The 72,089-nt window shown below is 36.9% G+C and overlaps 1 protein-coding gene and 1 long non-coding RNA gene across 5 annotated transcripts; one reads left to right on the top strand and one right to left on the bottom strand.

The window, feature by feature from the left end:
* Positions 1–17,807: 17,807 nt before the first annotated feature.
* Positions 17,808–28,641, bottom strand: LOC127119066 (uncharacterized). 4 transcript variants are annotated; one of them, XM_051049281.1, is made up of 10 exons: positions 28,374–28,641; positions 20,255–20,540; positions 19,862–20,167; positions 19,663–19,779; positions 19,281–19,577; positions 18,929–19,184; positions 18,758–18,829; positions 18,280–18,678; positions 18,091–18,186; positions 17,808–17,992 (listed from the first exon to the last, which is right to left on the bottom strand). In XM_051049281.1, exons 2-6 carry the CDS (start codon positions 20,531–20,533, stop codon positions 18,930–18,932), a joined length of 1,254 nt encoding a protein of 417 aa, XP_050905238.1. In that variant the 5' UTR covers positions 20,534–20,540; positions 28,374–28,641; the 3' UTR covers positions 17,808–17,992; positions 18,091–18,186; positions 18,280–18,678; positions 18,758–18,829; position 18,929. The 4 variants fall into 4 exon arrangements, with proteins under 4 accessions (XP_050905238.1, XP_050905240.1, XP_050905239.1 ...); XM_051049283.1 differs by lacking the exon at positions 28,374–28,641 and adding an exon at positions 20,868–21,007; XM_051049282.1 differs by having other exon boundaries at positions 17,819–17,992; positions 18,374–18,678.
* LOC127119067 (uncharacterized) lies at positions 27,594–30,094 on the top strand. Its single transcript, XR_007802584.1, has 4 exons — positions 27,594–28,422; positions 28,639–29,116; positions 29,255–29,391; positions 29,493–30,094. It is a non-coding gene; the product is annotated as an uncharacterized LOC127119067 (long non-coding RNA).
* Positions 30,095–72,089: the final 41,995 nt, after the last annotated feature.

Genomic DNA, 72,089 nt, shown 5'->3' on the forward strand with positions numbered 1-72,089 from the left:
CGTATCTCATCTGGAATGAGAATCAGAGCAAGCCGTAGTTCGGCTAACTACGGGGTTATGGATTGGATTTTGGAAGAACGACGTTACTACGCAATCTACCGGATGCTCGACCTTTGGAGACTTACTCGCCTGTAGTAGAAGGAGTTAACGTGTTCTTAGGAGAAGAAAAATCAATGAGTTGGTAGGGTTAGGGATGCTCATGCAAAAAGGGAAATCCTAGACGAAGGAACCTGCATAAAGTAAACACACAAAACATTGCCTCCTATCGAGGTCTTCCAGCTAAGAAAGCGGTAAAAATATGGGAGAATGTAAAAGTACCACATGGATAAAGATCCGAAGTAACAGTAATTAACGGAACAAGGAAACCCTGAGATCCTCCCAAGCTAACACCATCAAAGAAAGTGAGTCAGTACAGGTAATCGGAATGAAACCTCCAGGTGGTATCCCACAAATAAAGTGGAACACCAGGCAAACCATCTCTGCAAGAGTCATATGATCCCTCACAAAACAAAACTCAACAAACAGGTTAGAGATACAAAATAGGGTAACCAAGAGTTGCCCCCAAATCAAAATGTAACCACATGAATCATGCCATTAAACTTCACAAAAAACTCACAAAAAACTCACAAAAAGCAACCAAGGGTAGGAGGCCTAAACCTCTTGTCAAACACATGCATCAAAAGGGTATCAAATTCACCCATAATACCTCATACATTTAGAGCATTCAAATTAAAGACATAAAGATGATGGATATAGGGCAAACCTGATTGGAGAGATCGATTGAAATCAAATGGCACGGCTGGATTTACAAACCAATGTTAGGGTTTGCTTGAGCTGAAAGTGTGTGAGTCAGAATGAACCTTTCAGAGTTGCCTGGAGGTTGCTGCAGATTAATTCTCACTCTCTCTGTCTAGGTTTCTCTCCAGGTTTTGTCCAGGGTTTTGTTCCAAGGAAACCTCAGAGTGTTTTGCTTCTCTTTCTTTTTCTGTCTGTTCTCCCTCTTTTATAACCTGATTTTCATGGCTTTGTGGGCTCAACTGAGAGAGTTCCAAGTCCAAGATTTTTCTATTATATTTTATTTATTTATTTTATTTAAATTTTCTTTTTCCGTTTTTTTTTGTTTTTTGTTTTTTTTGTTTTTGCATAACAGGTGGGCTTCGCCTAGCGAGCATGACAGCTCATGAACAAATCTTTGCTCCTTCAAGATTAACGTTTTGACTGACGAATAGACCCCTGTTGGAAGTAACTCAAGTCTTTCCCTTGTGTTGACTGATCATCTAAATAGAACCCACAAAGTGTCCTGGATGATGTTCAAGCTTCTTGGAGCTAATCCCGATTGACATGATGAAATGCAATGTATCTAATGTTAAATGACCTAAAAATGAATGCGTGAATAAGGAGGGCAAATTTTGGGGTGTTACACACATGACTGCCACATGTGCACCGATATTCAAACTCCTCCGGAAAGATCAGTCTCATGATTGGACCAAGGATTGCCAGAAAGCTTTCGGCAATATTAAAGAGTATCTGTCCAAACCTCTGATCCTGTCTCCGCCCGTGGAAGGAAGACCTTTGATCATGTATCTAACTGTTCTTGAAGATTCAATGGGTTGTGTCCTTGGTCAGCAAGACGAATCAGGGAAGAAAGAATATGCTATTTACTACCTGAGCAAGAAGTTCACTGATTGTGAGTCTCGATACTCAATGCTTGAAAAGACATGATGTGCTTTGGCTTGGGCTGCTAAGCGCTTACGCCAGTATATGATAAATCATACGACTTGGTTGATATCCATAATGGATCCAATCAAGTACATCTTCGAAAAGCCTGCTTTAACATGAAGGATTGCCCGTTGGCAAATGTTGTTATCTGAGTATGATATTGAGTATCGAGCTCAGAAGGCTATTAAAGGTAGTATCTTGGCTGACCATTTGGCACATCAGCCTATTGAAGATTATCAGTCAGTTTAGTACGACTTCCTGGATGAGGAGATTCTGTATTTGAAAATGAAAGATTGCGATGAACCTACACTTGATGAAGGGCCAGAGCCTGGTTCTAAATGGAGTGTGGTGTTTGATGGCGCTGTAAATCAGTATGGAAATGGTATTGGGGCAGTGATTATTACTCCTCAGGGCACACATATTCCTTTTACAGCAAGGCTAATTTTCAAATGCACGAATAATATGGTGGAATATGAGGCCTGTATTATGGGTTTAAAAGAGTGTATTGATCTAAGGATCAAGCATCTTGATGTTTATGGTGATTCGGCCCTCGTTGTTAATCAGACTAAGGGTGAATGGGAAACGAATCAGCCTAGTCTCATTCCATATAGAGATTATGCGAGGAGGATTTCAACGTTCTTTACTAAGGTTGACTTCCATCATATTCCTCAAGACGAGAATCAGATGGCAGATGCTCTTGCTACGCTAGCTTCGATGATTGTGGTTAAACTTTGGAATGAAGTTCCCAATATCACTGTGATGCGCTTGGACATACCAGCTCATGTATTTGCAGTAGAAGAAGTGAAAGATGATAAGCCATGGTATCATGATATCAAGTGTTTCCTTCAGAACCAGGTTTACCCGCCTGGGGCATCCGTGAAAGATAGGAAGACTTTGAGGAGATTGTCAGGCAGTTTCTACCTCAACGGCGAAGTGCTTTATAAGAGTAATTTTGACATGGTTCTGCTCAGATGCGTGGATAGACACGAATCAGACCTGTTAATGACTGAGGTCCATGAAGGTTCATTTGATACTCATTCCAATGGACATGCCATGGCTAGAAAGATGTTGAGAGCAGGCTACTATTGGCTGACAATGGAGTCTGACTGCTGCAAATACATGAAGAAATGCCACAAGTGTCAGATTTACGCGGATAAGATTCATATTCCTCCGACACTTTTGAATGTGATTTCATCACCATGGCCTTTCTCTATGTGGGGAATTGACATGATTGGTATGATATAGCCGAAAGCGTCCAACAGACACAGATTTATTCTCGTAGCAATTGGTTACTTCACCAAGTGGGTTGAAGCAGCGTCATATGCTAATGTGACCAGGCAGGTGGTAGTGAAGTTTATCAAGAATCAACTCATATGTCGTTATGGTGTGCCAGATAAGATCATTACTGATAATGGATCTAACTTGAATAACAAAATGATGAAAGAGTTGTGTAGTGAGTTCAAGATTGCGCATCATAATTCTTCTCCTTACAGACCCAAAATGAATGGGACTGTTGAAGCTGCTAATAAGAACATCAAGAAGATTATCTAGAAGATGGTTGTCACGTATAAGGATTGGCATGAGATGTTGCCATTTGCTTTACATGGATACCGTACGTCTGTCCGCACTTCAACAGGGGCAACCCCTTTCTCTCTTGTTTATGGTATGGAGGTTGTACTCCCAGTAGAGGTGGAGATCCCATCAATGAGAGTCTTGATGGAAGCCAAGTTGACTGATGCTGAATGGATTCAGAGTCGTTATGACCAACTGAATTTGATAGAAGAGAAGAGATTGACTGCCATGTGCCACGGTCAGTTATATCAGCAGAGGATGAAAAAAGCTTTTGATAAGAAGGTCAAGCCTCGTGTGTTCCGAGAAGGTGACCTTGTGCTCAAGAAAGTCTTGTCTTTCGCGCCCGATTCCAGGGGCAAGTGGACTCCAAACTATGAAGGTCAATATGTTGTTAAGAGAGCCTTTTCAAGCGGTGCTTTAATACTTACAACTATGGATGGGGAGGATTTCACTCGTCCTGTGAATTCGGATGCAGTCAAGAAATACTTCGCCTAGAAATAAAAACAGAATAGCTCGCTAAGTTGAAAACCCGAAAGGGCGGCTTAGGCAAAAATGAGCGTCTCGGTAGATTGAAAACCCGAAAGGGCGGTCCAGGCAAAAGTTAGAGACATGAAAAAATGAATATTTGTATCCCGCTAGATTGAGTACCCCAACCCTGGGGCAATCTAGGCAAAAATTAGGGATTTGGCAAGTAACTGCATCCTGACAAGACTTTGTTCTACAACTGTCATCCGTCAGAGATTCTTGCTCATTCGTCATCAACCGATGCTTCAAATACATCGGATTCAGAATTGGTGGAGAAATGGTCATTATGTTCAATGTAGCCATTTTCCAATATATATCACCAATTTCAAATTTGTAAAGATCTATGGAGTCTTGCCATTTGCAGACTACCATTCTATCAAATAAATTTGAGCCTTTTATCCAATTATTTGCACTCTCATTTGTTTCTATTCAACAAACGTTTTGCATGCTTTTAATTGAGAAAATATCATTGTTTTGAAGAAACGAATTTTTTCATAACTTGTTTTTTAAACAAGGTGAGCATTAACAATGATGAAAAGGATACTTAGGAGTTCCTCAGTGATCTCCCAAGGATGGTATGATCTCCAACAGGGTAAGACATTTGTTCATATTCCTGGCATGACTATATTTTCTTCCTCCAGAGCCCTGAGTGGTATGCTTGTTGAGATGTTCACCACTCTCCCCTTCAGCGGGTTAGCAACCTTTTCTCCTCAACAGATGTGATCTCCTTGGTGGGTACGGTACTTGGTGGTTGACCCCCAGAATCCCTTTATCCCTCGGATAGATTCCCCAGTAGAGGTGTTTATATGGCAGATTCTGCCTGTGCAATAAACTCTTTTCCCCAGCTATGACTGATGATTCATCCCCTGCGGAGGTCTTTGCTCCCTGATATCTCTGATTCCCGGCAGATTGGATACTCTCTAGTGATCTGGATTTCTCTCTTGAGATGTAGTACCAGATGCTTATTCCTGTGAAGCCTGTTCGTGGTAGAAATGTTTGTTTGTCAACATTCATCATACATTAACCACACGCATGTGTGCATATAATTTTCGAATATTTGGATATTCATATTACATTTCTTGCCATATATCTTTTGTTTGTCATTCTCTGCTAGTTGATAATACATTTCCCAAGCAGATGTCGGTGGCTGATCCCTCAATATAGAGAGTCAGCCCATTAAGCAGAAAGTGTTTATCTTTTCTTCCGCATTCCCCACTGAGTTATATCCTCGTGGACGACGGTTGTTTTCGCTTCCTCCCAACACATATATTGGGATGGGTTCCTCTATTGAGTTATATCCTCACTAGGACGAGTCTTGATTCAGTTTGCCTCGTTGGTTTGATCCTAAATTGGCCTCTTGTGACTGTTTCCTATGCTTCCCCGTGGTATAAATGAATAATTGCTCAGTAATCAGTAATCATTCATCTTATCCCCGGAGGAGTCTGTGGTTTACTACCCTTATACCGGTAGTTGTAAACCCTATTTTCTCTCCTTTGCAGAGTTAACCTTTTTGTTCATCCTAAGTTGATGACGGTCACTTTTCCGTGGTTTTCTACCTAGTATCCGGAAGATGTAATCCCCTCCTTGAAGGTTATCATTATCCAATATTCGGTATTGATATTCCTTCCTTTCTCTTGGATAATTGCTCTGATTAGGCGATTTTATCCCCAGCAAGGCCTCTTTCATTTACCGGTTGCCGGTAATGTTTGTTGCTCCCCTTGATTGGTCATCGTTATATACCTAGTTTTGGTATCCCGATGCCTTTCTCTTTGTCGGTCGATTTTTCCTTTATTAACCCAGTAACTGGTTATGGATAATCTTCCATGCGAGTGTATTATCTATGTTTTGACGGTAATAGATAATATATCTCATGCACTCTTTGGTCGAAGCTTTTGTTCTTCCCCAGTTGAGTAAGATTCGTATTCCTGTTTTAGAATCGAATGTCCATCCCTTAATCGAGTTTGCTTTTTGCCCTCTTTTTGGATGATGAGTGTTTTGGGAATATTCCCCGATTCACGCTTTGGTCGGTCACCTATTATATGCCCAGTAACCGGTATCCCTGGTGTTCCTTCCTTCTGCTCCCTATTATGACTTTTGTCCCATGTGGAATCAGATTTTCCTGAGTTGAAATATACCTTTCTAGGTCTTCCTCAGATGATTTGGTGGATTGATATCTCTCACCCTTATACTGGTCTTAGATATTCATTCTTCCCGAGCATGTTGTTCTCTCACCCTCACACCGGTGTTCAGATCACACGTCTCTTTGAGCTTATTACCCAGTAACCGATAATACCCCATCCCGTTGCTTCCCCAGGAGAGTCCTTTTTGGATATCCCCAACGAGGTCCCTTAGTGGATTATCCTCACCTGTGTCCGGATTTTTATCCGAAGTACCCATTGTGGATAATGTTGCTGTGTTGGCATATTCCCCAACACGTGCACCTTCGAGTCAGCTCGATGTCTTTCCATTGGATTTACTCCCTTTGGAATTCTGTTCCCCAAGTTTTGAGTTGTGACCTGCTCACGCGTTTTCACCCTTTACTCCCCCAGAGTCTCTATCTCCATAGTGAGTATATTACTCCTATGGATTGTCGATTTCTCCGGATTTCTTTTCTTCTTTGTGGACACATATCCCCACAGAGTTTGTACTATTTGCATGCATACTCTGCATCAGGAGGTCTCTTAGGGACCAAAATCCGTCTCTTTGTTATTATTTAAGCCCATTCTACCCCATCGAGACGAAGATTTTAACCTTCACTTCTCCGGCTAGAATGACCTTAAATAGGGGCATCTGTAAGACACCAATTTTGTCCCTAAGATCCCTCATGGCATCATAACATTTCATTTGCATAGCCTCAAGGATCATTAGCATCTTGGTTCCCTTTGCCTTTGGGTGGGACCTTCTGTGAGTTGGTTTGAGATCACCAAGCATGCTTGAATTGTATATCATTGCTTTTCTCATTTTATTTTACTAACCAAAAGCACAAAAATATGTCACTAACATCTTTTGTTTGAAGCTTGAGCAATCACAAGGTCAGAAGCTTCAAGGTGATCATTGGTACAAGACATGGTCAAGAGGAGATGATAGCAAGCATGGTAATGGTTCCCAAAGCTCTCATCCACCAAGTATGCCTCCCTAGCATCTCAATTCATCATTTTGGTCATAGCAAGTCAAAGGGTTTAAGGTTTGTTCTTCAGAGAAACCCTAATTCATCTGTGCATCACAATGCCTTGCTCATGAAGCAACCTCAGCCCATCATCAAATAAAATCAAGGGAATTTCTTTAATTCATCATTTCATGCATATTTGAACTTATTTGAGTGTCCTAAATCATCAATTCATCAAGATATGAGCCATGGACTTGAGAAGTTGATCAGTTAATTCATCTGACTATTTTGAAATGAACTGAGACCTAACATTTTATGTGTTGGTCAAATGGAGATGGTTCCAAAATAAAAATTGTTCTTAAGGACAATATGAACAACTTTCATGTTCATAAAAAATTGATTTGAAGCTTGGAAGGCCATCTGTCATTCCAATACATTATAGGTCATTTTGACTGAAACTCTAATTTTGGGTCAACTTCCCAAGGACACAACTCATTCATTTTTTATGATTTTGAGGTGGGATAAAATGCATTGGAAATCTTAAGATGTATAATTCAAATGTTATGTTTAACAAAATTTCAAAATCTCAAAGGAAATACATGTGATAATGCAAGACATTATAGGTCCTTTTTGACCAAAGGCATTAAAAGGCAAAAAAGTCCAACTTCAAGTGCCCGTAACTCTTTTATCAAAAATCCAAATGATGCAAAATTCAAGTCCATTCTGATTTTCTTGAAACGATATACAACTTTTATGTTGGAGGTTTTTCCATTTGAGGCTTACATCATCAAAACAGAGGGGCTTGAAAATTTGCCAATTTTAGAAACCTTGCCTTGACATGTCATGCACCTTGCACTTTAAACTCAAATTTCATAAATTTCCACACTTCAAATGGATTTTTGCCCAACATAACAATTGTTCCTTACATCAAGACCTTTCCAACCATTACTCACATGATCATGTTTGGATTTTTTCATTAAGACTTTCGAAGAGATGAATGTTTAGGTACAAATGAGGAATTCACTTGAAATCTTGGTACATAAGCAATTGCCTTGCAAGTCACACGTCCAATTCCATTTGGCTGATGCTCAGAATTCATTTGGCATTGTTTTTGGGCCTTGTGCATGATCATGCAAGCCCATGCAATGAAGCTCCACATGGCATGCACACGGATTGATCACACTCTCCTTGCCACTTCCTCTATAAATAGAGACCTCATTCCATTCATTTCACACACCTGATTCAACCTGAAATGCTGCAGAATTCTCTCCATAGCCATCACTAAAGAAGCAAATCTCATTTTTCTCAATTTTTCAGATCTGAAATTCAACTTCATCTGGTTGAATTCTTAGATCTAATGCTTCTAAACCTTCATCATTCATCTCATTGAACTTCTGTTTTGGTAAAGCAAGCAAGAGATCGAGCTCAATTCTCCAGAAATCAAGCTTACACTTCAACTGGTATTTTCTTCGATTCTCATCATCCATGGACCTATTTTCTTGGATTTAATGTTTTCTGAAGTCCTCACTTAAGAGGCAAGCTAGTGGTAGCTTCAATTTTGCTTTTCCTTGATCTGCATTTTGCATACCTGAATCTTCCACCTCAGATTTCTCCATTTATAGGAATCTTGAGTGTGATTCAAGGTTACAAGGGTGATGTACATCACCACAGCTTCATTTTGGTATAAGGATCGTGCATTTTTATTAAGGTTTGAAAACCTGCAAAATTGACCGGAATCTGGAGGCTCACCGGAGAAGAAGGTGGCTCCGGTGGCCGCCTGTTGCCTGTTTGAATTCTGGCCATTGGATGTGTTTCCCAGATCGAATCCTGACCATTGCTTGTTATGACTTTTTATTCTTTCCCATGTGATTGCATTGACCGTGGCTTACCATGAGCGCGCGCCTCTGGATCCTTGGATCTGCCAGCTCAATTAGTGAGCTCAGATCCAAGGGCTCTCATTTTTTCCAATTTTTAATTTCTGTTTTTATTTTCTTAAATTCCTTTTTATTTCAAAAATCAATATCTCTTTCATTTTTAATCCAAAAATTATGGGACCAATTGCATTATTTCCCAAATAATTTCTAGTTTCTATTTCTGATTTTTAATATTTTTTATTTCATCATTTGATATTTTTCATGATTTTCTCTTTTCTGATTATTTTTAATTCATTTTAAATAGTTTTTGATATTCAAAAAATACAAAAATATTTTCCTAACCTATTTGAATGATGATGGATCTATGAAAAATATTCTCATCAATTTTTAAATTGATTTGAGATTTATTTGAGATTTTAGTTCAATTAGTTTATTTTTATTCATTTTTAATTGATTAAAAATAGTTTCTGACTTTTAAAAATGCTGATTTTTTTTGTCAAACTTTGTTTGACCTTGTTGAACTTGGGATAAATTACTTGGACCTTTCAAGGTTGATTTGAAGTAATTTTGAAGTTTGACCTTTCCATTATTTTAATTCAAGTTTAATTTTAAATATTAAAAAATGTCAAAAATAGTTTAATCATTTCTTGCCCCCCAATCTTCATCTCACTTCTGTTTTTGATTGTTTGATCTTGACTTTCAATGTTATTGATCAACATATGAGGATTGGTACATTGTATTTCATTTAATGCACTTTAATTTTTCCATTTCCATTTCTCTTATCCATCTTCTCCTTCTTCTTCTTCTATTTCTTTTCTTCTTGATCAATGAGTTGAACGTTGATAAGTTAGCATTGGTTAGGGAGATTTAATCTTCCTTGATTCAAATCTAGTTCATATTGATCAATTGATCAAGTGAATGGCTTTGCATTAAGGATAGGTTGTCTTCTAAATCATGCAAAAGGCTTAAACCAATACAAGATCAATCCTCATTTTCTTTTTGGCATGGCAAGTTTTTGGGACCTGGTTCACTAATCAAGACTCCTAACTTGTGTTTGTTGCCTACATTATTATTGACCGGCCTTAGATAGTTGTGACTTCTACATAAGTCCAATTACGATTGCTTAACATAGCGCTAAATTTGCCTTATGGCACACTAACTACTAACACTAAATATTGACAATTAACATTTACTTTATGCACTTTACTTTTATGCAATTTACTATTCTTGCACATATTATCCATTTGCTTTTCTCTTTGCTCACTTGAGCACATGTTTATGTTAATACCATTTGCCTTTTGCTCACTTGAGCACATAATTGTGTATATATTATTATGCTTGTGTTTTTGTTTTGATTGTTGTGGACCAAATGCAAAGAAATGGACTTAGTTTCTAGGACTTCCCCTATGCAAAGAAATGGAGAATTGGACTTAGATTCTAGGACCTTCCTTATGCAAAATTGGAGTAAAAGGATCTTAATTATGAAGATGGATTAGAAGACCCAAATCTCTAAACTCACTCTTGTCCATTCTTATTTTACTTCATGGAACTTTTGATGTGTGTGCTTTTGTGCTAGGAGTTTCCATTTGAGCTTAATTGGAGGACCATTGCCATGTTCATCCAAGTGGAAGATACAAGATACCTTGAGGATCTTTTAAGAGACTTATTTGATTGCTTATGCTTTGTGGTTGCTTATTCCAAAGGATGGGAGCTACTTGGATCATCAATATGATCTCCAGAGAGGGACTCCATTGTGGTTTTGATTCTTCATCCCTTCTTTTTCTTTTACTTAGGACTTAGCCCTTCTTCTTCATCTCTCCACTCTAACCCAAGCCAAAACCTTTTGTGCAAACATTTAACTATTGTTTTCAACATTAGAAACCTAAGCCTTATGCTTTTGATTTTCAAACTTTCTTTTCATAATACTTATTTTGAATTGAATCTTTTAATCCACTTTGACCATTTTTGTATATACCTCTAATTGGTAAATATAACCCATTCAAATGTCTTTTTGTGGTTCCAATGACCACCTTCTTAATCAAGTTTTCCATAGCCTTTAGCTATTATGTTTGAGTTATCTTTGTGGTAGATGTAATACTCACCTATATCCTTAGTGATGGACAATAAGTCTTCCATGCTTATTATAGGGTTAACCCCTCACTAGCATGTTGAAGCTATCCTCACATGGTGGATTTGTGGTTTGGTTGAGTTTTCTCCCTTTGATAACAAAAGACCTTAAGACTTTTGGACCAATCAATTCACCAACTTGTTTTGAGATTTTTACCCCAAACTACGAGGTTTTGATCCTCAGCTTTTTATAAGATGGTACGTAGGAAATGGGTTTATCCATCCAAACACAAAATGTAAATAAACTTGTATATTCTCTTCTCATCTCTTCAATCATGTTTGCACAAACAAATTTTTCACAAAAACAACAACCTTTGCAGCAAGTATGAAAAGGGCTCCCTAGGTGTACCTAGGATGTTTTGGGTGCCTAACACCTTCCCATTGCATAACCAACCCCCTTACCCAGATCTCTGTTCCTTTTACTAGTTTTTTGTTAAAACTATTAGGTTTTTGTTCGCTTTCTAACCATTCCTTTGGATAAATAGAAGTGCGGTGGCGACTCGACTTGTATGATTTACCTTGGATTTAGTCAATATCTCTAATGGTAACGAATACCCCGCTACATTCTCCAAAGAGATCTAACAAACTGTCATGAGAAGATTTGATTGAAAAATAGTTTTAGGGTTTCAAGATGTCCAAGCCCAACTGGATGCTTCTATAAAAAGGACATGGAAAACCTAATTTGAAACACAAACAATACAGAGCGAAATATTGAGAGAAAATAAGGGTTTGTGTCTTGTGTAGTCGTGTGACTTGTAAGCCATTCAATTCATCCATAGATGATTGAATTGGTCTGATTTGTGAGTTGTAATTTGTCACTCAAAGCTTGTAAGAATGAGTGTGTGTCTACTTGATTGAAGTTGTTAAGCAAGATCAAGTGTGTGTCTACTTGATTGAAGTTGCTAAGTAAAATCAAGTGTGTGTCTTTGAAGGGTGTCTTATTTTCATAAGTAATTGTTGTTTAATATCACAGGTGTGATTGAGGGGGAGTGAGTGGGTTCTCATATCTAAGAGTTCTTAGGTAGAAGTCACACGGGTAGAGATTAGTTGAAAAAGACTGTAACTTGTGTAGTGTACTGAGAGTCTTTGAACTGATTCTATTTAGTGGATTTCCTTCCTGGCTTGGTAGCCCCTAGACGTAGGTGAGTTGCACCGAACTGGGTTAACAATTGCTTGTGTCTCTTGCATTACTATTATTTATCTTTGTCCTGTTTGCATTATTCAGATATTAGTTTCGTGACATTACCTTCGACATCTCATATCTGATACCAGAATTTCACAGATTAGAGACGGGGATTTGGACAGGAGTAGCAATTTCCTTCCCTTTAGTCTTGGTAGAAGCGTCAACAGCCCTCGGGGCAAACACTTGGCCACTGCGCGTTATTCCCGCTGGTCCCACAATTGAGGTGACATTTGGTTCATTGATTACCAAAGTTTGGTCTTCCTGCCCTTGCTTAAAAGCTCTGGGCAGATATATCCAAGGCATCGCCTTCTCGTCCTCATATGCGAAGGGTGCTGGAAATTCTATCACCAACGGGTTTATTGGGATTTCCACATTAACTGCATCATACGGGATGTCAACCACCGTCACTTCTTCCTCATTCCTGCCTTTGACATGGCGCTTGATATGTATCTCACCTTGATCCAACATTTGTTGGATAAAAATCTTCAACTCTTTATCCTTTTCTTCATCTACCAGCTCCACCGGGATTAGACCACTCTTTAACAATTGTGTACCTATCATGGCGATAAGAGTTTGAATTTCTTTGACTTTACTAATCAGTTCACCTTGATCACTCTCCTCAATGGCACTGACTGAAGCACCTCCATGTGTTGGCATGGGATTGGTGTTCACGTTCGGGCGTCTTGGAGTGAAGGTGACGGCCTTAGCTTCAATCAGGTCTTGTACTCGATTCTGAAATACAAAACATTTCTCCAAGGTATGGAGGGGCGCTCCCATATGAAACTCACAGTGGGTGTTAGCATCATATCCGGGTGGATATGGAAAAACAACCGGTTTTAGTTCTCTCAAAGTCAAAAGTCCCTCCTTTTGCAAGTACGGGAATATTTGGCTATAAGGTACTGGGAAAGGGTCAAGTTGCCTTCTCGGGGGCCTTGGCTTAAATTGCCTTGGTGGAGCGGTATTCTATTGTTGACGATGTTGTTGATGTTGCTGTTGATACACTTGTTGTTGTTGTATTGATTGTTGGTAGGGTATGGGTACTACTGCGACGACTTGGCCATATGAAGCTTGTTGCTTCCCCTTGCAACCCCTAGATATAGCATTTGTGTCACCTTCTTTTTTCTTCTAGAAGCCTCCAAAATACTTTTTCGGTGCACTGGGGGCTGCCACAGCTCCTTGGATCTTTTCATCCCTTAAGCCTTTTTCTATGCAATCCCCGATTGTTACTAGATGCGTAAAATCTGACGCTGCACTACTCACCAATATATCAAAGAAAGGGTCCTTCAGTGTGTCCACAAAGATTCCAGTCATTTCTTTTTCCGATTATGGTGGCTCTACCTGAGCAGCCAACTCTCTCCATCGTTGGGCGTATTCTTTAAATGACTTCTTTTCATTCATGGCCATCCCTTGAAGTTGCATCCGGTCAGGTGCCCTATCTAGGTTGTATTTGTATTGACGGAGGAAAGCGTCAGCCAAGTCTTCCCAACTTTGGATTTTCCCTTGCTCTAGGCTCATGTACCATCTTATGGATGCTCCACTTAAACTGTCTTGGAAATAGTGTATAAGTAGCTTGTCATTTTCAATGTGGGAAGCCATTTGTCGGAAGTACATTACTAGATGACTTCTTTGACAAGTCTGGCCTTTGTACTTCTCAAAATCAGAAGTTTTAAATTTAGCCGGAATGATCAAATTTGACACTAGTCGCATGTTCATGGCAGCGGAACCAACGATATTATTCCCATCTACAACTTTGATCTTCTTTTCCAAAGCACGAAGCCTGTCTACAGCAGGGTCTGGAAGATCCTTAGGCTTTGGTTGATCGGGTATATAAAAAGCATCGTACGAGTCATCTCCCATCTCAGACCCATAATGATCAGACGCATCAGAAGGCTCTACACGATCTCCATCCCCTTTGTTCCCCACCGGTATATGAACCAAACTTTTCTTAGCGTGAATGAAGCTTTCGTCTTGTTGGACCAATCCTGACGTGTTGTCGTTCTTCCTCGCTCCAATTTCTGCATCCACAACCCTCTCTCTTTAGGAAATTGGTAGCATTGTTTCTAACAGTTGATCCATCTTTACTTGGATCGCAGTTATGTTTGTTCTCATGGTGGCTTGATTAGCGTCAACTTGCTCCAACGTCATCTTGTAGTTGCTTCGCGTCTCGTACCGGTGTTGATTAGTCAGCGTTACTGGATAGAGGGTAAGAAGGTTGCGTAAGTCTTTTGAGTTTTTTATGACGAATGATGCATAGTGAAAATGCGAATGTTATGCGTATTTTATTTTTAGGGAATCGTTCGAGTTTCATTAGTTGTTAGCAATTCGGAGAAGCAAGAAATACCAAAATAGTAATAACGAAGCAATTTAAACATCATTCATTCAAGTACATAACATAGGGATCCAAAAGGCCCTAATTCAAAATACATTGTCAAAGGACAGAATATAAGACATAGGAAAACTAAACTGCATGCTTTCTGGCTTGGAGTTCTTCTAGTTCTTCCTTGAATCTCTTCAATAACCCTCTACAGAGAAAAATGAAATTCATTATGGCTGGAGGAGTGTTATCTTCCTTCAACTCCTCAACTGCGTCTCTTAACTTCCATGGCAGGTCTTTAGCTTCCCAATTACAGAATCCCACCAGCCCATCGAGCTTTGCATGGTACTTATCCCTATCCCCTTGCAAAAAGTATATGGTCTTCTTAAAGGATTCATAATCTTGAATCACATACTCTCGTTCCTTCAACCATATGGAGCTGCCTTGGTGTAATGACTCTAGCTAACTCTTCCAATAACTGGCAGACTCTTTCGCATCTCTTACTTCTCGACATTTCTCCTCCCATATTATGGGTAAGACACTAGAGGCTTCAGTGGCTATATTTTTGAGTCAGCGCTCTTGATCTGCTTCAGCCTTTGCATGAAGAACAGAAATGGTGAGTTCTTTTATCTGAGCCCCAAGTGTGTCTCTTATCGTCTTGTTTTCCTTCGTGGCCAGGTGCCACCAATGCTCATTATCTTGACATTCTTTCTGGGCTTGCCATAATTGACCCTTAAGACTATCTAGACAAATGTCAGCTTGTTCTAGTCCCACTTTGATCTTTTTCCTCTTATGCTCCTCTTTGTTAAACTTTTCCATATTTGCCTGAAGTTGTATATCGTTTCTCTCAAGTTCCCACTTCATGGTGTTTTTCTCATTGATGACTTGTTGGAGTTTTAACTTCAACTCTTCATTTTCTCTTTCTAATTTTGCCATGGTGGTCTTGAGTTCATCAACCTCTTCAATAGTTGATCACCTCCACTCTTACCTTTACCCAATGAAAATACGGTTCTTTTGTAATCCCATTATCTCTTCCCAAATCAGCTCTCCCTTTTCGATTGACATTCTTCTAAGCCTCTCTGATTCTTTGGAACAAGCTAGGATTCTCAACCCCAAAGTCAAGCAACAAGAAAGCTTCCAAAGACCTCGCATCTGGAGGAGGGCCTTCAATTGGGTACCCAAGTTGTCTTAGAGATAGAACCGGGTTAGAAATTACACATCCTTGAGTTCCAATAAGCGGTAGTTTAGGAAAGTCTCCACAATTGAATATGATGTCCATACCGATATATTCCTTGGAATACCAAGAAAGATCTTCGGATCAGAGCGACCCCAACCTCTGAGGCCAACTAGCGTTTTTCTGTTCTACCCAAACACCTGTCTCTGAAAGATGTTCTAGGAACCACTGGTATAATAAAGGTGCACAGTAAGCAATCATTCCTTTCTTTTTGGTGTACCTATGGCTCATGTAGTAGTAAACATCAGCTAACAAGGTGGGTACTGGATTTCCGGTGAGGAAGACGCCAATAGCAACCATGTCTATGAAACCATCCATATTTAGGAACAGGATGATGCCATAGATAGCCAACACGATATGAGAGTAACAAGCGTCCCAACTTTCTGATTTTAGTAGGGTATGGGCTCTTTTCAAGAGAAAACTTAGTGAAACCCCTTTGGTATTTCCTTTGACCTCTAGGTTAGCCTCAGCTTCCCTTTAGTCCATGTGAAGCGCTCTAGAAATGACCTCAGGTGGCAAAGATTCATTCACCCCTTCAAACAATGGCTTGTTCTTCATAGGAATCCTAACAAGACGCTCGAATTCTTCCAGCATTGGTGCTAGCTGGAAATCTTGGAATGTGAAACACCTTAAAGGTAGGTCATAGAATTGGGCCAGAGTGACTAAGGTTGTATGGTCCACTCTTTGGTTTAGGATGCTGAGCAGATTGCCATAGTTTTTCCCAAAATTGATTTTGTATACTGGGTGCATTTGGGAGACCAAGTCACGCAAGCTTCTTAGATCGGGATCCTTAAACTTGAAAGAGTAAATGCTTCTTTTGCTTGATTTCATGCTTCTTGAATTCCTGCAACTTATGATGCTCAGATTCCTTGGAAATAAAATAATATGAATGTCATGTTATGAATAATGTTATGTATGCCACAGGTAAGTCAACATACGGGCCGTGAGAGTGGGTATACTTGATTACTAAACAACACTTTTAGAAGGTACTAAAGTTAGTAGGTTCCCAAAGTCATCAATCACTGTTTATGAAGGTTATTGTCATCACGAAGGCTCATCTGACAATACCGTCTCTAAAAGAGTCTCGTCTAGGTGAGGCCTTCGTATGGTCCCAAAGAGGAAAACTTCTAGTGGGTCCATACTACGCAACTCTCGAGTCTAAGGTTCTAATAAGGTTCTCATAGTCATAGATCGAGGTTGGGAATATTATTGTAAGGTAGTAATACTTCCAAGGGATCTCATCTGATTGGGGCTTCCGTATTAAACCAACAAGTCTGAAACTTTTTAGATAAATACTACATAACACCCGTATATAGTGGGTTAAAAGGTCCCTAGAGTCATCGATCCAACTTGATAATACTATCGTCGTGACGAAGACTCGTCGGGAAACAATATCTCAAGAGGATCTCCTCTAGGCGGGGTCTTCGTATCTTCCCAACAAGGAAGACTCCTTGTGGACGTCCACTATGCAACCACCAACTTAAACTTATGGTTTTTCTCAGACTCGGGTAGAGAGCCTATCTCACGAACACTACAACAAACAAGACCTTAGACAACGCTTTTTTTAGCCTTAGACAGCGCTTTAAAGCGCTGTCTAAACCTCCGCTGTTAAAGGTTTAGACAGCGCTTTTTTAAATCTTAAAAGCGCTGTCTAAGCCCCCCCCCCCTTAGACAGCGCTTTGGCCAAAAGCGCTTTATAAGACCCTCTTATTTTAAATTTTTTAGGTATACCTTAGACAGCGCTTTTGAAAAGCGCTGTCTAAGCCCCACCCCCTTAGACAGCGCTTTGGCCAAAAGCGCTTTCTAAGACCCTCCTATTTTAATTTTTTTAGGTATACCTTAGACAGCGCTTTTCAAAAAGCGCTGTCTAAGCCCCCCCCCCCCCCTTAGACAGCGCTTTTGCCTAAAGCGCTTTCTAATCCCCCCCTTAGACAGCGCTTTTTACAAAAGCGCTGTCTAAGGTATACGAAAATTTTTGAAGCTTTTGTTTTAAACCACATTTTTTCCAGGTTTATAAACCAGAATTTCTACCTGTTTTCAACCAGATTTTGACAGACAATTATCACATTTTATATATGCCATTTTGGCCTTTTTTCTACCAATTTTTGGCTAACAAATATATATATATACCAATTCAAACCAATTTTGCCTTAAATGTATCAAAATATATACAAATTTATGTACACATTTACAAGTCATAACATATACTACAAATGTACACATTAATTACACAAATTTATGAACAAACATTGAGCTTTATCATGAATTGACACCACTCCTCTTTGATTTCGTCCACTTGATCCTTTGTATAAAATGCACACTTGAATTCATCAAAGTACTACATAATAATATAACATATTTTAAATTAATTCCAACTATTTAATTATATGAGATATGTGTAAATATAAAAATAACTCATAAGTTAGAAATACATACATCGGTGGGAATCTTTAATCGGCCCAAAGCAAGAGTATCTCGCATAAACCTCAACATGAAATACCCGCAATCTATTTGATTACGTTGTTGAGGACACTACATATGAAAAAAAAAATATGGATTATAAATCCTAAGTTTTATCAAGTGTCATCACTAATATAATAAAAAATGTGGTAATTAAAAATATACCGCCACTTTAATCCATGTAATGGAGTTGGCGCCCCTCCTTGAGGTTTGGATATCTCGTTTGGATATCTTGTATAACAAAGTAGACCGGATTTACCTAATATATGTATTGACAACGGTGACGCCGATTTCTTCATGACTAAAAACTTGCATGAAGTCTTCATTACCAATCATTTGGTCGTAATCAAAGCCGAAAATCCCTACCTCCATATGTACAATCCGAACACCTCCGGTCGGTATATCGGTCATCTCTAGAAATGTCCTGAGGCACGACCTATACTTGATGGTAGGTTTTTTCCTAGCTACGGTCTTCTTAGCACCAGAACTTTTTACCCGTGCGGAGGCGTTGCTAACCTCCTTTTTTTGTTGTGCGGAGGCATTGCTAACCTCATTTTCTTGAAGCTACATGTCATATAAATAGTTAGATCAAATTAAGAATGTAACAACTTCCATGAATATATGTCATATAATTGTATATTACCTCTTTTCTTGAAACCGTGGGCTCGGTATGCCGTGGAATCGCATTATCTTTTGATTTGGATTTTGTGGGAGTCTATTTAACATAACCAAGGAAAATATGTAAGTAAAATTTTAAGCATAAATTTTAAACTTTGAATATACACATTAAAGTTAACATAAGTTTTAAGCATACCTCATATCCTACGCATGAGGTTTGTCGGCCATGCAACAAACGAACCTACTGCTTCGTGCACCGTTGTTGCATCTGAATCATCGCTAGGATATGGTAATGCTGCATTCGGCTCAACTGCAATATCAACTGATACCTTCAAACATCCAGCAGGGAGCTCTCTAGTGTGGAGTAATACTCCGCTAACGTTATGCACTTTTCCCTTGCCAACCATCCGATAGTATGGTGACGACAAATACAGCTGACAATGGGAAATGCCCTAAAACCAATAATAACAAGAAATCGTTAATGTGTATATATGTCAAATACATAATTTAAGCAAATAGTTCAATTTAAGACAATTATATGTAATTACCTCTGGAATGTTCGGCTGAAAGGTACAGTTGATACTGTCTTTGTCCGAAGCATCTCTGTATACTGTTGAGGCGCTAGCCTCTCTTTCTCTCCTCAATGCATCAAGCTCAGCTTGCATGGCTTCCAATCTTGCATGAAGCTCCCGATTACTAGGAGCCTTTGCTTTTTTAATACTCAGGGAGGTCGGAGTGACTCCAAATCCCTTACCCCTCACCCGACGAGAATACTCAAGGACATCTAATGCCCGACTAAGTATGCCCTTAGTATCATCGGGAGATAAAGACTGAGATAGCTCCTCCTGAAAAATCAGATGAATACCGTATACTTGTCAAATATTTGTGTATAAAAATGTTATTCAATTAATGAAAAAATGTTATACTTACACATTTCTGGTATACGTGTAAAACTTCTTCTTGAGGAACTCCAGATTTGCCCACACGGGCTTCCTTCCACAAAACATGTGCAGGAAGAGATGTTTCTGAACTTTCCTCCTTCTGCAGCTACACATTAAGTCATACAATTTGATCAGATAAAACTAATATATGATGAACAAATTTGTTATCGCAATTTATAAATACTTACCATGGATTGTTCTAAGCGTCCATATCCGACACGTCCTTTTCGGTACGGATATGCGGGACTTGATGCTCTTTCCCGATTTGTAGCACTTATTCTTTGAAAAACCGGGTCTTGTCTTTTGGATTTGAAAGCTTCCCATTCTTCAGCCGATATCAAACTTTCATATTTTTTAGGAAGCTCCGCATCCACAAAATTACCATCCGCATCCTTAAGGAACTTGGATGATAAAAATGTCTGAAACCCTCTTAGAAGCTTTCCGGCCAATTTCATACAAAAACCTCTTCTTTCTTCTTCGATGTTAAAACATCGCTAAGAAAAACATACAGATTGATAGTTAGTATCGGTAATTGAAAAAACATAATTGATACCGTATAATTAAGGGCCAAATGATTGTACCTTTATCTCACTCCAAATTTTTTCTTTGGACTCATTCAGCTCTTTGTTTCTCCAATCATCACATGTAATGGGAATTTCATTCCTTACTAGTGCACCGATAAAACTAGTTAAGGTATGCCCATTAGGTTCTATAAGCTGTCCCTGGTTGCTCCAATAGACATCTAGTATGATGCCTCGAGATCTTCCTTGGACCACCCTTCTTATTACTGTGATGCCTCTTCGAATTTCTTCTTCCGCGGATACTTTTTTACTAACTTCCTCATGTTGGTCATCAGCCATGTCTAACCTGTAATAGACCAAGGAAACCATCAAATATCAAATATAACTTATAATCAAAGCAATTGAAAACAAAAAAATAAAGAAATCATGCATTATCATATATAACTTATAATCAAAGCAATTGAAAACAAAAATATAACGAAATCATGCATTATCAGATATAACTTATAATCAAAGCAATTGAAAACAAAAAAATAAAGAAATCATGCATTATCAGATATAACTTATAATCAAAGCAATTGAAAACAAAAATATAATGAAATCATGCATTATCACATATAACTTATAATCAAAACAATTGAAAAAATAAATAAAGAAACCATGGATAATTTACCTAAGTCACTAACATCTCTTTCTTTTCTTTGTTGGAATATTAATCACTTGTTTCTTAGCAATGCGTACGGATGAATTGATCCAAATTCCCTCATTATGATCGTTTCTTATATATCCTCAACTTCATCATTTCTATTCAACTCATTCCGTCTAATGCATGACTCATTCTCAACATCAATATCACATTGATCGACACCGCTATCATCAGTCACTTTGTTAGAGAAAAGCACTATAGACCATTTTGTACTCTTCGGGTCATTCACATAGAACACTTGTTTAGCTTGAGATGCTAGAATAAAAGGTTCATCTTTGTACCCCACCCTAGTAAGATCAACTTGCAAAAATCCAGACTTATCCATTCGTATGCCACTACTATTCACCCACTTGCAACCAAAGATGGGAATCTGAAACTTCTCGTAATCAAACACCCAAATGTGCTCAATAACTCCAAAATATGACAAATTTGCATATTTGGGGTTTAAATCCTTCATACTTGATATATGCATTGCTTCAGCTAGCACGGTGACACCACTATTTTGCATAGTACTCTTATCATCTTGTTCTTTGGTATAAAATGTGTATCCATTAATTGAATATGCGCTATGAGAAAACACATGCAAACTTGGACCATATGCCAAACATCTCAACATTTCTGTTACCGAAGAAGGATCTGAAGAGCGCTTCAAATAAATATGATCCTTCAACCATTGTATGAAACTTTGGTTGTGCTCTATAACTATCCAATTTTCATTTCTGTTCGGATTTAACCTTCGGAGTACATCCTTGTGCATTTCAACATATGGCTCAACCTCATTATTATTGTGCAGAACATACAAATGAACTTGATCCCGTTCATCCCTTGATATTGTCACAATTTTATTCCCAATTAATTTTTTACCTTCCATTTTGTCGAAAATCTGAGCTCTGGGGAGTCCAATTGATTGAACGTTAGACAAATATTCAACAGCTTCTTCAACAATGTATCGTTCAACAATACAACCCTCTGGTCGACTTCGGGATTTCACGTACCCTTTTAATATTTTCATATACCGTACAACTAAATGAACCATTATGTCAAAAAAAGACGGAGGAAAATACATTTCAAGCTCACACAAGGTAATTACAATCTCTTTTTGTAGTGTTGGTAAGATCTCGGGATCGATCACCTTACTACAAATTGACCTAAAGAAAAAACACAATTTAGTTATGGCACTTCTTACTTTTTCTGGCAAAATAGAACGTATACCTATCGGTAGAAAATGTTCCATTATAACATGGCAATCATGTGTCTTCAAATTCTTCAACTTGAGGTCTTTCATAGAAACAAGTCTTCTGATATCATATGAGTATCCTTCTGGAACCTTAACTTCACTCAGAGACTTACACAAATTTTTTTTCTCCTTTCTAGATAAAGTAAAAGCAGCAGGTGGTAGATATGTTCGTCTTCCTTTCTTCACGGGTGCTAATTCAGTTCTCATTCCCATTTTTAACATGTCCTCCCTTGCTTTAAGGCCATCCTTAGACTTGCCTTTTATATTGAGTAATGTACCGATAACACTTTCAAATACGTTTTTTTCAATATACATAACATCGAGAAAATGTCTCACGTACAAAGACTTCCAATATGGCAATTCAAAAAATATCGACCTTTTCTTCCACCCACCTTTCACAATCTTATGTGCAAAAGGCTTGCCAAACTCAGTACGCACATCTTTCACCTTTTCAAAAACTTGTTCACCTGACAATGCGGGTGGAGCTCTACGATGTTCGGTGTCTCCATTGAATGCTTTTCTCCACCCACGGTAGTGATGTTTAGAATGTAAGAATCTACTATGACCGAGAAACACATTCTTCTGGCAAAGTTCCAATCGAATCGTATCGGTTCCGTCTTCACAAACAGGACACGCACGTTGACCTTTAATGCTATACCCAGATAGATTCCCGTATGCTGGAAAATCATTAATTGTGCCAAACAACATCGCCCTCAAATTGAAACTTTCTTTCCTATATCCATCATAAACCTCCACACCGTTCTCCCACAAAATCTTTAAATCTTCGATCAGAGGTGTCAAGTATACGTCTATGTCATTCCCTGGTTGTTTAGGCCCAGAGATTAACATAGATAACATCATGTACTTACGCTTCATACATAGCCACGGAGGTAGGTTATAAATCATAAGAATCACACGCCATGTGGTATGTGAGATACTTTGAAGACCATGTGGGTTCATTCCATCAGTAGATAATGCCAATCGAAGGTTTCTTGCTTCTGATCCAAACTCAGGATAATCATTATCAATCTTCGACCACTGTGGTGAATCAGCCGGATGCCGATACTTTCCATCAATAATTCTTTCATTTGCATGCCAAGTAAGATGTCTTGCATCGGTTTCACTATGAAACATGCGCCTAAATCTCGGAATTATCGGAAAATACCATAAGACTTTTGCGGGAGATAATCTTTTCTTATATCGAGACAAACCGCATTTAGGGCACTCAGTTAACATTGCATATTCGTTACGAAACAAAATGCAATCGTTAGGACAAGCATGTATCTTATCATAGCTCATGCCAATAGAGCACAACATTTTTTTGCCTCATAGGTTCGATTAGGAAGAACATTATCATCCGGTAGCATTTCTCTCATAAGGGCCAACAACTCTGTGAAACTTTTATCCGACCATCCATTGCCCACCTTTAAGTTGTACAACTTTAATACCGCAGAAAGTCTTGAGAATTTAGTGCAACCTTTGTACAACGGTTTCTCTGCATCGCTTACCATCCTCTCAAACATTTCAGGACAATCATGAAGATCTTCTTCCAGTGCTTCTACAATCTCTTCAACTCGATCACAATCGTATGTTTCCGTGTCTTTGTCGTATGAAGCATAGGTCGTATTACTTTTTCCACTCGATTCAACATTCTCGTTAATTTTCTCACCATGAAATATCCAACACTGATAACTTTGATCAATTCCATGCCTCAGCAAATGCGATTTCAATCCATGTGCGTCAACCTTACCAATATAACAACAACGCAAGCAAGGACAATGCATTCGTCTGGGGTTTTCAGCGTGTTGAACAACATACTTAACGAATTCCGTAACCCCACTCTCTTACTCTTTGGTCATTCGATCGGCACAGATCCATGTTTTATCCATGGTTTTCCTACTTATTAAAGTAAACAATTAAGACGAAAATACATAACTAAGGTAGTATCTTTGAATATCCTAACAATTATAAAGTTCAATTCATTTTAAACTTCAAAAACCTATACATAACCAATGTTAATATAAACTTCAATAACGTATCCGATACGCCAATATACCAACTTTAATTACCTCATCACTTTCATTTTTTATATTACAAGAATCAAACTTTTTCTATTACAATATACCTATAACTATACCTATAACACGTTAATTTTTCTATAACTAACTTTAATTTTCTATTACAACATTATTACTTATCAAACATAACAACTTTAATTACCTCATCACTTTCATTTTTTCTATTACAAGAATCAAACTTTTTCTTCCATTACTTTTCTCTTATCAACATTATTCTATTATCAACATTTTTCTATTATCAACATTATTACTTATCAAACATAACAACAACAATGTACCTTATGAACTCAGTTTTCTAATCAAACATAACAACAACAATGTACCTTATTGTTTTCCTTACAAACATCAACATTTTTCTATTGTCAACTTCTAAACTCAGTTTTTATGAATCAAAACAACTTCAACAAGAATAATACACTAAACTCAGTCAACAAGATTATGCACATTCTCAACATTAGTAAACTACCGCAAGATTATAAACATTCTCAACAAGATTATAAACATTCTCAACATTCTCAACAAGATTATACAGTAGAAACGAAGAAATGAAGAAATATTGAAGAACATACCGCAAGAAATGAAGAACAGTAGAAATGAAAAACGAAGTCAACACCCAAATGTCGAGACACGTACGATTCTTCAAACACGTTCAATGATTGAAACCGAAAAATGGAAGTGTATTCGTGTTCGCTGTTATGGTTTTCGCTGATAGGGTTTCAACGTTCGCAGGAGGGAAAACAAAAGAACAGAGAACGAAAATTGAAATGGAGTCTGAAATTTTATTTTAATTAGACCTTAGACAGCGCTTTTGTGGAAAGCGCTTTCTAAGGTATGCCTTAGACAGCGCTTTCCAAAAGCGCTTTCTAAACCCCCCCTTAGACAGCGCTTTTGGTTTTAATTTTTTTTTTAATTTAAAGACTTTAGACAGCGCTTTATCAAAAGCGCTGACTAAGGTCTATATTTAAAAGCGCTTTCTAAAAGCGCTGTCTAAGGGGGGGTCTTAGACAGCGCTTTTAGAAAGCGCTGTCTAAGACCCCCCCTTAGACAGCGCTTTCATTATTTTTTTGGAACATTTTCCGTGTTTTATTTTAATTTTAACCTTAGACAGCGCTTTCTTTTAAAAGCGTTGTCTAAGATGCGCTGTTAAAAGTCATTTTTGGCGTAGTGGAAGCACCAATAATAGAGAGCCCCAAATAAGACATAGCCAATAAATCATAAAACAATAATTACCACAAAATAATAATAACAGAATAAAGATAGCAAACAAACAAACAAGATTAACACTCAATACAGAAACTGAACTAAGTTAGGCTTCACTCTCTCTTGCTTGGAGCTAGTCCCCAGCAAAGTCGCCATCTGTCGCATCTCGAAAAATATGATTCCTCGCGATGGTCGTGGAAAAAATTATGTTCGAACAGAGTCTCCACCGAACTTTATTTATTCCAACGAAGGAATAAGAAAATATCGATAAAACCTTTAAGAAAATAGAATAATGGTCGTCGCAACCATATTCGGGTTTGGGAGTCGATTACGCAAGGGGAAGGTGTTAGCGCCCCTCACGTCCGTTATACTCAATGGGAACCTTTTAGTACAATTTGCTATTTGAATGTTAGTTGAATGTTATTGACTTTCTTAGAGTAATTTAAAATATTGAATAAATATGGATGGGAACCTCAGAAGGGGGAAAATTGAGGTTTTTTTTATTAGTGTGCTATCTAAGATCTCACAATCTCGTGTCTATGTATCCTTATGGTGCAATAAGGAAATTAGAGAATTCGTAGTTCGGAAAACTATGGTTGGTTGGTGTCTTTTAGTGAACAACTGTTTAGATCACATCCTAAAGGTTGAACATGACTTGTCTACTCTCGGCGGAGGTTTAAGCATTAGTTTGTTGTGCACATTAGAAAGGATTAAACATTGTTATTTTTTAAAAAGAGTTTTGGTCACACGGGGTGACAAGTTGAGTTAATATGTTTGATGTTCTGTTTGATTGGTTGTGATCGCACGTGGGCGAAGAAAGATAGATTTGATGTATTAAGATATTTTTGTTGGATGACGATTACTCGGATAGTCGAGTAAGACAAATTATATCCTAATAGTTAAGGGGAGGAATCTAGGACTCTAGACCATCCCCCTTTTCATCCTTTATTGTAAAAGGTTTAGATAATAATTAAGGTATTTTGAACGGATGACGAATACTCGGATAATCGAGTAAGGAAACTCGTATCCTAATAGTCGGGAAAAGGAATAAAAGACTCTAGACCACTTTCTTTTTCATCTAAGTGATTATGAAAATAAGTTTGTGTATGGTTGATGGGTTTTAAATAAATGAAAAATGTTCGAATGACTGAGTAAGGCGACTCATATTCAAGCATTTAAGGAGAGTAAACGAAGGCTCAAGATCATCTCCCTTTTCATATCGTTTGTTATGAAAATGTTTTGATTTAATCGGGTTTAGAAGTTTTTCAGAGAATGACAATTGTTTGACTAACCGAGTAAGAAAACTCGTATTCAAACAATCGAGGAGAGGAGTTGAAGGCTTAAAACCATCTTCCTTTTTCATTTCTTATTACAAAAAACCGATTCATTTTAATCATGTTTAGGGAGACAGAAATGACAATTATTTGACTAACCGAGTAAGAGAACTCATATTCAAGTAATCGAGGAGAGGAGTTGAAGACTCAAAACCATCTCCCTTTTCATTTCTAAATGAAATGGTATTTAATCGTGATTAGGTATCTTAATTAATTTTGAATAAAAATACTCGACATTGGATTGAGGTTTTTAAATTTACATTTACGAATGAATTGAATTTTATTTAGTGAATCAATCATCTAATCGATTATTGGATAACCGAATAGGTCTCATTGTAAGAAAGCCCAAGATTAAGCTATGTGAGGTTGATGGTGATGCATAAAAGTGATCGACTTACAAAGGGTATGAAAATGGGGCTCATTTGAGTCGAGAATTATGCAATATTTCTTCTGAAAATGGTTGCAATGGTTTTGGATCAGTGACTTTTGAAATGGTTCGCCGTGATTGTAACGCGCCACACATATGAGATCAATAACTTGCACACATGAATAACCAAGCGTATACAAATTGCTAAAATGAATAATTTCATGTTAAGTAATAAGTAATGATAATATCACATATCAATTAAAATCAAAATTATAAAAATATGCTAAATAATAAGTAATGATAACATCACATATCAATTAAAATTAAAATTATAAAAATATGCTAAATAATAAGTAATGATAATATCACATATTAATTAAAATTAAAATTATATAATTGGATAACCATGCTAATAAAGTTTGATTAATGAATAGCATTCCTGCTTAAATCAGCTAATTTCAAACCAAACCCAAATAAACAAAAAGAATGAAGAATTTGTCCAAAAGAATGGGCCCTTAAGGCCATCGAATCCCACTTGGGTGCATAACATTAAAGAGGAAAAGAATGGGCCGGAAAACCTAAAGGGCCCAGGTGAGGAAACTCCAGTCCGGTCCAATCGAACACCTGGACTGGATCGAAACAAATTCCTCCCCAAAATCCTGGGTGGAAATGGAAGAGGACAAGAACCTTCCTGATTCCAACGATCATATTGCTATGGGTTTCCCAAGGACTTGGTCATTAATGCAGGAAGGAAAATGAAAAGCAATAAAAACATTGGATAGCGAGAAACGTCAGCATTAAAAGACTTTTGGAGCTTTCATCATGACTAAAAACTTATATTCCCCAAACGAGACTAATGGACACCATAAGAAGACCCTCTTCGGATCTCTCTCTCCCAATCTCAATGAACCATTACATTCCTTCTCCTCTGTTATTAAGAAAACTAAGCGTAAAAAATGCATCACAATCTTAGAACTCGCCTTTCTCTCTAATCTAACCGCCACTCTTCAAATCTCTGCTCTTCACGTTTCTTAAACGCACAGATTCTCAATCAATCAAACACAATAACACCACGTACTTAGATCTAAGATGAGCTTTAATCGGGACCTCAAACGACAACGAGTAGAATAAACAACACAAATAGACTTCAAATTCAAGAGAATAAAGGAGAAATCAAAGGTTTAAGCTACCACAGTCACCTAGTTTATCATGAAGCATATAAATGATGATTGGGAGAAGAAAAAGAGAAAACCAGACCTTGGGAAAAGGCGTTTCCGGCGAGCGTGAAAGATGGATCCGGATCTGGGTAAGACGTCTTTATCTTCCTCTTTTCCTTGTGACTTGTATCTCTTCCTTCGATTTTCTATTATTGTAGTGACGATCAATTTGAGTGAATGGTGGCTTAGCTCTAACTTGTTGAATTTCAGTGTGAAACTTCAACAAGTTCAGTAGAAAAATAGAGCTTTTAGGTGATGTCTAAGGATTATTTGAGCAGAGTAACAACAAAGTTTTTTCTTTTCAGGGATCCCCATTTTCAGTGGATTCACTCTCTTTTTATAAAGGGGTGGTACGGGGTTTGTGTATGGTATGAGCTGGCAAATCCAGCAAATCATTCCGTTAGGCAAATGAGTTCCTTTTGGATTTTGTTTTGATCCTTGCGTGAAGGCAATGCGTACGAATCTGTTGGTAGAAAGATTTTTCCAGATATGCGGTCCCTCTTGTTGAATCCTTTGTTGAATTATTACCACGGTAAAACATATACGTTGTGATGTAAATTCGATTCCTTTTTACTGTTATGTAACATTTTATTTGTTACTGATGTGTGTCTTTAAATACTCCTTAATTCGAAACATTTGCGTCCTTATTTTAAAAACCTATCTTTTTCATGCTTTTCCACGTACTATCTTCATGTTGGCTTTGTGATTTGGAAATATATCAAGGGCCATTTGGAATGCTCCAAATGATACACCTGATTTATTTTGCAAGAAGGACTGATTAAGGTTTGTGAACTGTCTTGCTTATTCATATCATTGATGTATTCTTAGCTTGTAACCTTATTCGTCTTGTTTTGTAGAGTGGTCTTCCTTATGATTGAGTTTTAATGCTTTCCACTTATGCACTTGTGATTTTGTTAACAGCTGTGGAATACAAGTAGGTGATCTTAAAGCCATGCATACACCCCATTTTCACATCTATATATTACTTCAACGTCCATGCCAACGCGTATTCTGCAACATGTTATGTGAACGTTGGTTTGGTTTTGGTTTTGTGACAGGTAAAACATGTTATGTTGGTTGTTTTGCTTATGTTTCAACAAGTCTAGTATTTTATTCTGATCCTCATTCCCACTTTGGTTCAACAACATTTATGCATTAGGTTTTCTTGGCAAGGTTGCAGGAATTAGTAACAGAATTAAACAATGTATTCCATTGTATTTGGATCAATGTAAAACCTGTCGTTGATCGTGATACCATAACAGGTCTTGGCCCTTCAGACTAAAAGGGACTAATTGAAACCCCCCTTTCTCCAATGATGGAGTTCACAGTTGAAGACTTCCCAACGCTATCTTTCCCCATCATAAGTATGGTTAAGGAGTTCACATCCTCTTGTTTAAGGTTTCCCTAGAGCTCAAGAAACTTGGTCTATGTAGCAGGAGCGAATGTGTTGATTCCTGGTCATTCACGGACAGTTTATTGTTGTGAAGCCATAATGTTCTAGGGAAATACAGGGAAATGGTCGTTAGTTTGGAGGCATGTCCTTGATACATACAGCTTATAATCCAAGTTCACTATGCTTCTTTCTCGCCGAGTGATTTCAGATTTCTTAGCCCTTCTATGGTCATGAGCTAGATTGTTTGGCAATGTTGACTGTTAATGGTGTTAGTTATGTAAAGTTTAAAAATGATATATATGCACTGACTTTTGGTTGTGTTCTTGGCCTGCTGCTAATGGAATAACTCTGCAGAACCTTGTAAAACATCTCTGACCTTGCCAATAACTCAAACTAAATTCCCCCTGCTAAACTTCAGATTGCATAATGCACTGTGCTAGTCGTTTGTTTTTTTGTTTATTTCTCATTAGAACTTATTGAACATGTTCTAGAATGAAAGTATTGACATGTGTTTTGAAAATTGGATCAAGGCTTTGCTTCACAAGTTAAGGTAGTAACAAAGAAACTCCTGATAAGACCCCCCAAATTCTGATTATGTACATCGTGCCCTCATGTTATGGATTCTAATGAAAGTTTTGAAATTTGCCCGGACGAAAACGGGGTATGACAGGTTGCTAATACATTCTCGTTGCATAATCGACTCTCGAACCCTTATTTGGTTGTGACGACCATATATTAGTCATTCTTTTATGGGTTTTATCTATAGTTCCCCTTTCCCTCTTTGGGAATAAATAAATTTCAATGGGGACTTTGTTAAGCCCATCTTGCGAGCATGTGATAGTGCTTCGCGAGCGTCGTGTTTTTTAATGTACGATAGTACCTAGATTTTCTCGTGTCCAGGTTCTTTCGTTTTTATAGAAGGTCTAAGGTTGTTACCTTTATACCTTTTTAATTATTAAAACAGAAAGGCCCTAAATGGCCAATTCTTTTGTAGTTTTTGCACTTATAAGCCGAACAATTCTTTTTATTGTAATTTATATCTTTACTAGGTTTTCTATCCTTTTTTAATCCTAGCCCATTCTTGTTTAAGGAAGAATGGATAGAATCAAGTTAAGTTTTTCTTTCCCTTGGGTAAACTTAAATAGGGTTTTATGTAATTCAATCACTTCCTTTTTTCAGAGAGACGCAAGTCTCGCAGGTTTCTCTTAAGTTTGTAATTTTAGTTATTTCTATCTTGATTTCCTTCTTTTTTGATTTTTCCTTAAACTCATGAAAGCTCCCATATATTGATTTAAGGATTGGATTTTAACTTCCAATCCTTAACTCTTAGACATTGGTTAGCGACAAACATTTAAATATAATTTTAATATTTCTAAACCTTGAAAAAAATTTAGAAGTAAAATCTTCATCTTCGTTTCCTCACATGTTCATCTCCTCTTGCTCGATACTTCGAGAAACTCCATATATCATTTCAAGAGTATCTCACATTTCCTTGGTGGTTTTGCATTTGTGAACATAAAAGAATTTACTATCATCTAGAGACATCACTATAAAACTCTAAGTTTTGAAATCTATTTTATATTTCCCTTTTTATTCTTTGATCCAAAGGGAATCTGGTTTATCCACTACTTCCCCGTTTACTTGGTGAGTAGAGATAAATGGACCAATGATTATTGTTTTACATAATTCATAATTAATACTTTGAATAAAGATTCAAAAACTAGCTTGTCGTAGTTCAAACATACTACTATTAAAAAGTGGTGGTGTGTTTAGAAATGATCCTCTTGAAGGTATGTTGGAAGACATATTCCTCCTGACACACAACTCCATACACAAGAGGGATGGGATGTTAAATTGTCTGTTTCAGAAGAATTTAAGTTTGAAAAACTTTTAGGATCAATATTTTAGTTGTAATATATTTTAGAAATCATTTAGAAATAAGTAGTGGAAATAATTTAGAAAGTAAAATGCAGAAAGGAAGAGAGAAAACACCAGAAGTTATAGAGGTTCGATAAAAAGAGAAAAATCCCTAAACGCCAAATTTCACCATACCATACAATTACAATTACACCCCAATAACACATATAATCACCAAATTTCTTTTAAAGTCACACCAAAAACCAAATAATTAAACAAAAAACAAAGATATTCAATTAAGTTAATTAATAAAATTTGGGGTATAAAACTCTCCCCCACTTAAAACACTTTCACCCTCGAAGATTTCATAAGCAACATGTAACCTTACAATAGCGGTACGCTGAACCAACTACCCACGCCTAAAACATCTTAGAAATGCATAAGCTTTCCCCCACTTGTTTCAAATTCGTTCCTACAAACTAGTGGTTAGAAAAACAAACGAATACTGATAGTGTTTTCACACACAACATACATACAAGGGAACAAACACATTATAACAACCTGGTCGGATGGACTAACCAAATCTGATACCACTAACGTAACCCCCTAATTCAACAACACATAATTATAATTAAATTAGGGAGTTTTCACTACATTTTCACATATGATGTTACACCTCTCAAAACACATGCACCTTTTGATCATGTAACACTTAATTTAAATAAACATGCAACACAATATTTTAATTCACACAATTGCACTTAGGATGTTTAAACCACATAAATTCATCTGATATGTACTTGGGATGTTTACATGACATCCAACTCATCTAATATCATGGCAGCAGAATTATAAAACACGAACACCAATTTAAATCCCATAATAAAATTTATTATAATCAAAGGCATCGACTCGTAAGTCTTCTCCAAATGCTCATCACACCAAAACATAAACATACGAGAGCATACACTGTCTCTCAGAAAATCTCAACTTAAAACAAAGAAAATCACTCCCTAATGTTGCATATAAGAGCATAACCAAAATTATAATAACAAAACTAAAGGAAATAACTCTAGGAGCTAACTTCATCTCACAACAGCGTCTCTACTCTTGAGTATCTGCACGATGTCCATGTAAAGGAAACCCTCAAATATAAAGGGTGAGAAATCACAAACAAGAATAACAGACATATACTGCAAGGTACGATAACAATACAACACCTCTACACAGTTTCGTTCATAGTTTATCTCATCATAATCTCACACCCGAATTCATCAATCAATCACAACTCAAAAATTATGCATATAATAACTCATTATGTAATGCAACTCGACTATACAACTCTATGCATATGCATATGTGTAAGACCTCAATTTTGACCCTAAGATCCCTCATGCAATTTCATCATAAGCACTAGCATTGGGATCATGTCTTGCCATCCTCCTTACCCCTCTTTCATTGGGTTTGTTTTGGGAGAGATCACCAAGCACTTTGTGATTATATCATACTTGTATTTTATCATTTCACTAACCAAAAAACCAAAAAATATGTCTTTTCATTTATCTAACTCTTTTGTAGGAAGGGCATGAATGATCTCATTGATTCATCTAGGGTTTGAGACCCTCATGAACAAAGAGCACAACCAAGAATTGATTCATTAAAGGTTATGAGCATCATATATGAGTCCCAATGTTCTCTACATGTTATATTGATCAAGTTTTCTTCAAGAGTTTGAGGGTGATTTGCCTTGGAAACCCTAGTTTGACTGGGTATCTTGAGTAACTTCTCCAACAAGCTATCTCACCAATTGATCAAATTTATCAAGGGACACTTCAAAACTCACCATATTATGCATATATGATCTACCATGAGCCAAGAAAGTCAACAGGATTGGAAGTTAGCAAGTTGGTTGATGGTGGTTGGCCAGATGGATTCATCTGATCAAAACTGGGTCTCCCTAGACCCTATCTCCTACAATTTTCACCATATGAAAATTATTCCAAGAGCCAACTTGATTTAAATGACATTAAAAACAACTTTCATGTTGATACCTAGAGCTAGTTTTTCTTGGAAAATCATTTTCTATATGGAAACATTATAGATCATTTTGTCTAAACCCTAATTTGAAAGTCAACTTCCCAAGGCCATAACTCGCTCAATGTTTATGAGATGAAATATTTCCAAGTTGAACAATCAAATTCAATGTGTCTAATTAAACTTTTATGTTTGGAGTTGGAGCTAATTCAACCTTTTTGAGCATGTGATATGAGGCTACATTTCAGGTCACTTTTGACCTATACCATTGATCAAGTGATTTTTCCAAACTTCAAAAATGCATAAATCTATCATTTAAAATCCAAATGACATGAAATTGGTGACCATTTTTAAGGTCTTTGATAGAACTACAACTTTTATGAAGACACTTTTCTCATTTAAAGCTCATAGAAAAAGTTAAGCAAGGTGGAATATTAAGACATATGGCTTGACACTTAGAAAAATTTTGATATGTCAAAAATTTCCAAACTTCCACCTCAAATTACTCCAAGTTCCAAGCTCCAAACGAAAAAGTGTTGAACATTAAAGTTGTTCCTCTTGATCTCACCTTTTTAAAGAGCTCAAATTCATTCATTTTGGACATGAAATGCATAGGCTGGGCATGGCTTAAACAGAGTGACATCACTTGTCATGGGTCAAACTTCAAACACCAATGTACATTTTCCTTGCTATCCAAGCTTACTTCAAGGTATCTGATCTTCAATTTTGGACCTCAAGCTATCATTTCATGGGCCTATCCGCGCCCATGCACCATTATATCACCATTTGCCAAATTTGGAAAGTGAAAGTGAGTGTGCAATTATCAACCATTTCAGCTATAAATAGAGCTTCAATTGATCAGAAATTGACACACATTCGCGCCAACTTTAATCCTCCATTTCAAACCCTCACTTCTCAAAGGATAAGCCTGAAAAATTCTCTTGAATTTGAGCTTGAATCTCCACTGTTTTGGAATTCAATTCTCCAGGAATCCGTTGCTTCTAAACCATTCAATCCTTCTCCTGCAAGCAAGTGGAGTGAGTTCAAGCACAAGCAAGATCAAGATCCATCGAATTCAGACCTACATTGAAGGTATTTTCCAGAAATTTTGAACTCTTCGATTCTCTCAAATTCTTGCTCAATTCTATTGATTCTTTGGTTGTCTGAAGTCCTACCAATGTAGGCAAGAAGATTGAGTTGCTTTGAGGTCAAATCGGAAGCAACTGAGTTCATGTAACTCAAATTTCAATTCCACATATCTCTCAATATATTTGGAATTGGAGTAAATGGAGGTCGGATTCGAGCTCAGTGCCATTTTTTCTTTAAGATCATGTCCTTGTTTTTCATTATGGTGATGGTTCATGGTGGACCAGTCCGGTGAGGTCCACCGGAAAAGATGACTGGAGCTTTGGCTCCGGCGATGAGTTGGCTATCATCTGAACCATAGGATCCATGTGTTTTATTCTAATCCTGAGCGTTGGTTTTGAATACCACATTTGCCACGCGCTGACTAAGGTCTATGGTAGATAGCGCGCTTTGGACCATCAGATTTGCCATCTCAATTAATAAGGGAGATTTGATGGTCCACGTAATTTCATTTTCTTCAACACATCCACTTTGAAATTTTTATCATGAACTACGAGGTTTTGATCCCTCATTTTTATGTTGGTACGTAGGCACAAGCCCGAAGGTCTTCTCAAACACAAAAAATATAATTAATGAATTCTTTTCTCATCCCCCATTCTATTTGTTTGTAAACATCACTTTGTACAAAATACATATGCACACAAAAAGGGCTCCCTAGGAGTACCTAGGATACTTTGGGTGCTAACACCTTCCCTCTGTGTAACCAACCCCCTTACCTGTGATCTCTGACTTTTATTAGTTTTTATTTGAGAACTTCTCACTTTTTGGGTTTTGTTCGTACTTTTTCCCTTTTCCCTTGGAAATAATAAAAGCGTGGTGGCGACTTTTGTTAATTGATCTCTAGCTTGTCAATAGCTTGATGATCATGAATTTCCCGCTACAATATGGTACCAACTCAATATTTGGTTTTCTCTAGAACCGGTTTCACTCATCTAAACCCATGAGCCCCCTCTTCTAAGCTCTAAGCCCCCTCTTCTGAGCTTGGGATAAGCCATTAATCCCCTCTTTTGAATTAGCATACATGCCTCTTGACACAACTGTTATTAGGTATAATCATATCATCAAATCAATTAGTTAAGACCCCTCTTCTAATCCTAATGTAAATTCATTGATGACTCAAGTAATCCCCTCTCTAGATTACATCACACCAAAATCATAAAATGTATATTATCAATTAACAGTACAACATAAACATACTAATAATTCATGTCAACAAAATTATATTTCAAACAACACATCAATTTAACTAACTCATTGTGCAAACATAATGATCATGAGAATCAATCATACAATATTCCGTAAACAATGACAAAACGTAAAGACCATATAGCAACATAAGTCCCCCTTCGATCTACCACCACCACAACAACAATTATGCATATTCACATAAATGCATCACACAATTCAAACACTCATACACCATATACAACCAAATTTATGCATACAAACCATCATCTTTTGTTAGTCACATAAGAAATCATGAAATCATGACATTATTAACACCCTACAACCCAATGAAATCATGAAATTAATAAATTTAAGTCACCCAAAACATGTCCAACAAAAGTTAACATGAATCGCACAACAACACAACACATAAAACTGAACTCAACAACAAGTAACACAACCACTAAAATTACACCTTAAGTAAAATAGTATATTCACATCATTAAGTGGACATTCAGCCTTTTAAGGAACCACAAAGATATAGTACTACGCGTTAGCTTTCTAACACTGTGAACTGTGCCTCGTTCCAAGTTACGGAACTAGAGTTATGATATTTTTTGTTAGGCATAACATAAGTAATTATTTAACGGAATTCAGCCAGAACTAGGTTTTTTCTCGCTGCTAGTCCGTTACTAAGTCCTAGAATCCGTGGGTAAAAATCCAGAATTTACTTTTCTACGTTTTGCAGCATAGAAGCCCTTCTAGACCTCCAATTTCGATTCCATAAAAAGCCTCGAATTCAGAATTTTACGTACTACAATTATCTAATGATTAAAACAATAACGTAATACATATGATTCTAAGTTTTCTCGAAAATATATTAATCCAAAAGCTTCAAACCTTCGAAAATGGTGGAAAATATTAAGAATTTCAAAATAGTAATCACATACCAAATTATACACGAAAATACACATCAATTCAGCCAATCAACATCATAATATCATAAAAACTCAAAATTTCATAAACTACCCCATGGCTTATTGGAGGTTAAGAACTCCTTTATCCTACCCCTCATATATAAGCCTTATTGAAATTTATTCCCCCCTTACCATAGAATTCCAGCAAGCAAACTCTTTTCAAATGGTTTTCCTCTCCTATTCTAGCCCTAGGGTTCTCCAATTGCCTATTTCTCAAGTTCTCTAAAAATTGGGAATGAGGAATTTAAGCCTAAGTCATTTTCCATGCACAAGGAAAGGTTATGTAATTAATTTTTGAATACTTGAGCATCTAACACTTTAGTGAAGGTAAATATTCTCATTATACCTTCTTGAAATGTAATAGCTAAACCTCTTGAATCAAGACGCTTTATCATTTAGTAACATATTTGCCTTCTTGTTACTTGGAGCTTTGTCTGCATCAAAATACATTCATCATAGAGAAGCTTGACTTCACATTCTCCCCCTTTTTGATGACGATAAATAATCCTCTTTGATGCGTTACAATTTCTGGAAAAGAAAATTTCTCCCCTTAAGATGTATAACTCCCCCTTAATTTGTGAAGCTCATAATCATGTGACCTTGATCATCTTGAAAGAGTATTTGTATCATTTGTACCTTAAGAAATTCACAAGCATACAAGCATAATTCATAACACCTCTCTCCCCCTTTGACATTATCAAAAAGAAGGAAAAAATGGGTGAAAGATAATATAACGACAAGTATAAAATAGAACATGCACCATAACTTGTAAAAAAACAGCCCCAAATGCATTCCAAGATTGAAATCATAAGTAATGCAAATAAACAAGGTTATGGTACCAAGTACCTTACATCAAAAAAGTTCAAATGAGAGACATAATTAAACATAATGAAAATAATATTCTATAAGAAACATATAACATGAACAATACATACAAAATGACACACTAAGGTTGGTCCATATCATTGTTGGTGTTGTTGTAGTTGTTGCCTTGGTATGGAAATGGTTGTTGAATGGGTGTATAAAAAGGAGTGGGAGAAGCCGGGTTATTTGGATCATATGGAGGTATATTGAGATGTGAGTAGATATATGAAAAGTGTTGGTTCGATCGGTTTGAAGAAGGTTGATACGGATGGTGGTCGCTTCATGATTGAGCATAATTTGATTATTTGCCGAAGTCCATTGGTCATTGATGGAGGTATTAAGGTTGGCAAATTGGGTTGTGATAAAGTCAAAGACATCTTGGTTACTTGGACCATTTGGAGGAGGAACATCTTCACCATCATCACATTCTTGAGGATTCTCACTACGCCAAAAACTGGAATAGACAGCGCCCCTTAGAGGGCGCTTTATTACAAAAGCGCACTCTAAAGTGAAGAGAAAAAATAAGGAGCGAACAACTGGAATAGACAGCGCACTTTAGAGGGCGCTTTTGTAATAAAGCGCCCTCTAAGGTGAAGCGAAAAAATAAGGAGGAGATAGAGGGACAACAATACAGGGCGCTTTATAGAAAGCGCCCTCTAAGGTTACCCTTAGAGGGCGCTTTTAAAAAAGCGTTCTATAAGTCCATGTGCATTTCCAGTTTATAAAGCGCTTTTGGAAAGCCTTAGAGAGCGCTTTTATAAGCGCCCTCTTAGGCCCCATTTAGAGGGCGCTTTTGTAACAAAGCGCCCTCTAAAGTGAAGCCAAAAAAAAAATGGAGGGACAACAATAGAGGGCGCTTTTGTGAAAGCGCCCTCTAAGGTTACCCTTAGAGGGCGCTTTTGTGAAAGCGCCCTCTAAGGTTACCCTTAGAGGGCGCTTTTGAAAAAGCGCTCTCTAAGTCCATGTACATTTCCAGTTTATAAAGCGCTTCTGGAAAGCCTTAGAGAGCGCTTTCATAAGCGCCCTCTTAGGCCCCATTTAGAGGGCGCTTTTTTTCCACAAGCGCCCTCTAATGTCCCCTTTAGTAAACATTAAAATTATAACATACTGCGCGTTTTGTTATTTCACTATCTGTTATTAGCGTTCTTTTTCACGTTAGGGTTCTGAGGCGTTTTCCTTCCACCTCTGTTAGATCTACATGCGCGTTTCCTCCTTCTACCAATCAAAGGTACACGCTTTTCCCAATTTCTGTTTTACCTTATTACTGCGCGTTTCCTCCTTCTTTTTCATGTTATTGCTTTGTTTTAGCTTTGCCCAATTTCTGTTTTACCTTATTACTGCGCGTTTCCTCCTTCTACGTTTGTTTCGACCATGATAGCGGATGCAATAGGAAATTGACTGTTGGTTTTTAGTGACCATTATAGCGCATGCAATGGGTTATACGACCTAGGTCCGAATGTGTTTGAACTCTTCTGAAATTGTTTTTTATTTATTCTAATTAGTAATGGATAATACATGGATGTCTTCCAATCGATTGTCGAGAGAGTACGAGAATGGGGTATCAGAATTCGTTAAGTTTGCCGTTGCGCACGCCGAAGACCCCAGTAGAATGATATGTCCTTGCTTGGGTTGTTGTTATGGGAAACGGGTTGACGCAGTTCAGTTGACATCGCATCTAATGAGGCATGGAATTGATCGAAGTTATACATGTTGGAATTTGCATGGTGAGAAAAGTAACGAGAATGTTGAACCGGGGGATAGTACGACCTATGCCTCAAACTATAGTGGCGCAGATACATACGATTGTGATCGAGTTGAAGAGATTGCAGAAGCACTTGAAGGAGATCTTAAGGATTGTCCCGAAATGTTTGAGAGGTTGGTAAGTGATGCAGAGAAACCTTTGTATGATGGTTGCACTAAATTCACAAGATTGTCTGCGGTATTAAAGTTGTACAACTTAAAGGCGGGCAATGGGTGGTCGGATAAAAGTTTCACAGAGTTATTAGCCCTTTTGAAAGATATGCTTCCTGAGGATAATGTTCTTCCCAATCGAACATATGAGACCAAAAAGATGTTGTGCTCTATTGGCATGAGCTATGATAAGATACATGCATGTCCAAACGATTGCGTTTTGTTTCGAAATGAGTATGCATCGTTAAATGAGTGTCCTAAATGCGGTGTCTCGCGATATAAGAACAAGTTGTCTCCAGCAAAGGTCTTGTGGTATTTTCCTGTTATTCCGAGATTTAGACGCATGTTTCGTAGTGAAACCGATTCAAGACACTTGACCTGGCATGCAGATGAAAGAATTATAGATGGAAAGTATCGACATCCGGCAGATTCACCACAGTGGTTGAAAATTGATAATGATTATCCTGAATTTGGAGAAGAATCAAGAAACCTTCGCTTGGCATTATCTACTGATGGAATGAACCCACACGGTATCCAGAGTATCTCACACAGTACATGGCCTGTGATTATTATGATTTATAACCTACCTCCATGGCTATGTATGAAGCGTAAGTACATGATGTTGTCTATGTTGATTTCTGGACCTAAACAACCAGGGAATGACATAGACGTGTACTTGAAGCCCTTAATCGAAGATTTAAAGATTTTGTGGGAGACCGGTGTGGAGGTTTATGATGGATATAGGAAAGAAAGTTTCAACTTGAGGGCGATGTTGTTTGGCACAATTAATGATTTTCCAGCATACGGAAATCTATCAGGGTATAGCATAAAAGGTCAATGTGCGTGTCCTGTTTGTGAAGATAAAACAGATTGGAAGCGCTTGGAGTTTGGTCAGAAGAATGTCTTTCTCGGTCATCGGAGATTCTTAAATTCAAATCATCACTACCGTGGATGGAGAAAGGCGTTCAATGGAGAGACAGAACAAGGCAAAGCTCCACCTATATTGACGGGTGATCAAATTTTTGAAAAGGTGAAAGATTTGGATACTCAGTTTGGCAAGCCTTTTGCCCACACAATGGTCAAAAGTGGGTGGAAGAAGAGGTCAGTTTTTTTTGAATTGCCGTATTGGAAGTCCTTGTATGTGAGACATTTTCTTGATGTTATGCATATTGAAAAAAATGTATTTGAAAGTGTTATTGGCACGTTACTCAATATACAAGGAAAGTCTAAGGATGGCCTTAAGGCAAGAAAGGACTTGATAGCGATGGGAATAAGAACTGAATTAGGACCCTTGAAGAAAGGAAAACGAACATATCTACCGCCTGCTGCTTATACTCTATCTAGAAAGGAGAAAAAAACATTGTGTAAGTTTCTAAGTGAAGTTAAAGTTCCAGAAGGGTACTCTTCAGATATTAGAAGACTTGTGTCTATGAAAGACCTCAAGTTAAAGAGTTTAAAGACCCATGATTGCCATGTTATAATGGAACATTTTCTCCCAATAGGTATACGTTCTATTCTTCCAGAAAAAGTAAGAAGCTCTATAACTAAGTTGTGTTCTTTCTTCAAGTCAATTTGCAGTAAGGTGATCGATCCTGCGATCTTACCAATGTTGCAAAAAGAAATCGTTATTACTTTGTGTGAGCTTGAAATGTTTTTTCCTCCATCATTTTTTGACATAATGGTACATCTAGTTGTTCATCTTGTGAAAGAGACACAATTGTGTGGACCAGCTTATATGAGATGGATGTACCCTGTTGAACGTTATATGAAAATATTAAAAGGGTACGTGAAGAACCGAAGTCGACCAGAAGGTTGTATGGTTGAAAGATACATTGTTGAAGAAGCGATTGAGTTTTGTACTGAATATTTGTCTAATGTTCAGTCAATCGGACTCCCCAAGTCTCAGCTTGTCGAAAAGAAAGAAGGAAAAAATCTAATTGGAAATAAAATCGTGGCAGTATCAAGGGTCGAACGGGATCAAGTGCATTTGTATGTTCTGCACAATGAGAATGAGGTTGAGCCGTATGTTGAAATTCACAAGGATGTTCTCCGAGGTTTAAATCCCAATAGAAATGAAAATTGGATAGTACGAGAGCACAATCGATGTTTTATACCTTGGTTTAAGGATCATATTTATTCAAAGTATTATTCAGATCCCGCTTCAATAACAGAAAGGTTGAGATGCTTAGCATATGGTCCAAGTTTCCATGTTTTTTCTTATAGCGCATACGCGATTAATGGATACACATTTTATACCAAAGAACAAGATGATAAAAGTACTATGCAGAATAGTGGTGTCACCGTGGTAGCTGAAGCAATGCACATATCAAGTGTGAAGGACTTAAACCCCAAATTTGCAAATTTGTCGTATTTTGGTGTTATCGAGCGCATTTGGGTGTTTGATTATGAGAAGTTTCAGATTCCTATATTTGGTTGCAAGTGGGTTGAAAATAATAACGGCATTCGAATGGATAAGTCAGGATTTTTGCAAGTGGATCTTAATAGGGTGGGATACAAAGATGAGTCTTTTATTCTAGCCTCTCAAGCTAGACAAGTGTTCTATGTCAATGATCCGAAAAGTACGAAATGGTCTATAGTTCTTTTTTCCAACAAAGTAATTGATGAAAACACTGGAGATCAAGGTGATATTGATGTTGAGATTGAATCGTTTACCAGAAATGATCAAGATGAGAATATTATATCAAATGATTCATATATTAGAAATGATCATAATGAGGGTATTTGGATCAATCCAACCGTCCGTGTTGTTAAGAGACATGTAGAACATATTCCAACCAAGAAAAGAAAGAGAACTTAGTGAAAAAGGTACAGGTCAAATGATTTTAATTGTTTTCTTTATTACAGGTAAAATGACTTTTATGATTTTAATTGTTTTTACATTTGTCATCTGATTTTAATTGTTTTCTTTTTTACAGGTAAAATAAGGGTTCAATGTTGGCAAGTTACATTGGTTTCCTTGTTCGACAACATATTCCGATTACATGTGATAATTGGAGAAGTCCGGACTTGAAGGTTGGCAAAGAAAAAATATGGTCGGAGATACAGGTACTTACCATATATTGTTATATGTTCATAAAATACACCACTAAATTCTCTGCGTTTAATTTTTAATTTTTTTTCATCAGGCTTGTGTCTCAATAGAGGATGGGTATCTACCTAAAGTTACTTTTGTAGTGGTCCAAAAGAGACATCACACCCGTCTCTTTCCTGTCAACCCCAAAGAGACCGATAGAAGTGGAAATATTATGCCAGGTTTTTTCAATATATTTCTCAACGCAGCTGGTATATATTATCATTTGAATTTATCACTTTTTGCTGATTTTGTTGTTCTAAATTGTCAAAGGAACCGTGGTAGACACCAGCATTTGTCACCCTAGGGAATTTGATTTTTACCTTAACAGCCATGCAGGAATTCAGGTAATATTAGCTATGTCATTTAACTTTATGCCATTGTTTACTATTTGTTGCTCAATCGCCTTTTGACAGTTCTGTGTTATTTGCATTTGGACGTGTTCTTTTTGCAGGGGACTACTTATGCTGCCATCTGTTGTTTTGGTTGAGCCTTATTTTGTATGGATGTGCGATAGAACTACTAGACAGCTTTTGGATACAGAACATGTTTGCCACCATGGGTGGATGGGCGTTTTTGTTTAGTATTGGTTAGAACTACTAGACAGCTTTTGGATACAGTGGTCACTGGGTGTTGGTTGCTATGTTTTATTCTCTTAATTGTAGTACTTTGAGAATATGTTGTTGTATATTGTTGATCAAAGAATCATATATTAATGTTGTATATATGGAGGATTAATGTTGTATATAAATGGATTCATGTTGTATATATCAATGGATTAATGGTGTATAACATTGGATTAAAGGATGAAATCAATATGAATTTTACACTTTTGCAGCATGCGAACAGGTTACCAATTAAATATATATCCACTGTTTTTCAAACAATTTTTTTTAAAATAACTAACACTTTAGAGGGCGCTTTGTCCAGAAAGCGCCCTCTAAACACTTTAAATTGACAACATTAGAGGGCGCTTTTTCCTGAAAGCGCCCTCTAAACACTTTACTTTGACAACTTTAGAGGGCGCTTTTTCCTGAAAGCGCCCTCTAAACACTTTACATTGACACTTTAGAGGGCGCTTTTTCCAGAAAGCGCCCTCTAAACACTTTACATTGACACTTTAGAGGGCGCTTTTTGCAGAAAGCGCCCTCTAAACACTTTACATTGACAACTTTAGAGGGCGCTTTTTCCAGAAAGCGCCCTCTAAGGTGTCCCTTTATGGACCACTCCAGAGGGCGCTTTTTTCTGAAAGCGCACTATAATGTGGCCCTTAAAGGGCCACTTTAGACAGCGCTTTCTCTAGGAAACCAAAGCGCTGTCTTTACCTATGCCAGCGCCAGATTAGAGGGCGCTTAAAAGCGCTGTTATAGGCCAAAATAAGCGCCCTCTTTTCCCTTATTTGGCGTAGTGTCTCTTCATTTTCTTCATTATTGCCACCAATAAACATAATCATCTTTGTTTCTGGATTATACCGATAGCCCATCCGCTTGACCACATTCTTGATAGAAATCTTGTGACTTCTTGTATCCATAAGACTATACTAAAAATCATCAAAATCATCATTAAAGTATTCCATAATACGAGTGATGAACCAAGCATATGGAAGAGACTTAATCTTGGTGGTGTGAGTCATCATATGGTGAAGAATGAGACGTGCCCAATTAAGCGTAATGTCATTCTTAATAGAATACAAGGCTTGCATTTCCACATCGCTAATATTGCAATGATTGGAATTTTTCGGGATCATAATATAAACCATGAAATATGTATCAATCTATCATTAATGAAGAAATTTCCAGCACTCCAAAAATCCTTTGGTGGTTCTTCCCCACCATGCGATTCAACCCTTTTTCATGATATTCTTATTCCTATATTCTACTCAAACAAAAATAAAATTCTCTCTTGTTATACCCCTTCCATTCATCATCCTCTGAATCATATAAGATGCTACCACCACAAGGAATGACCAAAATTTGACCAAGTTTTTTTTGGGTCAAAGCAATCTTTTTCCCTCTAAAATGTGTAACAAATTTTCCATTCTCAATACACATGTTACAGTAAAATATTCTCACAAAATCTGGATAGTAAGGTCCAGAAGAAGTGATAAGTGAACCTAATCCTAGAAAAATTAATTTATCTTGAAAATTAAAACATTCTTCAGGAAAGGAGGAAAGATCACCGTATTTGGGGGTTTGTATTGTCTTCTTTTGATAGTACTTCTGATATCTTTCCAAACTCTCTTGGGTGTGGTCTTTGAAGAAATGTTGAACATACATGGATGAGGATGAAGCTTTTTCTTTCCCTTTTCCAGCAGCTCCAACTTTCCTGTTCAATTTTGATGCCATGATTAAAGGTTTGGAGATAATGGAGATAAGTTTTAATGGAGTTTTTGGGTGATTTGGGAAAGATGAAATTTTTGAGTTGAAAGCACAAAGGAGACAAATTTTGGCTGCTAGGGTAAAGTGAAGAATTTTGAAAAAAAATTGGCTTTTAAATGGGAGAGAGAAGGGATGTGATTGGACCGACCAATATAAAAAAACATTAAAAAAGTTTGAACGCGCAGGGGTAAATCGATTTACCCCATAGGTAAATCGATTACCATACGGCCAGAAAGCAAAAAAAAAACTGAAAAGCTTTTAGGGGGAAATCGATTTACATAAAGATAAAATCGATTTACCCTGATCAAAATATGCCAGAAACGAAAATCAGTGCCACTGTTTCAGGGGGAAATCGATTTACACCATGGGTAAATCGATTTACCCAGATAAAAAGGAGCCAAATACAAAAACGAGTGCTACTGTTTCATGGGGAAATTGATTTACATCATGGGTAAATTGATTTACCCATAGAAAAAACTAAAACAAACGTATTTTCAACAAAGTTTCATGCGTATTATACACAATGAATCATGTATAAGAAGGGAGTAGAAGTAGAGAGCCATGAAATAAATTGAAAAAGTAAATAGTTGAGTTAGAAACGCATGTGCACCTTTGATCATTGATGTAACATAACATTATTTGAATAATTTATGTGTCTTTTTCATCCAAAATTCCAAGTTCTCTCCGAATTTTTTAGAAAGGTTCTTGTGCCAAAGGTTTTGTGAAAATGTCCGCAAGTTGATTATGAGTATCCATAAATGTAACTTCGACATCTCCTTGAAGCACGTAATCACGAAGAAAATGATGGCGAATGTCAATATGTTTTGTTCTTGAGTGCATGACCGGATTCTTTGTCATATTTATCGCACTTGTGTTGTCACAACATAGAGGAATGCATCCAAGATCGAGTCTGTAGTCACAAAGTTATTGCTTAAGCCAGTGTATTTGTGCATAACAGCTACTTGCTGCTATGTATTATACTTCGGCTGTGCTAAGAGCAACACATGCTTGTTTCTTTCAAGCCCATGATACTAATGCATTTCCAAGAATGTGACATGTACCACTAGTGCGCTTTCTATCAATTTTACTTCCTGCATAATCAGGGTCAGAATAACCAACTAAATTGCAAATACAACCTTTAGGATACCATAGGCCGAAATCCTTTGTTCCTTTAAGGTACTTCATGATCCTTTTGACTGCGGTGAGATGGGATTCCTTCGGATTTACTTGAAAGTGCTCACAAAGATAAACACTAAACATTATGTCAGGACGACTTGCCGTCAAATATAACAAAGAACCAATCATACCTCGATATTTTATGATATCAATTGAGACACCCGGTTCATCTTGATCAACATAAGTTCCGGATCCCATTGGAGTAGACATAGCCTTGAAATTATCCATGTCAAATCTCTTCAATAATTATTTGCAATACTTGGATTGGTTGATGAAGATTCCATCCTTTAGTTGCTTAATTTGGAGTCCTATAAAATAATTCATCTTACCCATCATGGACATTTTGAATTCTCCTTGCATCATTGATGAAAATTCTTCACAAAGTTCTTTGTTTGATGAACCGAATCATATACCATCGACATATACTTGAACCCATAACGTGTTACCTTTAATTTTATTAATAAACAAGGTCTTATCAACTTTACCTTTTTCAAATCCCTTTTCACAAAGAAATTTGCTGAGACGATCATACCATGCTCTTGGTGCTTACTTTAGGCCATAAAGAGCTTTCCTGAAATTGAATACATGTGAAGGATTCTTTAAGTCTTCAAATCCCAGGGGTTGTTTGACATAGACTTCTTCATTGATGTAGCCATTCAAGAATGCGCTCTTGACTTCCATTTGGTATCACTGAAAGTTTAATGAACATGCATAAGCAAGTAATAAACGGATAACTTCTAACCTTGCAACCGAAGTGAATGTTTCTTCAAAATCAATTCCTTCCTCTTGATTGTATCCTTGGGCCACAAACCTTACTTTGTTTCAAACAATTATACCATTCTCATCAAGCTTGTTCTTAAACACACATCTGGTACCAATGATGTGTTTACCACTTGGCTTAGGAACAAGTTCCCAAACGCAATTCCTTTCGAATTGGTTTAACTCTTCTTGCATAGCAGTTATCCATTGGTCATCACTTAGGGCTTCATTAACTTTGGAGGGTTCAATTTGCAAAACAAACGCCATATTTAAGCATGCATCTTTGAGATTTAGTCTTGTTGTAACGCCTTGACTTATATAACCAATGAATTTATCAATTGGATGATCCTGATGAGTTCTCCATTCTTTAGGTATATCATTGTCATTTGTATTTTGTTGAACTTGTTCATCTTGATGATTGGGTTGATTATCAATGTTTGCACTTGAAGTATCTTTTTGAGGAACTTCTACAATATCATCATCATGGCACAAATAATATCCTCCTTGGAGGGGTTAGTTTCATCAAAGGTAACATGGATAGATTCTTCAATTGTTAAAGTTCTTTTATTATATATTCTATAAGCTTTACTAGTAAGAGAATATCCAAGAAATACACCTTCTTCGGACTTTTCGTCGAACTTACCTAGATTGTCTTTGTCATTGTTGAGGATAAAGCATTTACATCCAAATATATGAAAGTGAGAAATATTTGGTTTCCTTCCTTTGAAGAGTTCATAAGGGGTCTTTTTCAAGATAGGTCTAATAATAATTCTATTACTTACCTAGCATGTCGTGCTCACCGCATCCGCGCAAAAATACTTTGGAAGATTTGAGTCACTAAGCATTCTTCTTACAAGTTCCACAAGTGACCTATTATTTCTCTCCACTACTCCATTTTGTTGAGGAGTGCTTGGTGCCGAGAAATTATGAAATATTTCATGTTCTTCGCAAAACTCTTTGAAGGAGGCATTTTCGAATTCTCCACCATGGTCGCTTCTTATGGAGGCAATAGTTAGAGATTTATCATTTTGAATTTGCTTTGCATATTTCTTGAATGCCTTGAATGCATCACTTTTCTGCACTAAGAATAATGTCCAAGTGTATATAGAGAAATCATCAACAATAACTAAAGCATACACATTACCTCTCAAGCTTTTTGTTCTTGATGGACCAAATAAGTCCGTATGCAACAATTGTAGTGGCCTTGTAGTGGACACCACATTCTTTGATATGAAAGTTGATTTGGTTTATTTTCCCTTTTGACATGCATCACATAATCTATCTTTGACAAACTTTATCTTAGGCAATCCAATAACAAGATCATGCTTTATTAGTTTATTCAAATGTTCCATATGAATATGAGCGAATCTTTTATCCCAAAGCCATGACTTATTATTTTTTTCCATAAGACATTTTAACTTCTAACACACGTATATTATGCTTTAGTCCTTCAACATAAAGGACATATTCAATGGATGTGAAAGGTGGTGCTCCAACTTTGCCTATACCAAGAATTCTTCCTTTGTTGTTATCACCATATGTGACATGATCCTTGGTCTTTAATGCTAGATTTGAAAATATGTTAAAGTCTCCCGTCATATGCATGGAATAACCACTATCAAGATACCGAAGATTTGATGTGGTTTTCAAGCATACCTACAAAACAAATTAAGTTTTGTTAGGTACCCAAATTTTTTTGGTCCTTCATAATTAGTGTCTTTCTTTACCCACACGTAATGCCCACTTACTATGCTAAAATTTCTAACATAGCATGCATTAGGTGTATGGCCAACTATTTTGCAATAAAAATAAGTAGGTTCAAAATTGCTTCAATATCTAGGAACATAAGATTTCTTTTTAGGAAATATTTTCCTTTTAGGATAGTGATGAACATCTTTTGGCTTGTTCACTTTCTCTTTGGATGGTTGGTCATTAGCTTTAACAAATATAGTTTTACTAGAACTTGGTTTGGAACACTTTGAATAACCAAGCCCACTTTTGTCATTGGAATATATTTGTTGGCTAAGGAAACCTTCCAACCCAATTTGTCCTTTCTCATACCTTTCAAGAATCCTTTTTAATCGGACAATTTGGAAAGAAAGTGATTCACAATTTCAATTGTCACAACTTTTTCTTCTAGAGATGAAATTAGTTTCTTTTGAGATGATATTGTTTTATACAAAATTTTCCATTCTTTAATAAGTTCATTTATAGAACCTTGTGCATCACTATCATAAAGATAAAAATCGTTACTAACCTCATATTCTTCATCGTCGGAATGTGTGAAGCCATTAATACTAAATTTGCACATTCGTCGCTTTCCGATCCGGATGAAGAACTTATCTCATTATCTTCCCATGCAACATACGCCTTTTTATTCTTGAATTACTTCTTGCCTTTAAAGCCACCTTTCTTGGAGAGTTTCAGACAATCCGACTTTATATGACCTGCTTTCCACATTCATAACATGTGACATCTTGTGTATATGTGGAAGCCTCCCTTTTCCTGAAATGTTTATTTCTTTTTGCATAAAAGGATTTGTCATTTTTACCAACAAATTTACCAAGCCTTTTAACAAGGAGCATGAAATTTTCATCTTCCTCCGGTGCGCCATCATCTTTATTATCCTTTGAGTCTACCTTCAAAGCATTTCTTTTGGATTTCTTCTCTTGACTTTCATGATTTTCAAGTCTTCCAAGTTCAAGTTCATGTTCTTGGAGTTTTCCAAATAATGATGTGGACGTCATAGTAGAAGGACTTTTCTTCTCCGATATGGTCGTTACTTTTGGTTGCCATTCTCTAGTCAAGGATCTTAGCACTTTAAGGTTGAGATCATCATTTGTAAAGGTCTTTTCGAGAGCAATTAAATGATTCGTCAAGTGAACAAATCTTTTACGTAAAGCAACAATGGATTCTCCATGTTGCATTCTAAATATTTCATATTTTTGACTCAATGTGTTTAATCTGGATCTTTTAACTTCAACCGTTCCTTCGTGAGTCTCCACCAAAGTGTCCCATATTTCTTTAGCCAATTTAAATTGAGATATGCAGAAGAACTCATTCATACTTAATGCACTTTGAATAATATTTATAGTTTTATTTTCATTAAGTATTCTTTTCTTATCATCTTCATCATATGAACTTTTAACCTTTTGAGTGCACATACCATTGACCACCCTAGTTGGATTATGTGGACCATTTTCAACGATTTCCCATATACCATCTTCTTTTGCTTCTAAATGTGCTTTCATGCGGATTTTCCAAAAGTTAAAATATTCTCCAGAAAAAAGAGGGGGTTTGTTGCTACTACAACCATCTTGGAAAACCAGGTTTGCGCTTGCGGAAGTCATCTTCTAGATCTAAGGAGCAAGTTAACAATAACCCGCTCTGATGCCAAATGGAAGTTGAGTGCACCTAAGAGGGGGGTGACTTAGGTACGATGAAATTTTTTCCGGTTTTGTCTTGTTTTAATAATCTTTCCTTTGAGATTACTATGTGATGAATAGGGTAAATGCTGAAAAGATAAAAAACATAGAGAGATATCCTGGTTCCCCTCACAGATCGAGAGTACTCCAGTCCCCTTTCAATACGAAATAGATTTTACTATTTGTTATGACTTGTACAAGATAGACATAATCACCAAGAACAACCTCTTGTGATTCACCAAGTTGATATGAGAACAATCCTCTCAAACTCAACTATCTTACTTCCAACAATCCTGGACAGTAAGGTGTTTACAAAACAAACAATCTTCTTTTTAACAAATCTGAAAAATAAGATATGGATTACAAAAATGGTTTTTGAATGTAAAGTTTGTAGTATAATGATCACACTAAGTGATATATCAATGTACTTGATCTTCTCTTCCAATGACAATAATTCACAAACACAAAGATGTTAGATTGCTTAAGTATTTTCTGGTTTGAATGATATGAAAATATGCAGAAAATACCTTGAATGAAAGTTGATAACAAGAAATGTGAATTCTGAAAATTCTAAGAGTTTGATTGGAAGACGTGAAGTTTGAATTTGAAAGGTCATGTATTTATATGTGCATAACACCTCTAATGAAACAAGGTAATGTTCTGAAAAAGATCATGAACAATTGTCAAGTTGAAATGAAATGATTCCATGAAGTGGTGTAAGAAGAGCTGTTAGAAAAGCTACTCATTTTTCAAAACGCACAGTGGTAAATCAATTTACATAGTGGTGAAATCGATTTCTCTGTGGCAACGCTTATATTTTTCAAAAACTTACAGTGGTAAACCGATTTCCCTAAGAGGTAAATCGATTTCCCTGTAGCAATGTTAAAAATAATTTCAAAAAGTTTCAGTGGTAAAACAATTTCCCTAAGAGGTAAATCAATTTACCTAGTTCAAAAAATTAAATTTTTGCTTCTAGAAATGTAATGCTTCAGTAGTAAATCGATTTCCCTAAGTGGTAAATTGATTTACTTAGTTGAAAAATTTATTCTTTGCATTTGGAAAATTGGGTAGGCTTCAATGGTAAATCGATTTCCCTAAGAGGTAAATCGATTTACCCAGTTTGAAAATGAGGAATTTAAGCCTAAGTCATTTTCTATGCACAAGGAAAGGGTATGTAATGAATGTTTGAATACTTGAGCATCTAAGACTTTAGTGAAGGTAAATATTCTTATCATACCTTCTTACAATGTAATAGCTTAACTTCTTGAATCAAGATGCTTTATCATTGAGTAACATCTTTTCCTTCTTGTTACTTGGAGCTTTGTCTTCACCAAAATACATTCATCATAGAGAAGCTTGACTTCACACAAAATGCACATTATCAATCAACAATGCAGCACAAACATGCTAATAATTCATCTCAACAAAATTATATTTCAAATAGCACATCAATTTTATCAACTCATTATACAAACATAATGAACACAACAATTAATCATACAATATTTTATAAACAATATTAAAACATAAATAGCATACAACAACAAAGTTTCCCCTTCGAACTACCACCACTACAACAACAAGTATGCATATTCACATACACCATATACAACCAATTTTATGCATACAAAACATCATCTTTCCTTAATCACATAACAATATCAAATATAATAATCGATTTAATTATAATAATTAAATAATTTTTATAAATCAATTATTAACACCCAACAACCCAATGTAATCATGCAATTAATTGATTAAAGTCACCCAAAACATACCCAACACTAGTTAACATGAATCGCACAACAACACAACATATAAAACTCAACTCAGCAGCAAGAAACACATTCATCAACATTACACCTTAAGTAAAATAGTATATTCATATCGTTAAGGGTATATTCAGCCTCTTAAGGCATCACCATGAGATAGTAATACACATTATCTTTCCAATGCTCTAAACGGTGCCTCGTTCCAAGTTACAAAACTCAAGTTATTATATTTTTTGTTAGGCATAATGGAAGTCATGAGGGTTAACGGACGACACCAAAAATTGGTTTTTTCCCTCAACTAGTTCGTCAGTAAATTTCAGAATTTATGGGTAAATACCTAGAATTTACTTTTCTGTGTTTTCCACCATAGAAGCCCTTCCAAACCTCCGATTTCGATTCCGTCAAAATCTTCGACTTCAGAATTCGATGTACTACAATTATCTAATGACTAAAACAACAACTTAATACATATAATTCTCAATTTTCTTGAAAACATATTAACCCCAAAGCTTCAAACCTTCGACAATGGTGGAAAATATTAACAATTTCAAAGCAGTAATCACATATAGAATTATACACGAAAATACAAATCAATTCAACGAATAAACATCATAATATAATAGAAACTCAAAATTTCTTGACATCTCAATGCACTATTGAAGGTTAAGGACTCCTATACCCTACCCATAATGCATAAATCTTATTTAAAGTTATTTTCACCTTACCTTAGAATTCCAGTAAGCAAGCTATTCCTCAATTATTTTCCTCTCCTCTTCCAGCTCTAGGGTTCTCCCCTTGCCTTTTTCTCACGTTCTCTAAGAATTGGATAAAACTCTCCCGCACCTTCTAGAATATATACTAAAGATTTTCTACACAATTCTTTTTATTTACCTAATTAGTCCTCAACACTTTTAATGCATACTATCACCACAAACTCACATTATTCTGTTTTCTAATTTAATTGTTAAACTCATATTAATAATAAATGTAATTTTCCATTCAATCTCCTATTTAAAATTAAAACTTAATTCACCATTTAGGTATTTCCTTTACTCCCCTTAATTTATTCTCTTAAATATCCTCATTGCCCCTTATTTCTCTACTAGCTCATATTTTCTTTATTATATAATTAATTAAATAAATTATGATATAAAGCCATAAATTTATATTTTTATTTATTTCTAATATTAATTAAAAATACTAATATTCTAGTTATTTTCTAATTATTCTATCAAGCTCATATATTCTCACCACACCTTACCATTACAATTACACCCACCAAATTTCTTTTAAAGACACACCAAACACCAAATAATTAACTAAAAATCTAAATAATTCAATTAAATTAATTAATCGAATTTGGGGTGTTACAATTCTATCCTATTTAAAAAAAATTCTCCCTCGAAAATTTCTGAAGCAATAGAGTCGTTATGACTCTCTCATTTGACCTTCAAGCTTCAAAACCAGTCATGTACCCTTACACTAACAACACATTGAACCAACTCCCCACACCTGAAACATCTTAGAGAAGCAGAAGGTTCTCCCCCACTTGTTACAAATCAGGTCCTACAAACCCGTGGTTAGAAAAACAAACGAGTACCGACACTATTTTCACACAAATGTCACATACAAGGGAACAAACATATTATAATAATCTGGCCGGACGGACCCACCTGCTATGATGCCACTAATGTGACAATGTAATTCCCCACCATATTATTATTATTATTAAAAATAGGTATTTTTCATAGCATTTTCACATAGGATGTTACACCTCTCAAAACACACGCACCTGCTATTCATGTAACACTTAATTTAAATAAACATGCAATATGATATTTTAATGCATACAATTGCACATAAGATGTTTACATGACATCAATTCATCTGATAATTACTTGGGATGTTTATATAACATATAACTTATCTAATATCATGGAACTGGAATCATAAAAACACACACACCCGTTTAAATCCCATATAAAAACTTCATATTATAATTAAAAGCATTGAATTGTACGTCTTTGTCAAATGCTCATCGCACAAAAACATAAACATACGAAAGCATACATTGTCTCTCAACGTAAAACAAAGAAAATCACTCCCCGTTGTTACATATCAGAGCATAACCAAAACTAAAACAACAAAACTAAAGGAAATAGCTCCAAGAGCTAACTTCCACTCGTAGCAGTGTCTCTACTCATCAGTATCTGCATGATGCCCATGTAAAGACAACATTCAAACATAAGGGGTAGAAATAACAAACAATAATAATAGACATATACTGCAAGGTAGGATAATAGCACAACACTTATACATAATTTCATTCACAGTATATGTCATCACAATCTCACACCCATAGTAATCAATCAATCACACTCACCAATTATGCATATAACTCATCATGCAATTCAACTAGACAATACAAATCTATGTATATGCATATGGTACCAACTCATTACTCAGTTCTCTCTGGAACTGTATCCCCTCTTCTGAACCCATGAGCCCCCTCTTGTGAGCTTCGGACAAGCCACTAGTCCCCTCTTTTGAACTAACAGGCATACCTCTTAACACAACTCTTATGACGCATGATCATATCATAAAATCAATGACTTAAGACATCTCTTCTGATCCTAACATAAATGCATTGACGTCTCAAGTTACCCCCACTCTGGATTACATCACACCAAAATTACAAAATGCACATTATCAATCAACAGTGCAACACAAACATCCTTATAATTCATCTCAACATAATTATATTTCTAATAGTACAACAATTTAATCAACTCATTATGCAAACATAATGATCACAACAATTAATCATACATTGTTCCATAAACAACATCAAAACATAAATAACATACAACAACATAGTTTCCCCTTCGAACTACAATCACCACAACAACAATTATGCATATTCACATACAAGCATCATAAAACTCAAATATTCATACACCATATACAACCAATTTTATGCATACAAAACATCATCTTTCGTTAATGACATAACATCATCTTTCGTTAATGACATAACATCAACAATTAAATAATTTTTCTAAATAAATTATTTACACCCAACAACCCAATGTAATAATGCAATTAACTAATTAAGTCACCCAAACACATGCCCAATAGCAGTTAACATGAACCGCACAACAACACAACACATAAAACTTAACTCATCAACAAGAAACACAACCACCGACATTACACATTAAGTAAAATAGTATATTCACACAATTAAGTTCACATTCAGACTCTTAAGGCATCACCATGAGATAATACTACGTGTTAGCTTTCCAATGCTTTGAACCGCTTCTCATTCATAGTTACGGAACTCAAGTTATGATATTTTTTGTTAGGCATAGCAGAAGTCATGAGGGTTGACAGATGTCACCCAAAACTGTGTTTTTCCCACGACTAGTTTGTCACTAAGTTCTAGAATCCGTGGGTAAATACCCAAACTTTACATTTTTGTGTTTTCCACCATAGAAGCCCTTCCAGACCTCCGGTTTCGATTTCGTAAAAATCCTGGACTTTAAAACTCGACGTACTACAATTATCTAATGATTAAAACAACAACTTAAGACATATATTTCTCAATTTTCTCGATAATAATACTAACCCCAAATCTTCAAACTTTCATTAATGGTTGAGAATATTAACAATTTCAAAACAGTAACCACATACAAAGTTATACACGAAAATACAAATTAATTCAACCAATAAACATCATAATATAATAGAAACTCAAAATTTCATGAACAACCCAATGACTTATTGGAGGTTAATGATTCCTCTAGGTTATCCCTCATGTATAAGCCTTATTGAAAGTTATTCTCCCTCTTACCTTAGAATTCTAGCATGCAAGCTCTTGTCCAATGGTTTTCCCCTCATCTTCTAGTTCTAGGGTTCTCCTGTTGCCTCTTTCTCAAGTTCTGTAAGAATTGAATAAAACCTGCCTATCCCTCAACTTTTAGAATATCTACTTAGGGTTTTCTACATAATTCTTTTTAATTATGTAATTAGCCCTGAACACTTTTAATTCGTACCATCACCCCAAACTCACATTATTCTATTTTTCTAATTTAACTATTAAACTCATATTAATAATCAATTAAATTTTTCATCCAATAGCCTATTTAATATTAAAACTTAATTCTCCATTTAAGTATTTCCTTTATTACCCCTAACTTATTCTCCTAAATATCCTCATTGCCCCTTATTTCTCTACTAACTCCAATTTTCTCTATTATATAACTAATTAAATAATTTATGATATGAAGCCAAAAATTTCTATTTTCATTTATTTCTAATATTAATTAAAATACTAATATTCTAGTTATTTTCTAATTATTCTACCAAACTCATATACTCTCACCACATCCTACCATTACAACTACACCCCAACAACATATATAATCACCAAATTTATTTTAAAGGCACATTAAACACCAAATAATTAATTAAAAATATAAATAATTCAATTGAATTAATTAATCGAATTTGGGGTGTTACAACTCTCCCCCACTTAAAAGATTTTACCCTCGAAAATTTCTTAAGCAACAAAGTCGGATATGACTCTCTCATCTGGCCCTCAAGCTTTCAAATCACACATGTACCCTTACAATATCAGTCCACTGAACCAACTCCCCACACCTAAAACATCTTAAAGAAGAGGAAGTTTCTCCCCCACATGTACCCTTACAATAACAACCTGGACGAACCGATCGACCTACTCTGATACGACTAATGTAACACCCTAATTCCCTAACACATAATTATAATTAAATCAGGGATTTTTCACAACTTTTTTACATAGGATGTTATACCTTTCAAAAACACGCACCTACTGATCATATAATACTTAATTTAAATAAACATGCAAAAAAATATTTTAATGCACACAATTTCACTTAGAATGTTTACACGACATTAATTCATCTGATATGTACTTGGGACATTTACAGGACATCCAACTCATCGAATATTATGGCAGCGGAATCATAAAACAGACATACACACACACACACATACACACACACACACACACACACATCAATATAAATCCCTGTAGCGGGGTATTCGTTACCTTTAGATTTATAGACTAAATCAAAAGTAAATCATACAATTCGAGTCGCCACCGCACTTCTATTTATCCAAAGGACAGTTTAGAAAGCGAACAAAAACCGAGAAGTTTTATCAAATCAAAAACTAATAAAAATGTCAGAGATCTGGATAAGGGGGTTGGTTATGCAATGGGAAGGTTTTAAGCATCCAAAATATCCTTAGTACTATAAGGGAGCCCTTTTTGCAAAGTGTATTGTAGATTGGTATTTGTGAAAATATTTGTGCAAACATGATTGGGGAGATGAGAAAAGAATATACAAATTATTTACAATTTGGTGTTTGAATGGATAAACCCATTGCCTATGTACCATCACAAAGGTAGGATCAAAACCTCGTAGTTCGGGGTAAAAAACTCAAAAGAAGTTGGTGAATTAATTTGTCAAAAGCCTTAAGGTCTTTTGTTATCAAAGGGAGAAAACTCAACCTAAACCAACAATCCACCATGTGAGGAGAGCTTCAACATACTAGTGAGGTATCCACCCTATAATAAGTATGGAAGACTTATAGTCCAATCACTAAGGATAAGGTGAGGTTTACATCAACCACTATGATAACTCAAACCTATGGCTAATATTTATGAAAAGTTTTTAACAAAGGTGGCCATTGGAACCACAAAAACAATTTGAAGTGAGTTGTATTTACAAGTTAAAAGTAATCACGAAAATGAAGTAAAAGTTGACTTAAGGTTCATTCAACATAAGTATAGATGAAAAGAGTTTGAAAAAAATCAAAGGCATATGGCCTAGGTTTCTAGTTTTTAAAACAATGTCAATGTTTGCACAAAATGAGTTTGGTCTGGGTTAGAGTGGAGAGAAGAAGAGAAGGGATAGTCCTAAACATGCAAAGATGAGAGAAGAGATAAAATCCTTGGAGTTCCTTCCTTGAGATCATAAAGATGATTCAAGATGCTCCTTTCCTTTGGACTTAGCAGTTAACTCAAGTAATCAAACAAATATTCAATCAAGCTCCTAGGATCTCCATTTGGCTTGTGTCTCTTAACTTGGAAGCTCAAGACAATGTTCCTTCTAACTATCTCAAGTTTGGAATCCCTATCACACAAGAACAAACAATAAAAAAGTTCACAATGCAATAAGAGGAATGGACAAAGAGTGAGTTTAGATTAGAGATCCTTTCAAGTCAACTTCAAGATTAAGCATTCTAAAGGCATGAGGCCTAGTTGCTCTTCAATCAATTTTAGCATTCTAAAGGCATGAGGCCTAGTTGCTCTTGAACTCCATTAAGCATAGGTGAGGTCCTAATTCTAAGTCCTTTCTCCTTTTTGCATTGGGTTCACACAAACAATCACAAAAAACAAACACAAAGCAACAATATATTTACACAATAATGTCCTCAAGGGAGCAAAAGGAAAATGGCATAAACATAAACATGAGCTCAAATGAGCAAAGTGAAAAGGCAATATGAATAAATGAGCAAGAAATTAAATTGCATTAAAGTAAATTGCAAGAATTAAAGGCTTGAATTAAAGTTAGTGTTAGTAGTTAATGTTAGTGTGCCATAAGGCAATTTAGCGTTATGTTAAGCAATCGTAAGTGGACTAATGTAGTAGTCACACCTATCTAAGGCCGGTCAATAAAACTATAGGCAATTAAACACAAGTTAGAGATCATGACTAGTAAGCCAAGCTCCTAAAACTTGCCATGCCAAAAGAAAAGAAGAATGACCTTGTATGGATTTTAGGTTTTTTGCTTGACCAAGAAGCAACCTATCTTGGACACAAAGCAATTCACTTGATCTTTGATCAAGTTGAATTTGATTTGGATCAAAGAAGGTTAAGCCTCTCATATGTCAAGGCTAACCACAAATCATTAACTCATTGGTCAAAAGAAAAATAAGAAGAAAAGGGATGAAGATGAAATGTACAAAATGAAAATTCAAATGACATAACCAAAACACAATGATCAAATGTGAATGGAAACAACATCAATCAATGGTAAACAGAAGTGAAATGAAGATTAGAAGTCAAGAAAGGTCAAACATATTTTTGGCAATTAAAAGCATTAAAATATAACATAAATGAATTAAAATCTCAAATAAATCTCAAATCAATTAAGAAATTGATGAGAATATTTTCATAGACTTATCATGATCCAAATGTGTTAAGAAAATATTTTTGGAATTTTTGAATATCAAAAAGTATTTAAAATGAATTAAAAACTATCAAAAATGAAATAATTCACAAAAAATATTAAATGGAATCACAAAAATAATTAAAAATCAGATTATGAAACTAGAATTTAAAAGATTTTTTTTGCAATTGGTCCCATATTTTTGTGATTCCAAATAAAAGAGTTATGAATGTTTGAAAATAAATGGAATAAAAGAAAAATAAAATATAAATTAGAAAATAGGAAAATCAGGAAGCGTTGGATCCACATTCATTAATTGACGTGGACTATCCAAGGGTCGTGAGGCGCGCGCGCATCGTGATCATTAGTCAACAGCATCACACGTTGGATTAAAAATAGTAAACATAATGCATGGCCACGATTAAAACGGAGAAGTGAGATCCAAAGGCCATAACTCATCCACGTGGGGACGGTGGTGGAAACCACTGTCTTCTCCGGTGAGCCAATAGAAACCGGCCACCAGTTGCAAGTTTTGCAACCTCAACCAAACTACACGTGCCTTATACCAAATTAAAGTTGGGGTGATGTACATCACCCCTGTAACCTTGGATTATCCTTAAGATCCCTATGGAAGGAGAAATCTGAGATGGAAAATGCAGGTGTTCAATCTGCAGTGCATCAATTCATGAAATTAAAGCCACCATTGGCTTGCCTCTCACACGAGGACTTCAGAGAACCAAACAAACACAAGAAAATCACATCATATAAGGAGATTCAGATCAAAACAGTTGAGATGTAAACCTTTGAAGTGCAACTTTGATGAGCACGATCCAACCAAACTCTTGATTGCAGCTTGATCTTGAGGTATGGTATGAGTGCAAGGCTTAGGAATTAGTATTGAAGATCAACTGATTTTGTTGAAATTCAAACTTGAAAAGAGAAATGAAAATTTAAAATTCCTTTGGTGTGAGGTTAGGATTCAATTTCTGCAGAGCTTTAGGCACCTTCAGATTGATTATTGAATGAAGCAAGCATGCTATTTATAGCTGAAAATGCAAGGCAAGGTGAATGGAATCCGTGTGCATGAAGCTTTGGGTCCTCCATGCATGGGCCTGTACAGGCGCATGTGAGGCCCAAAAGCTGATGGTTTTGAATGCTAAACACATACCAAATGGAAATGGACTTGTGATTTGAATGTTAAATGCTTGTGTAAGAAGATTTCATGTGAAATGCATAAATGGTCACAAAAATTCCCCTCTTCGAAAGTCCCATATGGAAAATCCAAACATAGGCATGTGGGTAATGGTTGGAAAGGTCTTGACATAAGGAGAAAAAGTTATGTTGGACAAAAATCCATTTGGAGTTTGGAAAATTGTGAAAACTGGCCATGAAGTTTGATGTACAAAACATGTCTTTGAAAAATTTGCCAAAAATGACCAACTTTAAGCCCTTCTGTTTCAATGATGCAAGCCTCAAATGAAAAAGCCTCCAACATCAAATTTGTACGTATTTTCAAGATAATAAATTTAGACTTATATTTTGCATCATTTGGATTTTTGATGAGAAAGTTATGGGCACTTGAAGTTGGACTTTTTCAAGATTCAATGCCTTTGGTCCAAAGTGACCTATAATGTTTTGTATTATCACATGTGTTTATTTTAGGATTATGAAATTTTGTCCAACATAACATTTTAAGAAGACATATTAATATTTCCAATGCAATTGGTTTCACCTCAAAATCATAAAAAATGAAGGAGTTAGGTCCTTGGGAAGTTGACCCAAAATTAGGGCTTCAGTCAAAATGACCTATAATGTTTTGAAATGAATGATGACCTTCCAAGTTTCAAATGGATTTTTGATGAACATGAAAGTTGTTCATATGGTCTTTAAGAACATGTTTTCTCTTGGGGTCATCTTCATTTGACAAACACATCAAAAGTTAGGGCTCAGTGGATTTCAAAATAGTCAAATGACTTGAATGGTCAACTTCTCAAGTCTAAACTTCAAATCTTGATGAATGAATGATTGAGGATACTCACATAAGCTCATATATGAATAAAATGATTAATGAAAGAACTTCCCTTGATTGAATTTGATCATAGGTTGAGGTTCCTTCATGAGCAAGGCACAATCAATGCACAAATGAATTAGGGTATCCTTGGGAAACAAGCCTCAAGCCCTTTGGTTTATCTTTGATCAAAATGGCAAATTGAGATACTTGGGAGACATATATGATGATCAGAAACCTTGTGGACCATTGTCATGCTTGCTCTCATCTTCATCTTGCCACTTCTTTAAGCATAGAAGCCTCCTAGAAGCCTTGGATCACATGATTGCTTAAGCTTCAAAACAAAAGAGGTTAATGACATATTTTTGTGCTTTTGGTTAGTAGACAAAATAAGAAAAGCAATAATATAAAATTCAAGCATGCTTGGTGGTCTCAAACCAACTCACACGATTCCCAACCCTAGGGTAAGGAACCAAGATGCTATGATCCTTGAGGCAATGCAATGAGCAATGATATGGTGCCATGAGGGATCTTAGGGTCGAAATTAGGGTCTTACAGATGCCCCTATTTAAGGTCATTCTAGCCGGAGATATGAAGGTTAAAATCTTCGTCTCGACGAGGTAAAATAGGCTTAAATAATAACAAAGAGACGAATTTTGGTCCCTAAGAGACCTCATGATACAAATGTATGCATGTAAAAGTTAATACTCTGTGGGGAAATATGGCCACAAAGGAAAAGAAATCAGGAGAAACTGAAAGTCCGCGGGAGTATAATATATTTCATAAGGAAAACTCACTGGGAGATAGAGACTCTGAGGGGATAAAGGGAATAAAATGCGTGAGCAGGCCACGACTTTGCTGGGAGATACGAAGGGATTCCACGAAAACAAATCGATGGAAAGACTCAAGCTGACGCAAAGATGCAGGTATTGGGGAATATGCCAATACAACAAAACTATCCACAAAGGATACTTCGGATAAACATCCAGACTCGGGTGGGGAAATCCACTAATGGACTCAGTTGAGGGATCAACAAATGAGGTATTACCGGTTACTGGGTAATAAAACTCGAAAAGAGACATGTGATCGCACACCGGCATAAGGGTGAGAGAACAACGCGCTCAGGGAGAAAGAATATCTAAGACCGATATAAGGGTGAGAGATATCAATCATCCGAAACATCTGAGGAAAACCTAAAAGGGCAAATTTTAACTCTGGAAAATCTGACTCTACAGGGGACAAAAAGTCATAATAGGGAGAAGAAGGAAGGAACACCAGGGATACCGGTTACTGGGCATATAATAGGTGACCAACCAGGCGTGAATTGGGAACATATCCAAGACACTCATCATCCGAAAAGGAAGGCTGAAAAAGCACATTCGATTTACAGGATGGACATTCAATTCTGTAAAGAAATGCGAATCTTACTCAACTAGGGAAGAAAAGAGACTTCGACTGAAGAGCGCATGAGATATATTATCTATTACCGTCAGAACGTAGATAACATACTTGCATGGAAGATTATCCACAACCGGTTACTGGGTTAATAAAGGATAAATCGACCGAAAGGAAAGGACATCAGGATACCAGTTACTAGGTATATAATGACGACCAATCCAAAGGAGAGACAATCATTACCAATCAAAGGTAAATGAAAGATAACTCGCTGGGGATACATTGACAAGAGCAATGATCCCGAAGATATATCACCGGTTACTGGGTGGTATACTAAAAAAAATGAAGGAATATCAATACCGAATATTGGATAAAGATAACCAACAAAGAGGGGATTACATCTACCGGTTACTGGGTTGAAAACCACAGAAATAGGACTTACAACTACCGGTTACTGGGTAGAAGGCCACAGAGTTCACTGGGGAAAGGATGAACAATTACTGATTACTGAGCAGTTGAACAACTAAACCACATGGAATTGCAGGGGAAATAACAAGACAGGAGTCAATCTAGGAACAAGCTAGAAAGATACAATCAAACAAGACCCAACCCAATGAGGATATAACTCAGGGGAGTAATTCCATCCAGATACACAACTGGGGAGGAAACTGAAACAAAAATCATCAACGAGGACATATCTCAGTGGGGAATATTAGAATGAAAGATAGACACTTTCTGCCTATAGGGCTGACTCTTATATGGAGAGATCAGACACAAACATCTGCTTGGGGAATAATATTTCACCAATAGCAGGAGATATCAAGCAAAGATATATGGCAAAGAATGCAACATGAATATTTGAATGCTATAATTATGCATGTATATGCGTGGTTTATGTATGATTAATGCTGACAAACAGTCATATTTAACACAAACAGGTCCAAGAAACAATGGACAGACATCCAGTATAACAATCTCAAAAGAGAAAAGACAGGCCCACAGGAGGAAATCCACTCTGGTGGGGAATATCAAATGCCAGGAGGCGCAGACTGCAGTTGGGGATCAAGCAGAGTCGCTATCGGGGACCAAGACCACCATTTGGGATCAGAGACCGTTGTTGGGGATCAACCAAAATGTCACAGCTACCAACTGTCAGGGATCTTCCAACAGTTCTCGGGAACATGCAGAGATATTGACAAGATCTGTCAGAGAAGAACTCTTCAGGGGATTTTATCAGGCAATAATATGAAATTTTGTGGGGAACAACAACCAACAGAAACACATTAATCAAGCATTCTCTTCTAACCGCTGAGGAGACATCTCTGCCACCGGGAGAAGGATCAAATCACACTGCTGGGGAAGCTACAGAGTCACCGCCAGGGATTTGCTGCTTAACAGACAAAAGATCCATCGTAGAGGAAACTCTACTGGGGAACTTATCAAGGAAAGATATGAAACTCTGTGGGGAACATCCACCAAACAGAAGTTCCAATAATCAACACATTTCCTCTTATATGCTGGAGAGACATCTCTGCTAGGAGGAAAGAGAAACATTGCTCCACTGGGGAAGGAAACAAACGTCTTCAACACTAGCTCTGCTAGGACGAAACTAATATCAGGTTTTGATCAGGCAACTCCACTGGGGAAGACTGAAGGTGATCCAACTGGGGAAAGTCTACTATGAGCAACCCTATTGGGGATGATTTGTAGGCCAACCTTTTGGGGAGAAGCTATAAGTCAACCTGTTGGGGATTTCCACTCATACTGGGAATTCCTGCTCACACTATGGGAGATTTCCATTTATGCTGAGGGAAAGACCAACTTCCTCGAAAATAGATAGCATATCAATTTTTTATCAATCTATAAGGGATTTTAGGTCAGTCCATGCAAGGGATGGCAACCCTATAATTGATAAAACACAAATGCTAGACTCAAACTCTCTGGGGATCTGAGGACGAAGGTATACACATCTCCCAAAAGATCAAGGCCAAAACTCCAGATTCCCTGGGGACTTGATGATGTATCACCTTTCTCTGTGCTTGCTAAGGAGGCAACCTGAAAATTGATGAAAGAGGATACAAATATGCCATTCAGATGAACAAATGCCTTACCCTTTTGGAGATCATACTATCCTTGGGAGAGCACTGAGGACATTCCATTTATCCTTTCAGTCATTGCGAATGTTCACTTTGTTTAAAAATAGTTTATAAAACTTTATTTATTTAAAACAATGATATTTATCAATTAAAACATGCAAACATTTGTTAAACAGAAACAAACAAGAGTGCAAAGAATTGGATAAAGGCTCAAATTTATTTGATAGAATGGTAGTCCGCAAATGGCGAGACTCTATGGATCCTTACAAATTTGAAATTGGTGATATATATTGGAAAAAGGGCTACATTGAACATAATGACCGTTTCTCCACCAACTATGAATCGAGTGTATTCGAAGCTTCAGTTGACGATGACTGAGCGAGAATCTTTGACAGAAGACGGCTTGAAGAACAAAGTCTTGTCAAGATGCAGTTACTTGCCAAATCCCTAATTTTTGCCTAGATTTCCCCAGGGTGAGGTACTCAATCTAGCGGGATATATATATATATATATATATATATATATATATATATATATATATATATATATATATATATATATATATATATATATATATATATATATATATATATATATATATATATATATATATTCATTTTTTATGTCCCTAACTTTTGCCTGGATCGCCCTTTCGGGTTTTCAATCCACCGAGACGCTCATTTTTGCCTAAGCCGCCCTTTCGGGTTTTCAACTTATCGAGCTATTCTGTTTTTATTTTAGGCGAAGTATTTCTTGACTGCATCTTAATTCACAGGACGAGTTAAATCCTCCCCATCCATAGTTGTAAGTATCAAAGCACCGCCTGAAAAGGCTCTCTTAACAACATATGGACCTTCATAGTTTGGAGTCCACTTGCCCCTGGAATCGGGTGCGAAAGACAAAACTTTCTTGAGCACGAGGTCACCTTCTCGAAACACACGAGGCTTGACCTTCTTATCAAAGGCTTTCTTCATCCTTTGCTGATATAACTGACCATGGCACATGGCAGTTAATCTCTTCTCTTCAATCAAATTTAACTGGTCATAACGACTCTGGACCCATTCAGCCTCGGTCAACTTGGCTTCCATCAAGACTCTCATTGATGGGATCTTGACCTCCATGGGGAGCACAACCTCCATTCCATACACAAGAGAGAAAGGGGTTTCCCCTGTTCAAGTGCGGACAGATGTACGATAGCCATGTAAAGTAAATGGCAACATCTCATGCCAATCCTTGTACGTAACAACCATCTTCTGGATAATCTTCTTAATGTTCTTGTTAGCAGCTTCAACAGCCCCATTCATCTTAGGTCTATAGGGAGAAGAATTATGATGTGCAATCTTGAACTCGCTACACAACTCTTTCATCATCTTATTATTTAAGTTAGATCCATTATCAGTAATGATCTTTTCTGGCACACCATAACGGCATATGAGTTAATTCTTGATAAACTTCACAACTACCTGCCTGGTCACATTTGCATACGACGCTACTTCAACCCACTTGGTGAAGTAATCAATTGCTACGAGAATAAAATGGTGAACGTTAGACGCCTTTGGCTCTATCATGCCAATCATGTCAACTCCCCACATAGAGAAAGGCCATGGTGGTGAAATAACATTCAGAAGTGTCGGGGGAATATGAATCTTATCCGCATAAATCTGACACTTATGGCATTTCTTCACGTGTTTGTAGCAGTCAGACTCCATTATCAGCCAATAGTAGCCTGCTCTCAACATCTTCTTTTCCATGGCATGTCCATTGGAATGTGTACCAAATGAGCCCTCATGGACTTCAGTCATCAATAGGTCTGCTTCGTGTCTATCCACGCATCTGAGCAAAACCATGTCAAAATTCGTCTTATAAAGCACATCGCCATTGAGGTAGAAACTGCCAGATAATCTCCTCAAAGTCTTCTTATCTTTAACTGATGCCCTAGGCAGGTAAATCTGACTCTGAAGAAAATACTTGATATCATAATACCATGGCTTATCATCTTTCACTTCTTCAACTGCAAACACATGAGCTGGTCTATCCAATCGCATCACAGTGATATTGGGGACTTCATTCCAATATTTCACCATAATCATCGAAGCAAGTGTAGCAAGAGCATCTGCCATCCGATTCTCATCTCGAGGAATATGATGGAAGTCAACCTCAGTAAACAAAGTTGAAATCCTCCTCGCATAATCTCTATACGGGATGAGGCCAGGCTAATTCATCTCCCATTCACCTTTAATCTGATTAACAACAAGGGCCGAATCACCATAAACATCAAGATGCTTGATCCTAAGATCAATACACTCTTCTAGTCCCATAATACAGGCCTCATACTCTGCCATATTATTCGTGCATTTGAAAGTTAGCCTTGCTGTAAAAGGAAAATGTGTGCCCTGAGGAGTAATAATCACTTCCCCAATACCATTTCCATACTGATTAACAGCGCCATCAAACACCATGCCCCATCGGGAACCAAGCTCTGGCCCTTCATCAAGCGTAGGCTCATCCCAATCTTTCATTTTCAAATACAGAATATCCTCATCAGGAAAGTCGTACTGAACAGACTGATAATCCTCGATTGGTTGATGTGCCAAGTGGTCAGCCAAGATAGTACCTTTAATAGCTTTATGAGCTCGATACTCAATATCATACTCAGATAACAGCATCTGCCAACGGGCAATCCTCCCAGTTATAGCAGGCTTCTCAAAGATATACTTGATTGGATCCATTTTGGATATCAATCAAGTTGTATGATTCAACATATACTGGCGTAAGCGCTTAGCGGCCCAAGCCAAAGCACAACATGTTTTCTCAAGCATTGAGTACCGAGACTCACAATCAGTGAACTTCTTACTCAGAGAGTATATAGCATACTCTTTCTTCCCTAATTCATCTTGCTGACCCAATACACAACCCATGGAGTCATCAAGCACAGTTAAGTACATAATCAATGGTCTCCCTTCAACAGGTGGAGACAAAATCGGAGGCTCGGACATATACTCTTTGATACTGTCAAAGGCCTTCTGGAAATCCTCGGTCCAATCATGACGCTGATCATTCCGGAGGAGATTGAATATAGGGGCACATGTGGCAGTCATGTGGGATATAAATCTAGAAATACAACTCAAGCAGCCAAGAAAACCTCAGACTTGCTTCTCAGTTTTGGGCGCAGGCATCTCCTGTAACACCCCGATAAAATATGATAATTATTTAATTTAAGCTTAATAGTATATTATGATGATAATATGAATGAGAGGGTATTATTTTTCAAAATAAAAGATAAACCATTCATATATATTATTATTAGTATATTTATTAATTTAATTAAATAATTGAAATATTATTGGATTATTATTATTGGAATAATAGAGTTGGAATCAGTAAAGAGTCCCATTTGGTAAAAAGGGTTTTTTTCACGTGAAAAGAGAGAAACGACTCAAAGGTGGAAAAAGGGCAGAAAGGAAGAGCAAGAGAAGAAGGGTTGAAGAAGGGAAAAACTTGAAGCTAAAGGATTTGCCGGATTAACTCAGGTAAGGGGGGTTTATCGTCGTTTAATGGGTATTATGGGTTAACATGTAATGGGTAGTAATAAGCCATTGAATCGACTCTAATTTGGATGATGAATGTTGCAAATTGTGAATTTCTGGATGAATGAGATATGGGTCTATAATTGAAGAAATTCATAGGAATTAGATGTAATAAGGTTAGAAGTTTTGAAATTGAATAGGTATGATCTGTGTTAGATAATATGAACGAATGCTGTGTAAAAATTGGACTGTGGAAGGTTGGATTTGAGAAATCTCGTAGCAGAGAAAAACCCATAGCAGATCTGAAATTTGGTTTCTGGTCATACGCGTATGACACTAGGCCATACGCGTATGAGATGGCCTGGTACGCGTATGGGGTGAGGCCATACGTGTATGAATGAAGAAGATGATGTTTTAAACGTGGTTTTGTCTCTGTTGGTACGCGTATGGGAGAAGTGGTACGCGTAGCATACGCGTATGAGACAGGCCATACGCGTATGGGCTTGGCTAGGAATTGTGTCGTACGCGTATGGGCATGAGGCATACGCGTATGGGCAGAAGTTTGATTTCTTTTGAGCTGTTGTTGTGCAGTTTTGGTCGTTTCAGCTGAATGAGGTAATTTAGCTGATGTATGATATAGTAGGGATCATTTCCCGTTGTTTTGAGCAGTATAGGTATTAGTAGAGTGTGCTAATACTGTGATTTATTATTTGGCATGACATGATATGATTATGTGATAAATATGCTGATGATGTGTGATGGTATGCATAATGCTGTGAATATATCTATTATGTATGCAATTGTGGATGGCCTTTATGGTGGTAGCTAATTCCCATGGTGAGGAATTAGTGAGTTGTTTATGGCTTAGAGTGTGAGCATATGTCCATTGTGGATTGTTGTTGATGTTTGCATGCTAGGTGATTTAGCGTGCATAGCATGGCCTTTATGGTGGTAGCTAATTCCCATGGTGAGGAATTAGTGAGTGAGTCACTAGGTCTCAAATGAGTGGGACTAGTGAGCTTGGTAGCCGTATCTGGGTTTGATCGGTGAGGTTGAACTATATGTTCACGAATAGTCGGTACCGCATGCATGGAGTCTCATTGCATAATGTATGTATGGCGTATAATATGAATGGATGTATTCCAATATTACACGTGTGTTTTGTGTTTGTGTCGAGTATGATTATGTGTTAATGTTGCCGTTGCTGAATGTGTGATCTGATTAGGGTGATGAATGTGTTAATTTACTTAGCATTACATGATATTTCATAATGCTTATTATATCGATTGAGGAACTCACCCTTACAACTATGTTTCAGGTAACGAGCAGTGATTGAGTAGAAGCTAGTGCTTGGAGTCTAGTGTAGTTCCGTAGTGGGTCATGCTCTGGTCTATGTAACATCGGGACGGGATGTTTTACTTTATTTCCATTTTGGTTGTTGAACAACTTTACATGTAATGTGTTACATGGTTTGCATGTTGTTAGATTTCTATCCGCTGTGGATTGTGTAATGCCTTGTTTTGATTAATAAATGAGCATGACAAGATATTTTGGTGAATGGTGTGAAGTGTCAAGTGTGACACCCTGAAATTGCATATCTACTCTGATTTATATATTGTTATTTTAATTAATTATTGGGGTATTTTAGAAGGGTGTTACATTAGTGGTATCAGAGCATAGTCGGTCGAGTCGAGTCGTAATTATTCTGTTTCCCTGTATGTGATAGGTGTTGTGTAACCCTATCAGTACTTATTATTTTAGTTTGTTGGATTAACTCAGAATAGAGATGGCTGGAAGAGGTAGAGACGATGCTGCGATTGCTGAGGCTCTGGGTATGCTAGCTGGAGTACTTGGAGGGAATCCGAATGTTGTGGGATTGGGAGCTGCTCGTCAACTGAGTGAGTTCCAGAGGAACAATCCTCCAATGTTCAAGGGAGCATACGATCCAGATGGTGCTCAGAAGTGGTTGAAGGAGATCGAGAGGATCTTCCGAGTGACTGAGTGTGCCGATAACCAGAAGGTCAGGTTCGGTACGCATATGCTGTCAGAGGAAGCAGATGATTGGTGGGTTGCTGCCCGCACTGAGTTGGAAGCTGCTGGAAGTGCTGAGATCACTTGGGCGGTGTTCAGAGAGAGATTCCTGAGGAAGTACTTTCCAGAGGATGTCAGAGGAAAGAAAGAGATAGAGTTCTTAGAATTGAAGCAGGGCAACCGGTCTGTTACTGAGTATGCTGCTAAGTTCACAGAGCTGTCGAAGTATTACACTCCCTATGATGAGGCTACTGGGGAATTTTCAAAATGTGTGAAGTTTGAGAACGGGTTACGTCCCGAGATCAAGCAGGCTATTGGGTATCAGCGGACTAGAGTGTTTTCTGACTTGGTTGACTGTTGCAGGATTTTTGAACAGGATACCAAGGCCAGAGCGGAGAGCTATCAGCAGAGGGTTGATAGGAAAGGCAAGAATCAGAATGATCGTGGGAAACCATATGCAGCTGGCAAAGGTTTCCAAAGACAGAGTGGGATGAAGAGACCTAGTGGGGGAGACTCCAGTGCCCCTGCTAAGTGTTACAGATGTGGTCAGGCTGGACATCGTATCCATGAGTGTACCAGTGCTGAGAAGAAGTGTTTCAAGTGTGGGAAAGGTGGTCACTTGGCTGCAGAGTGCCGGTTGAAGACTATGACTTGTTTCAACTGTGGAGAGGTGGGTCATATCAGTCCACAGTGTCCTAAGCCGAAGAAAGAGAACCAGTCGGGAGGCAAGGTCTTTGCTTTATCGGGTTCTGAGACTTCTGCAGATGATCGTTTGATCCGAGGTACGTGTTATATTAATGGCTTTCCTCTTGTAGCTATTATTGACACAGGTGCGACTCATTCCTTTATATCTTTGGATTGTGCTGTGAAACTTAAATTAGAGATATCTGAGATGCATGGGGGTATGGTGATTGATACTTCTGCGAAGGGTTCAGTGACTGCTACTTCAGTTTGTTTGAATTGTCCTTTGAGTATTTTTGGTAGAGACTTTGGGATGGACCTCGTGTGTCTTCCACTAGTGCAGATTGATGTTATCCTGGGTATGAACTGGTTGGTGTTTAACCGAGTTTATATCAACTGTTTTGATAAGACTGTGATCTTTCCTGAGATTGAGGAAGGAAAGAGTTTGTTTCTATCAGCAATGCAGGTGAATGAGGCAGTAGCAGATGGGGCAGAGTTGTTTATGCTGTTAGCGACTTTGGAGGCTAAAGATAAACTGGTGATCTGCGATCTAGCCGTGGTGTGTGATTTTCCTGATGTGTTTCCTGAAGAAGTGAATGAATTACCGCCAGAGCGTGAAGTTGAGTTCTCGATTGATTTGGTACCTGGTACTAGGCCGATATCGATGGCTCCGTACCGTATGTCTGCTGTTGAGTTAACTGAATTGAAGAGTCAGCTAGAAGATCTGTTAGATAAGAAATTTATTCGTCCGAGTGTGTCACCGTGGGGCGCACCAGTGTTATTGGTTAAGAAGAAAGAAGGTACTATGAGGTTATGTGTGGACTACAGGCAACTGAATAAAGTGACGA

The sequence above is a fragment of the Lathyrus oleraceus genome, chromosome 2 (assembly GCF_024323335.1).
Source record: "Lathyrus oleraceus cultivar Zhongwan6 chromosome 2, CAAS_Psat_ZW6_1.0, whole genome shotgun sequence".
Lineage (NCBI taxonomy): Eukaryota > Viridiplantae > Streptophyta > Magnoliopsida > Fabales > Fabaceae > Lathyrus > Lathyrus oleraceus.

What these genes read in the sequence shown, in the direction of transcription:
- LOC127119066 (XM_051049280.1), bottom strand. Translation starts at nt 23,454, where the DNA reads ATGTTGTGCTCTATTGGCATGAGCTATGATAAGATACATGCTTGTCCT.